Source organism: Pristis pectinata, chromosome 9 (assembly GCF_009764475.1).
Source record: "Pristis pectinata isolate sPriPec2 chromosome 9, sPriPec2.1.pri, whole genome shotgun sequence".
NCBI lineage: Eukaryota > Metazoa > Chordata > Chondrichthyes > Rhinopristiformes > Pristidae > Pristis > Pristis pectinata.
In genome coordinates, this window is record NC_067413.1 from 1611875 (window position 1) to 1666894 (window position 55020).

The window sequence follows — 55020 nt, forward strand, 5'->3', positions numbered from 1 at the left end:
GGAGTCCCCCGGGAGACCAGGGGAGGGGCGGTGCGCTCGGTGTCTGCGGGAGTCGGCGGTTTGTCGTCAACGTTGGTCGATCGACGGAGAAACGGTCCGAGCGAACGAGGGCGGAGTGAAGTTCCGCCTTCTGATGCTGCAGGTGGCGCTGTGCCTGGCGGTGGCGGTGAGCCCTCCGGTGCTGCAGGTGGCGCTGTGCCTGGCGGTGGCGGTGAGCCCTCCGGTGCTGCAGGTGGCGCTGTGCCTGGCGGTGGCGGTGAGCCCTCCGGTGCTGCAGGTGGCGCTGTGCCTGGCGGTGGCGGTGAGCCCTCCGGTGCTGCGGCGGCGCTGTGGCGCAGTTTCCCGCCGCCGGGCTCCGGCCGCCGAGATGCAGAAATACGAGAAACTGGAGAAAATCGGCGAAGGTGAATGTTCCCGGGACCCGCTCCCGGCGCCGGGGGTCGGCGCGGCCGTCAGTGCGGGACCCGCTCCCGGCGCCGGGGGTCGGCGCGGCCGTCAGTGCGGGACCCGCTCCCGGCGCCGGGGGTCGGCGCGGCCGTCAGTGCGGGACCCGCTCCCGGCGCCGGGGGTCGGCGCGGCCGTCAGTGCGGTGCCGGGACTGGCCGCAGGTCTGAGGCCGCCGGGTCCCGTCCGGAGCTCGGCCGCTCGCTCGGACCGGCGGAGCCGCCCGGCCCCGGAGCTGCGAACGGGGGAAATTAAACGTCTCCCCCCCCACGGTGCGGCGCTCCCTCGGCACCGCCCCCCCACAGTGCGGCGCTCCCTCGGCACCGCCCCCCCCCACGGTGCGGCGCTCCCTCGGCACCGCCCCCCCCACGGTGCGGCGCTCCCTCGGCACCGCCCCCCCCCACGGTGCGGCGCTCCCTCGGCACCGCCCCCCCCCACGGTGCGGCGCTCCCTCGGCACCGCCCCCCCCCCCACGGTGCGGCGCTCCCTCGGCACCGCCCCCCCCACGGTGCGGCGCTCCCTCGGCACCGCCCCCCCCCACGGTGCGGCGCTCCCTCGGCACCGCCCCCCCCCACGGTGCGGCGCTCCCTCGGCACCGCCCCCCCCCCCACGGTGCGGCGCTCCCTCGGCACCGCCCCCCCCCACGGTGCGGCGCTCCCTCGGCACCTAAGTCTCAGTCGAGAACAACCTGTCGTGACGTCCGAGGCTCTTTTGTCTTTGAGTCTGAATGCGGGTGAAGTGGCGATTGGAGGAGGTTTGTGTCGGGAGGAGATCTTCTCATCTCCTGGTATTGGTACACTGGAGGTTATGCCAGCGAGTGATGAGAGATCATGAGAGGCTGTTTAGTCTATCCAGAATATTTAGGACTAAGGACACTGTCCCAGGACATGCGACTGGTAATTTGTCTTTGAGATTAGGAGGAATTTTTGGACTTCAGGGGTTGTAAACTCTTGGTGTTCCCTGACCGAGAGGCTGTGGTGTTCAGTTGTTCAGTGTTTTAGAGGCTTGGATCAATGAATGTTTGGGCCATGAGGTAGCCACAGCCCATTGGGAATGGTTCGGACAGTCTTGTCATTGTATTGAAAGCTGGAGCAGTCTGAAGGTGCCCATTGCTGACTCCTACTTCTCAAGGATTCAGGCCCTTTGGCCCAAGTCCGTGCTGACCATTGAACACCCACTTACACTGATCCCATTTTAAAAAACAAATATCCTGCCCATATTCCTATTATCTCTTTCCCAGACTCTTAATGCATTAGGGGCAATTTACAGCGGCCAATTAACCTGTCAACCCACGTGTCTTTGGGATATAGCAGAAACCCCACATGGTCACAAACTTTGTACAGAAAGCACTAAGGACAAGATCAACCTGGGATGCTGCAGTTGTGTGGCAACCAGCTCCACTAGCTGTGCCACTTTATACCTTGTGTCTTTACCTCGTGTTTTTAACTGAGTAACCCACTTAACGGTGCTCTGCAGGAGAGTTATTGGACTAGAAACACGAGGCTGCAGATGCTGAGATCTGGAGCAAAATAACCGCGGGAGGAACTCAGCGGGTCAACCAGCACCTGTGGAGGTAGAGGGATACTCAGTGTTTCAGGTTGAGATCCTGCCTCAGGATGTTATTAAACTAGGTTTGACAGTGAGGTAGGTGCATGAAATGTTGGGACAGTGGGTCACAAGAGGAGCGGGAGGGATCTTTAAAGGCAAAAATTCCAGAGCTGAGGGCCTTGGGAGCTGATGGGATGATAAGGCGGCCAGAGCAGAGGAGCGGAGAGATCTGTTGGGCTGCAGGAGGTTGCAGAGATAGGGACAGGTCAGACCGTGGATGGATTGGAACAGCAAGACGAGAACTTTAAATCTGAGCCGTGTTCCAGTATGGCTGATACTAGGAAAAGTTATTGGACTTTTTTCCCCAACTATGATACCCTGAGGCTTGAACTGAATGTCTGCCCTTGGCCGATAATGGTCCACTTCGATTTGCTTTGAGTTTCGCTTTGATTCAAGCGCCAAGTTGTTGGATGTTCCACGTTCTGTTCAGCTGGTGGTTGGCATCCTGCTAACGCTCCAGCACAGAGCACCTGACAATGGAAATAAGAGTCAGCCGCTTGCTTCCTTTTCTCTGCTCTCTCATTGAATGAGATCTTAGCTGATCTTTTACCACAGTGCCACTTTCATGCACAAACCTCATATCCCTCGATTTCCTTAGTATCCAAAACATATCACTCTTTGCCTTGAACCTACTCAGGCTGTGCAGTCCTTTTGGGTAGAGAATTCCAAAGATTCATCCTCAGTGAAGAAATGTCATGGCACCTCTGTACTGAATGGCCAGCCCCTTACTGTGGGACCATGACCCACAGCCAGAGGAAACGTCATCCCTGCATCTACCCTGAGGAGTTTGGTAGAATTTTGTATATTTCAGTCAGATCACCTCTCATTTTTCTAAGGAGTACTTTACTTCATTGTTCACTAGGGAGAGGGACTTAGATGAACGCGAGGTCAGCATAGAAAAGGCTAATGTTCTAACAGGCTTGTCAAGGTTAAGAAAGGGGCAGTGTTGGAGCTTCTGAAAAACATTAGGATACATTAGAATCCTCAGGGCTGGATGGGATAGACCCCAGGTTACTATGGGAAGCGAGGGAAGAGATTGCTGGGGCATTGATGATGATTTTTACTTTCTTCCTGGCTACAGGATTGGTACCAGAGGATTTGTTCTGTTGTTTGAGAAACGTAATAGGGATAATCCTGGGAATTATAGACCAGTGAGTCTTGTGTCAGTGGAGGCAAAATATTGGAGAGGATTCTTGGGGACAGGATTTATGATTCTTATTAGGGACGGTCAGCATGGCTGTGTGAGGGGCAAGTCGTGCCTCACGAGTCTAATTGAGTTTTTCGAGGAGGTGACAAAACAAATTCATGAAGCTAGAGTGGTGGATGTGGTGTGTATGGACTTTAGTAAGGCGTTTGATAAGGTTCTCCATTGTAGGCTCATCCAGGAAGTCATGAAGCGTGGGATCCATGGGAACTTGGAGTCGGAATTAGCTTGCCCATAGAAGACAGAGGGTGGTAGTAGATGGAGAATATTCTGCCTGGAGGTCAGTGACCAGTGGTGTTCTGCAGGGATCTGTTCTGGGACCCCTGCTCTTTGTGATTTTTATAAATAACTTGGATGAGGATGTGGAAGGGTGGGTTAGTAAGTTTGCAGATGACACGAAGGTTGGAGGTGTTGTGGATAGGGTAGAAGGTTGTCGTACGTTACAACAGGATATAGACAGGATGCAGAGCTGGGCAGAGAAGTGGCAGATGGAGTTCAATCCGGAAAAGTGTGAAGTGAAACACTTTGGAAGATTGAACTTGAAGGTGGAGTACTAGGTTAATGGCAGGAGTCTTAGCAGTGTGGAGGAACAGAGGGATCTTGGGGTCCAAGTCCATAAATCCCTCACAGTTGCTGTGCAGGTTGATCGGGTGGTTTAGAAGGCGCATGGTGTGTTGGCCTTCATTAGTCGGGGAATTGAGTTCGAGCCGCAAGGTAATGTTGCAGCTCTATAAAACCCTGGTTAGACCACACTTGGAGCATTGTGTTCAGTTCTGGTTGCCTCCTTATGGGAAGGATGTGGAAGCTTTAGAGAGGGTGCAGAGGAGATTTACCAGGATGCTGCCTGGATTGGAGAGCACGTCTTATGAGGATAGGTTGAGTGAGCTGGGGCTTTTCTCTTTGGAGAGAAGGAGGATGAGAGATGACTTGCTAGAGGTGTACAAGATGATAAGAGGCATAGATAGAATGGACAACCAGCACCTTCTCCCCAGGGCGGCAATGACCAATACCAGAGGACCTCAGTTTAAGGTGAATGGAGGAAGGTTTAGGGGAGATGTTGGAGATAGGTTCTTCACACAGAGAGTGGTGGGTGCCTGGAACGCACTGCCGGGAGTGGTGGGAGAGGCTGATACAACAGGGACATTTAAAAGACTCTTAGATAGGCACATGGATGTTAGAAAAATGGAGGGTTATGGGCTGTGCAGGGGGAAAGGGTTAGGTTGATGGGGGGGGTTAGGTTTATATCGGTCGGCATAACACTGTGGGCCGAAGGGCCTGTCTGTGCTGTACTGTTCTGTGTTCCATGAGCACAGGGCCATTCTGCTTAACCCTTTTTATCTGATAATCCCTCATCCCAACAACGAACCTTCGCTGTATTCCATCTCTTGCATATACTTCCTTAAGTAGGGAGAGCAGACCCATGGGCAGAATTCCATAAGTGTTCTTACCGTGTGTCTCTACTCTTGTACTCAGATTCTCTTGCAATGAAGGCCAATGTGTCCTGCCTTCCTAATTACTTGCTGAACCAGAATGATAATTTTCAGTGATTCATGTACAAGACACTCAGGTCCCTCCAAATAGCAACGGTTTTCGATCCCTCACCATTTAAAAAATGCTCTGCCTTTCTATTTTTACACCATAGTGGATGACCTCACATTTTTTTACATTATAATCCATCTGCCACGTCCTCACTCATTCACATAGTCTGTTTATAACTCAGTGAAGCCTCTTTGCTTTCTCCTTATAGCCTACACTGCCACCTGGCATTGTACCATCAGCAGATGTATGCAGTATTCCCCTTAATCTCTTCATCCAGATATTACAATGGATTGTGAACAGCTGGGGCACCAAGAACAGACCATCGTCAACAGCAGTATGCCCCACTGTGTCCTGGCCCATTAATTTTCCTTTGTTTACCTATTATCCAAGTCTCTCGCAGTTTGCTTTAGAGTTGTCATGCGCTTCACAAAGGATCGAGGATGGGATCTTCTACCCAGTGCCATTCATGAAGTGTTTGTGACTTCTTGTGATCTCCATTTGAATTTTAGGGTTGGGATGGATTTGTGTGTTTCACTGTTTCGATGTACATGTGATTAATAAAGATATCAAAAAAAAGGATCAGTTCTGTTTGTCCTGAAGGGCCCCTACACTTCAAGCAGTGTAGAGGGTGTGACTGAGAGCCAGGGAAATGGCAGCACAGTGCGTGGATAGGGAGCAGCTGGGGGATCGGCATTGATGAGGGCTCTGGTGATGCACTGTGGTCCATGGCTCATTTGGACATGATGCGAGTCAAGAGTGGCTGCTTCTGATCCACGCTGCTGCACGTAGCTGGCTCCAGGTCACCTCAGCCAGTTCTTGGACAAGGTGGAGTCCGGCTTGGTCTTGGTGGCTGCTGTCGAATGGTGATCATAGAATATTAATGGGTGGTTCAGTGTCACCAATGTAGGTGGGGAGTGAGGGGGAAGACCACCTTCAGGATGCACTTAGTTTTGTATCATCAACATTGAATGCAGTGGAATGGGAGTTAGGTCGAGCTTCCATGTCCCAAAGAATTCCTGTTGTGTTGGGGCTGGCCCTGTTGAAGCTTGATTCAAAGTTGTTGAAGATTTTCTGCTTGGATTAGGGCATGGTCACCTTTACATGCAAACATGTTGCAGGGTCATTGCTACCATGTTGTTCGTGCAGACATTGAAGAGTGCTGGCTCAACACAGCCTCTTGGCCATCTTTGTTGAGGGAATGGGTGGGCTGACGTGATTGTGTTGCTGCCCACTGCTCAACGTGTTGAGTCAGCACCATCAGGCCATCACATAGCCCAGTGACAGCTCAACAGATGTTGTCCTTGAAGGTTGAGTCACTAGAGCTTTGACCTTCTCAGGGTGTTCAGGACGGTAGTATTAAATCTAAGAAAAAGGCTTAGACCATGTTTTCAGATAAAGCAGCAAGCCTGAGGATTGGGAGTACTTTGGAATTCAGCAAAGCATAACCAAAAATTAGTTCAGAAAAGGAAAGTAGAATGTAAAACTAGCAAGAAACATAAAGTGGACTGGAAGAGCTTGCGTAAGTATGTAAAAGGGAAGGAACCAGTGAGGGTAAACGTGGGTCCCTCAGTGTGTGCAGTGGTGTGTCAAGTAGAGCTGCTACCTCACGGCTCCAGAGACCCGGGTTCAGTCCTGCGCTTCAGTGCTGTCTGTGTGGACTTCGTATGTTCTCCTTGTGACTGTGCGGGTTTCCCCCCACATACCAAAGATTTGTCCGGTGGGAATGTGGGGAGAATTAAATAGGATTTGTGTAAGTGGGTGCGTGATGGTTAGTACAGGTTTGGTAGGCCAAAACCCCTGTTCCTTTGTTATATAACCCGATGGCTAATTCTATCAATGACTGACGGACAGAGACAGAATTTGTAATGGCAGAGGAATTGAACAAGTTCGCAGAAGGAGACAAAAAATCTGTCAGGAATACAGAACCAAGGGTCAAAGTCGCGTTTATTGCCATCTGCACAAGTCCATGTGTGCACAGGTACAGTGACAAACTCACTTGCAGCAGCATCACAGGCACAGAGCATCTCATGCACAACATAAATTAAACATAAATTACACACAACTTTTACAAGAAAGAACACAATTAGAACAAAACAAAGACCATTTTAGTGCAAAGTGATCAAAGTGGTCACAGTGTTGCTAAACTGCAGTGATTAGGGTTGTGCTGGTTGGTTCAAGAACCAAATGGTTGAAGGGAAGTAGCTGTTCCTGAACCTGGTGGTGTGGGACTTCAGGCTTCTGTACCTCCTGCCCGATGGGAGCTGTGAGAAGATGGCACGGCCCAGATGGTGGGGATCTCTGATGATGGACGTTGCCTTCTTGAGGCAGCGCCTCCTGTAGATACTCCCGATGGTGGGGAGGGATGTGCCCGTGATGTACTGGGGTGAGTCCACTGTAAATGAAGTAAAAGAAACTAGTTTTGTTAACAAAAAATCTGCTGGAGAAGTTACTGAACCTAAAACTGTATGTGTGAAAGGGAAGCCATAGCTGACTAATCTATTGGAGCATGTTTCTAACCAAACGGGTAAGGGGAGAGCCAGTGATGGTATATTTAGAGAGAGCACAGAATAGATTAGCAAGGATGTTGCCTTAACTGGAGGCTTGAGTTGTAAGAGAGATTGCATGGGCTGGAAATGTTTTCTCTGAAGAGTCGGAGACAGAAAGGTGACATAGAGGTTTATAAAATTGTGCGGGGCATAGATAAGGTGGGTGGTCACAGTATTTTTCTTAGGATAGGGGAATCTAAAATTAAGGACATAGGTTTAAAGTGAGAGGGAAAAGATTTAAAAGGGATCTGAGATGCAAGTTTTTCAGATAGAGGGTGTTGGGTGTGTGGAAAGAGCGGCCAGAGGAAGTGGCAGAGGCATAGCAATGACAATGTTTGAAGGACATTTGGACAGGTCCATGGATAGGAAAGGCTGAGAGGGAAAAGGGCCAAATTCAGGCAAATGGGGTTAGTTTACATGGTCATCTTGATCGGCATGGACAAGGTGTGCTGTATTACTTTGAGACTAAATTTGAAAATACCATCAGTATACATCCTCTTCACTCAGGAACCTACGGGACAGTGTTTAAAGCAAAGAACAAAGAAACTCATGAAATTGTGGCACTGAAGAGAGTTCGACTGGATGATGATGATGAGGTAAATGTTGCAAAAAATCCGGGGTGCAACCCTTGTCTACCTGGTGTGATAGGACATAGTTCATCCCCTGGGGTATGGGAGACAACTGTATCCCCTGCAATTGGGGTGTAACCTCTGCCCTGGGGTTACATGGTGCATCGGGAGCCCCTGGTGCTGCGGGGTGTGCAGGGGAGTTCCTGGGCTTGCAGTATTTGCTAGGGCCCCTGGGGTTACAGGGTGCATCAGGGGCCCTGGGGTTACAGGGTGCATCAGGGGCCCTGGGGTTGCAGGGTGTGTTTCAGGTGGAAGTTACCTGACGTGTCCGGCTGGGATCCTTGGGGTTACCGAGTGTGAAACACCCTCTGCAGTTACAGCCTGAAGCTGATCCACGTGATGTGTTTGTGTTCCCTTTCACTCAGGGGGTGCCCAGCTCAGCCCTACGAGAAATCTGCCTTCTGAAGGAGCTGAAACATAAAAACATTGTGAGGTAAGAGTTATCCATTAGTCATAAGGACGTAGGATGTAGAAACTGCAACAAGTCGTGTGGTCCTTGGCTGATCTTTCACCACAGGACTTTCCTCCACCAACCACATATCTTTTGATTACCTCAATACCTAAAAATCTTTTAATCTGTCTTTAATGTACTCAGCAACTGAGTCTCCACTTGCTTCTTGGGAAGAAAATTCCAAAGATTTACTGCTCTCTGGGTAAAGAAATCTTTCTCATCTCAGTGCTGGATGGCTGATTCCTTATCCTGACTCTGAGCCCTGGGTCTAGGTGGCCCAGCCAGGGTGCACATCACCCCTGCTTCTATCCTTTCAGGCTCCTAGGGATTCTGTTCATTAATATCATCTCATTCTCCTAAAGTGAGTCCAGTTGCTTAAACTCTTCCCATAAGAGTAAAAGAGTTGTAAGAAGGGGGGGAGTGGGACTAATAGGATTCGTCTGTTGGGAGTCCTCATGAATCTAATGGGCTGAATGGTCTCCTGTGTTAGAAGAACACAGAAGCAGGAGTAGGTGTGATGGTGGATGACCTGCCCCAGGCCTCAACTCCACTTCAGTGTCAGTTCCCCATGGCCTTTAATTCCCTCATCTTTCTTGTTATGTAGAACAGTGCAGCACAGGAATGGGCCCTTCCAACCTGAGAAAAGGACTCTGACTGTCTACCCTATCTGTGCCTCTCATAATTTTATAAATTTCTATCAGGTCGTCCCTCAGCCTCCAACACTCCAGAGAAAACAATCCAAGTTTGTCCAACCTCTCCTTATAGCTCATACTCTTTCATGCAGGCAGCATCCTGGTGAACCTCTTCTGCACCCTCTCCACAGCCCCCACATCCTTCCTGTAATTCAGCGGCAATGACTGCACACAATGCTTCAAACCAAAGTTTTATACAGCTGCAACGTGACTTCCTGAGTTTCATACTCAATACCCTGGCTGACAAAAGCAAGCGTGCCGTATGCCTTTTTTACTATCCTATATCTACTTGTGTTGCCACTTTCAGGGAGCTATGGACTTGCACCTCATGATCCCTCTGTACATCATGCTCCCAAGGGTCCTGCCGTTAACTGTTTACTTCCCTCTGCCAAAGTGCAGCACCTCGCACTTGTCTGGATTAAACTCCATCTACCCTTTCAACGTCACATTTCCTGCAGGTCTAAATCCCAAATTTCCTGATTTGTAGTATGTCCTACATTACCACTACTGTTTGGGGACCCGCAGTCTATTTCCACCAATGCTTTCTGTCTCTTGCTGTTTTTTTAGCTCCACATAATCTATTGTTCCCGTCCATCATCAGACACAGTCAGGATTCTTCAGCAACTCAGGTTGTTGCAGGGGGGCTAGTGTCTACAATCGTGTCCCATTACTCGGTCTGAATTCTATTACACAAGGACACTAATGGAACCTAAATGTTCTGATGAGGCCTTTGGGTTCAAGGTGTGGGATTCAGCAGTCACAGGTACTGAGGTACAGTGAAAATCTTTGTTTTGCATTCATTACAACAGTATATTGAGGTGGTACAAGGGAAATCTTGTGCATTCTGTTATTTATTCTGCATTCTGTTATTGTTTTCCCTTGTACTACCTCAATGCACTGTTGTAATGAATGCAAAACAAAGTTTTTCACTGTACCTTGGTACATGTGACAATAATAAACCAACTTACTCAATTACTTAGGGCAGCACTGGAGAGTTTGGGGGCAATGAGGGAGGGGTTGGGTTGGATGAGTGGATGGAATTTGGCGGATGCATAGTCGAGAGGTCAGGCTCGGAGGATAGTGCAGGGGGGGGTAAGAGTGCATCTGGGCTGTGCTGTAGGAATTGAACTGGGTGCGGGGAGTAGCAGTGGATGGGGAGAGCAGGTCATGGGAGAGGTGGAGGTGAGGGCAGAGAGGCAGGTTCGATCCTGACCTCTGATGTTGTCTATGTGGAGTTTGCACGTTCTCCCTTTGACCACGTGGGGTTCCCCTGAGTGCCCTGGTTTCCTCCCACATCCCAAAGACGTGCGGGTTTCTAGGTTAATTGATGGCTGTAAATTGTGTGTAGGTGATGGGTAGAAAGTGGGGAGAATTAAAAAATGGCACTAATGTAAGATTAATGTAAATGGGTGTTTGATGGTTGGTGTGGACTCAGTGGGCCGAAGGGCCTGTTTCTGTACTGTACCCTTCCGTGACTCTGTAAGTCAATGACCACCATCTTGCACCAACCTTTTCTGAGTACAAATCTGGTCATGTTAGCTCTAAAACCTGGGAACAGGTGTCATGCCAGAACGTCAATCCCTATCTGAGCTGAGAATTAACGCATTCATTCCTCTGCTGGAAGTTTTCAATCTGATTTTTTTTTTCTTTTCTCTCCAAAGACTGCATGATGTTCTTCACAGCGATAAGAAGCTGACCCTTGTGTTTGAGTATTGTGACCAGGTAACTACCCCGGCCCAGCCTCCCATCATCAACAGTGAGCAACTGAGCCCTCCACAGTTTGAGGGTTGGCGGGGGAGGAGTTTTGAAGATAACGTACTCAGATACTGCAGGTAGAATCCAGTTGACAGGTTTCAGAAGTTTGTGTGTAGAATAACACCCAGGTTTGGGATACAGGCTAGAATCTAAATTGAGACGTTTGATGGGTTTGTATACCGGTACCGCGTAGAGTGCTGGCTCTTGGTCTTCCAGTCAGAACACTCACAGGTGCGTACCCTCCTGTACTTTAAAAACACATCTGCTGAGGCTGCGCGCTGCTGTGCTGGGAACCTGGCAGCAACTCCTGGTGCACCCCCAGCAATGGATTGCCCCACGGCTCAGTGTGGAGAAGCCGTCTGGTGTGGGGTGGGCTGGGGAGAGTGGTGCAGCTGCTCAGCAATGAAGTGTGGTGCTGTCACGGTGAATGTGCCCGTCTCTGGGGACCAGCAGCAACTGACAGACCACCCTGATCCTCCTCCGATCTCTCATCACCTTTTCCCCAGGGTAGGGGAGTCCAAAACTAGGGGGCACAGGTTTAGGGTGAGGGGGACCTGGGAGGCAACTTTTTCACACAGAGGGTGGTGAGTATATGGAACGAGCTGCCAGAGGAAGTGGGTGAGGCAGGTACAACGGTATCATTTAAGAAGGACCTGGATAGGTACATGGAGGGGCGGGGTTTGGAGGGATATGGGCCGAACACAGGAAATTGGGACTAGCTGGGTGGGCACCGTGGTCAGCATGGACTGGTTGGGCCGAAGGGCCTGTATCCATGCTGTATTGCTCTATGACATCTCCTGTTGGATGTCTGCTACCATGGGGGAACTTCTACGTGGTGAGAGTTGTACATCCAAGAAAAGGGAGAGTTAGGCAGCACCTCTCCACATGTGCAAAGGGAAGTGATGAGGGAGACCACAGGATCCAAGTGCCAGGTCTGCCAGCACATGGAGCAGTTGCTGCCCATCCCCAGCAATGGCTACACACACTATGCCAACCAGGGTCTATTACTATGCTCCACATCTCAGCACTGAACAGCTGCACTGCTCTCCCGGGCAATCCCTGTCCCTCTCTCACAACATCCCAGAGTGAGATGTTGGGGAGCACCAGGTCTACAGCACAGCAGTGAGGAGGACAGGAAATCACAGCTGCTCCTCAGAGCTACGCAATCAGTAACCCCACATCTCTATGTATAGTGCTATAATGACCCGTGTGCTGGTTCCATAGCTGTAGAGTAAAACTCCGATAACCTGATCTGATTATTCAGAAGTCCCTGTGGTTTGGTACCCTGGTTCACTGGTGCTGATTTCCACACTCTCTTTAACACACTGGGGCAGGGTTCCCATGTTCCCTTTAAGGAGTGTGTTACAGACTGGAATTTATTTGAAGGGTTCGTGAGTTTATATGTGGAATAACAAATTCTGGGAGTGAGTTATGGGTTGGAATTTGTTGAAAGGTTCAGGGCATTTATATGTCAAATTACACATAGCTGGAAATGTGTTACTGGCTCTAATATAATTCAGGGTTTCATATTGGATTCTCCGGATTGCATCTTGCCGTTGGTTTTTATATCAGTGGCTGGTAATTTTACTGTTCAACCTCTTGGCTTTTATTTCAGGATTTGAAGAAATATTTTGACAGCTGTAATGGAGATCTTGATCCTGAGATTGTGAAGGTAAATGCCTCTGCTGGGAGCTTCATGTATCCTAGTTACAGATGCACTGTCATGTAGGATTCTTCCAGATCATATACAGCATGGGTTAGACAGAGTGAATCTCCCCCTACACTGCACCATCAAACACTCCCAGGGCAAAGAGAGCACGGGTTGGTTACTAAATAAAGCTACTACTCTGTTCCATCAAACAATGCCGGAGCAGTCATGCTGCTCGGGATAATTTCCTTCCATGGATCTGTGCGATCTCATTGTTTCTCTTGTTCTCTTCCTCCAGTCGTTCATGTATCAGTTGCTGAAAGGCTTGGCATTCTGTCACAGCAGGAATGTGCTACACAGGGACTTAAAACCCCAGAACCTCCTGATCAACAGGGTGAGTCTGAGAATGCCCAACCGAAGCTTGGAGCCTGTCAGTGGAGACCAGGAGGGAAAGTCTGGGGGTTCCCTTCCCTGAAGCCCTTGAGAAAAATTGAGACTCTGAAATCTAGCAGAGATTGTAAGGTGCTACCTTAACATTGTTGTGGCTGTAGGTGGGGTGTGTGGATGAGGGAGCGTCTATTCTATGAGAGACTCATTGCTTTCTCTGAAGCTGATGAAATCATTGATTCATTGTAAAGTTATGAGAGGCGTAGATGGGGTAGACAGAGTCTTTTTCCAAGGTCCAATACTAGAGGACATGGATTTAAGGTGAGGGGTGGGGGAGGGGAACGTGCCACTGGGGGAAGTTTTGGAAGCAGATACAATAACAACATTTAAGAGGCATTTAGACAGACACATGAACAGGCCGGGAATGCAGATCTGCAGTTTAAATTGACATCATGGTCGGCATAAATGGGCCGAGGGGCCTGTTCCTCTGCTATGACATCTATGATTCAATGGGTTGGGGAGTCACCTAGTTTCAGGGTAGTCTTTGGCTGGTTGCTGTGGTAAATAAAAATGCAAAAGGTGAAAGCTTTAAGAGGAACCTGAGAGGTAACTTTTCCACACAGAGGGTGGTGGGTGTGTGGAACAAGCTGCCAGAGGGAGTGGTAGAGGTGGGTACAGTTACAATGTTTAAAAGACATTTGGACAGGTCCATGGATGGGAAAGGTTTAGAGGGAGGTGGGTGAAATGTGGGCAAATGAGACTAGTGCAGTTAGGCAACCTGTCGGCATGGACAAGTTGGGCTGGAGGGATTGTTTCCGAGCTCTATTGCTCTGTGCTGGATAGAGAAGCAAGGTTAATATTTCAGGCCGAGGACCCTTCATCAGCTGTGGTTTTAATGTGTGCGCTTGCTTTGTGTATTCACTGTAACAGTGATTTAGTTCTTGAGCACAACCTGAGTTCTCCTCCCCACACACGCTGTTTTCTTCCAACACAGAATGGGGAGCTGAAGCTAGCAGACTTTGGGCTGGCTCGAGCGTTTGGGATCCCTGTCCGATGTTACTCTGCAGAGGTAGGGGAGCAATTTACCTCACTCTTTCTGGTGTCCAGTGTTGAGTTGTTGTGCTGTGGGGAGTTGTTATGCATGGGGACCCTTGTGTCATTTTCACAAGCCACAAATATTGTACTCTAAGGCACTTGGTGAGACTGGGCCAGGGACCCCTTGAGAACTGAACAGCAAAGACCTCAGATACTGTAAACCTGAAGTAAAAACAGAAAATGCTCGAAATACTCAGCAGGTCAGGCAGCATCTGTGGAGAGAGAAGCAGGATTAATATTTCAGTTCTCCAACCTGTTGAGCATTCATCACATTCCCTGACCAGTTCTGTAACAAACTGGAAAGGCTGGTTATCTGAAATTGTTGAATTCATTGTTGAGCCTTGTGGCTTGTGGTGTGCCAGATCGGAGAATAAGATGTTCCTCAAGGATGCGGGGCTTCACTGGAGTAGTGTAAGAAACCAAAGACAGAGGGATCAGAATGTGTTGAAGAGCTAAAGTCACAGACAACTGGAAGCTCATGGTCACCCTCAAAGACTGATATTTTTTCATTGAAGTAATGGAAGGGGTCAAAGAGAGGTCAGGGTGAGTGAAGATCAAAAAAACTGCAAATGATGGAGAACCGAAATTAAAGTAGAAAATGCTGGAAACACTCAGAGGGTCAGGCAGCACCTGTGGAGAGAGAAACGTGATGTTTCAGGTCAAAGACCCTTCATCAGGACTGTTCTGATTAGTTCACTTTAACTTGAGAGGTCAGAGTCGGACTGGGATGGGCAGCTGGAAGCTCGGGTTCACCCTTGTGAATTCACACTCTGCTGCCTGACATCACCACACAACCTCCCCTCGCATTTGGACTGGAAATGAGAGTCCAAGCCACCAATTTGTAATGGAAGTGTGTCACTGATCTAAAGTACTGAAGGTAAAACCAGTGGCAACACTGCAACCTCAGCTGACATCTTAGGCATTAACATTGGCTCGGTAAAGTTAGGATCTGAGTCTGGTTAGGATCTTTGAGTCCTCGTTGTCAACGGGGATGGTACCGGAGGATTGGAGGGTGGCGAATGTTGTCCCCTTATTCAAAAAAGGTAGTAGGGATAGTCCAGGGAATTACAGACCAGTGAGCCTTACGTCTGTGGTGGGTAAGCTGTTGAAAAGGATTCTAAGAGATAGGATCTATGAGCATTTAGAGAATCATGGACTGATTAGGGACAGCCAGCATGGCTTTGTGAAGGGAAGATCTTGCCTCAGAAGCCTGATAGGGTTCTTTGAGGAGGTGACCAGGAAGATTGATGAGGGTTGTACAGTAGATGTGGTCTACATGGATTTTAGTAAGGCATTTGACAAGGTTCCACATGGTAGGCTTCTTAAGAAGGTCAGAGGCCAAGGGCTCTGGGGAAGCTTGGCCGTGTGGATTCAGAATTGGCTTGCCTGTAGAAAGCAGAGGGTAGTGGTGGAGGGAGTGCCTTCGGATTGGAGGGCTGTGATTAGTGGTGTCCCACAGGAATCGGTTCTGGGACGTCTACTTTTTGTGATATTTATTAATGACTTAGATGAGGGGGTGGAAGGGTGGGTTAGCAAGTTTGCAGATGACACAAAGATTGGTGGTGTTGTGGATAGTGTGGAGGGCTGTCGAAGCTTACAGAGGGATATTGATAGGATGCAGAGCTGGGCTGAGAAGTGGCAGATGGAGTTCAATCCAGAGAAGTGTGAGGTGGTACACTTTGGAAGGACAAACTCCCAAGGCAGAGTACAAGGTAAATGGCAGGATTCTGGGTAGTGCGGAGGAGCAGAGGGATCTGGGGGTTCATATCCACAGATCACTGAAGGTTGCCTCACAGGTAAGTAGGGTAGTTAAGAAAGCTTATGGGATGTTAGCTTTCATAAGTCGGGGGATTGAGTTTAAGAGCCGCTAAGTAATGATGCAGCTTTACAAAACTCTGGTTAGGCCACACTTGGAGTACTGTGTCCAGTTCTGGTCACCTCATTATAGGAAGGATGTGAAGGCATTGGAAAGGGTGCAGAGGAGATTTACCAGGATGCTGCCTGGATTAGAGAGTATGGATTATGAAGAGAGACTAAAGGAGCTAGGGCTGTTCTCATTGGAGAGAAGGAGGATGAGGGGAGACATGATAGAGGTGTACAAGATATTGAGAGGAATAGATAGAGTGGACAGCCAGTGCCTCTTACCCAGGGCACCAATGCTCAAAACAAGAGGACATGGCTTTAAGGTAACAGGTGGGAAGTTCAAGGGAGATGTCAGAGGGAAGTTTTTCACCCAGAGAGTGGTTGGTGCATGGAATGCGCTGCCTGGGGTGGTGGTGGAGGCTGATACATTGGATAGGTTCAAGAGATTGTTAGATAAGCATATGGAGGAATTTAAGATAGAGGGATATGTGGGAGGAAGGGGTTAGATAGTCTTAGGTTTGGTTTGAAGGGCAGCACAACATGGTGGGCCGAAGGTCCTGTATTGTGCTGTATTGTTCTATGGTGCTATTAACTCAAAGTCAAAAGGTTGTTGATTCAAACCCCTCCCTGTCTGAGGTGCAGTACTGAGGGAGTGTGGCGCTGTCTGAGGTGCAGTACTGAGGGAGTGTGGCGCTGTCTGAGGTGCAGTACTGAGGGAGTGCGGTGCCGTCTGAGGTGCAGTACTGAGGGAGTGCCGCGCCGTCTGAGGTGCAGTACTGAGGGAGTGTCGCGCCGTCTGAGGTGCAGTACTGAGGGAGTGCCGCGCCGTCTGAGGTGCTGTACTGAGGGAGTGCTGCAATGTCTGAGAGGTTCATTATTGAGGGATGCTGCAATATTGAGGCTGCAGTCTTTTACATGAGAGTTTAATTTAGATCGCGTATGCTTTCTAAGCTGGAAATGTAAGATCCCATGACATTATTGAAGAAGAACAGTTGCACTTTCTCCTCTGTCCTGAAGGAGATGAACAGCTGATGTGGTCTGACCTCCCTTCTGCCCACTGCAGGTGGTGACACTGTGGTATCGCCCTCCAGATGTTCTGTTCGGAGCCAAACTCTACTCAACCTCCATCGACATGTGGTCAGCAGGCTGCATATTTGCAGGTAACACAGGTGCATTCTTCAAAGCTAGGATGTAACTCTGCCTTGTCCTTCCACCTCTGCTCCAGTAACCAACTCTCACCTCCCCAACGGCTGAAGGGCAAATCCAGTCCATGTGCTTGGTTAGTGGCTGGGGTCACGCTGCAGAATGTTCAAGTCGTGCTGTTCCCGTAACAACGTTAATACTTCAACAGTTATCCTTCATTTACAACCCTAAATCAAACTGCTTTTAACAGATTTCAACTGATTTCTGGTCATGTAAGGCTGGAAGGAGGGGGAGGGCCAGGTTATTGAACATGGTGGGACTGATGGGCTGAATTGTATTTATTTCAATACAAGGGGTAAGGCAGATGAACTAAGAGCTTGGATTAGTACATGGAACTACGATGTTGTAGCCATCACAGAGACTTGGTTGAGAGAAGAGTAGGATTGGCAGCTTAGCATTCTAGGATTCAGATGTTTCAGACACGATAGAGAGGGATTTAACAGAAGTGGAGGAGTGGTACTGCTGATCAGGGAGAATATCACAGCAGCACTCAGAGAGGATGTCCTGGAGGGCTCATCCACTGAGGCCAGATGGGTGGAACTCAGGAATAAGAAAGATGCAATCACTCTGATGGGGTTATACTAAAGGCCTCCCAACAGCCAGCAGCAGATAGAGGAACAGATATGCAGGCAGTTTATGGAAAGATGTAAAAGCAACAGAATACTTGTAGGAGATTTTCATTTCTCCCGTGTTGCCTGGAACTCCCTTAGTTCCAGAGGCTTAGATGGGGCAGAATTTGTTCTGTGTGCCCCGGAGGGTTTATTGACACAATATGTAGGCAATCCATCCAGGAAGGGGCCGTACTCGACCTTGTGTTGGGAAATGAGCTTGGCCAGATGGAAGTTTCAGTGGGAGAGCATTTTGGGAATAATGAACATAACTGTAAGTATTCAAGTAGTTTCTGATAAGGATGTCTGGAACTCGAAAGAAGTGCTAAATTGGGGAACAGCTGGTTACAGCAGTATCAGGCAGGAGCTGGGGAGAGTAAACTTGGAGCAGCTGTTAGTGGGTAAGTCTACACCTGACATCTAGGAGTAGTGCAAAGGCCAGCTGGTCAGAATTCAGGACCAACTTGTTCCTGAGAGAAAGAAAGACGAGGATGGCAAGGTTTAGGAACCTTGGATGATGAGAAATGTTGCAAATTTAGTCTGAAAGGAAAAGGAGACGTGTAAGTTTTAGGAAGCTGAACTTGGACAGGGCACAAGGGATATAAAGGAAGCAGGAGAGAACTTAAACAGGGAATCAGGAGGGCTAAAAGGGGCCATGAAATGTCCTTGGTGAGTAGGATTAAAAAGAATCCCAAGGCATTTTGTACGTACATTAAAAATGAGGGTAACTAGGGTGAGGGCAGGATCACTCATAGAGGGAATTTATGCCTGGAGCCAGAGGAAATGGGCAAGGTCCTTAATGAGTTCTTCTCATCAGTATTCACCAAGGAGAAGGACGTGGAGGATAGTGAGATCAGGGAGGTCTGTGCTGATATTCCAGGGCATCTTGATATCAAGAAGGAGGGTATCGTCACTAAGTCCCCAGGACCTGATGGAATCTATCCCAGGTTATTGAGAGCGGCAAGAGAGGAGATTGCTGGGCCTTGACAGAGACCCTTGTATCCTCTTCAGCTACAGGTGGGCTCCCAGAGGGCTGGAGAACAGCCAGTGTTGTTCCCTGTTTAAGAAGGACAGTAGAAATAAACTAGGAATTTATATGCAGATGAGACTTACATCAGTGCTAGGGAAATTATTGGAGAAGATTCTTAGGGATAGGATCTACTCGCATCTGGAAGAGCATGGCATTAGGGTCATTCACGGTGCTGAGTGTAAAAGTTGGGAAGTCATGTTACAGCTGTATAAAACTTTGGTTAGGCCACATTTGGAGCACTGTGTGCAGTTCTGGTCACTACATTATGGGAAAGATGTGGAGACTTCGGAGGGATGTTGAGGAGGTTTGCCAGGATGTTTCCTTGACTAAAGTATTATCTATAAGGAGAGATTGGGCAAACTTAGATTGTTTTTTCTGGAGTGTTGGAGGCTCCAGGGGAGACCTGATAGAAGTTTATAAAATTATGAGAGGCATACATAGAGTAGTCAGAGTCTGTTTCCCAGGGTGGAAATGTCAAATACTGGAGGGCATGAGTTAAGGTGAGGGGTGGGGGGAGGGGGGAAAGAGTTTAAAGCAGATTTATGAGGCAAGAGGGTGGTACATGCCTGGAACGGGCTGCCAGGGGAAGTGGTGGAAGCAGATCCGATGGCAACGTTTAAGAGGCTTTTAGACAGACACATGAACAGGCTGGGACGGAGGGATATGGACCACGTGCAGGCAGACGGGATTAGTTTGGATTGGTGGTGTCAGCACAGACACCGTGGGCTAAAGGGCCTGTTCTGTGCTGTACTGTTCGATGTTCTAATTTGTATACAATGGTGGGAGGGCCACAAACTGTAGCCTTTGTCCTGAGAGCCCCTACAGTGTCTGTGCCCAGCTTCAGTGAATCCCTCAGCTCACAGTCCAACCCTAGAGCATCCAGTCTGCCATGGGCAACGGCTCCTGGAATATCAGTGAGCTTTGGGCAGACCAGAGGGTGACTTTCACTGTGTTGATGGCTTCCTAGTAGCAGCTGTTACAGCGTGTGTCCTTGGGAGCAGCCTAAACAGCTCAGAGATGGTTCCTGATCTATGCCATTGAGGATGCATTATTGTGCACTCTAGGCATGTCCAGCATTTAACGTTAACCCGTAACCGGATACGCTTTGAACAGGAGATGGACAGTTGTGTTCAATTCTGGGCACCATTCCTGGGGAAGATGCCAAAGGGTTGGAGCGGTTCCAGACAATATTCCCAGAGGGGATTCTAGTTCTGTGGAGGGAGTGGAGAAGCTGGGATTGGTATCCTTGGATCAGGAGCTATTAGCAGCAATGAGCACAATAACACCAGATTGTTGTAAATAATTCCTCTAGTTCATGAATGTCTTTCAGGGGAGGAAGTCTGACGTCCTCACCCAGATCCACTGTGTGGTTAATTCTTAAATGACTGAGCCAAACTTGCTGGGGCAAGAAATGCCGACCTTGACAACGACGCCCAGATCCTGAAAGATGAACAAGCAGGAGAAAAAAGTAATTTTAAAAGGCACTCAAAATCAGTTTTAGTCGAATAAATAGTAGCAGGGAACCAGAGGTGATTGGCAAAAGAATTGCAGATGTGATAAGACAAAGGCAAAATATTGCAGACGGTAATGTTGCAGACGATAATATTGCAGACATTAATAAGATCAGAAAATGCTGGTAAGACCCTTCAGGCTGGACGGCGGCTGTGGTGAGAGGAACGGTTAGTGGTTCAGGCTAACCTTCCATCAGTGAGATATAATGGGGAACTTTCAAAATGTTTAATTGGAGAACTGGCACCAAGAGTTGGGACAAGGACAATGGGCTGAAGGTCCTGTGTGTAACCCTTTAACATCCTCAGAGCAGCGTGTGCAGGGTAACGGAGTTAATGCCTGCCTGTGGGCTGTGTTCAGCAGTGTGTCCCGCTGGAAGCAGCAGGAGGGTAGTGGACTGGTTGAGGGGAGAGAAGGAGAAGGTGGAGTAGGGGGGAAGGGATAACGATGGTGGAGCAGACATAGTCACACAGTCACAGAGCAACACAGCATGGATACAGGCCCTTCGGCCCAACCAGTCCGTGCCGACCACGGTGCCCACCCAGCTATTTCCAACTTCCTGCGTTCGGCCCATATCCCTCTAAGCCCCACCCTCCATGTACCTATCCAAGTGCTTCTCAAATGACACTGTTGTACCTGCCTCACCCACTTCCTCTGGCAGCTCGTTTCATATACTCACCACCCTCTGTGTGGAAAAAGTTGCCCCTCAGGTCCCTTTTAAATCTTTCCCCTCACCCTAAACCTCTGCACCCTAGTTCTGGACTTCCCTACCCTGGGGAAAAGACTGTTACCGTCCACCTTATCTCTGCCTCTCATAATTTTAAACACTTCTATAAGGTCGCCCCTCATTCTCCTACGTTCCAGGAAAGAACAATTTAGCCTGGCCAACCTCTCCCTGTAACTCAGGCCCTCGAGTCCTAGCAACATCCTCGTAAATCTCCTCTGCACTCCTTCCAGTTTAACCACGACTTTCCTATAACAGTGCAACCAAAACTGTACACGGTGCTCCAAGTGTGGCCTCACCAACGACTTGTACACTGCAACGTAATGTCCCAACTCCTATATATAAAGAATATCAACTTTTAATTTGATGGAAAGGTTATCGACCTGAAACTTGGACTTCACTTCCCTCACAAGAAAATTATAGCACTGTTTCCCTCTCCACGGATGCTGCTTGATTTCACATTTCCAGCATCCACGGTATTTGGTTGTGGATTTTTATTTGATTGATTGACATGACAAACAAGATGCTGAGCCAAAGAAGCTTAGTCCATGTGCAATTAAAGTTCCTTTTACCGGTTTACATTTCCTACGCAGTTTGCAAAGTGATTGGATTTGGCATGAAATCTTTGCAGCTTTCCTGTTAACAAATTCTTTTTCAGAGTTGGCAAATGCCGGAAGGCCTCTGTTCCCTGGGAACGATGTAGATGATCAGCTGAAGAGAATTTTTCGATATCCTTTTATAATTCCATGCTTTCAGCTGCATGTGGAAGATTTCAGCAACAAACGCTGCATTTATATACCTTCTTTACTGTAGAAAACATCGTGGGTAGAAGGAATCAGTCTGAAGCCACCACAGGGATGGGTAACTGATGCCCAGAATGGGTTTGGAGACGGATTTGAAAGGAGGGGGAAGTGGTCTTGGGGCTTGTGGCATTTACGGGGGAGTCAGAGGGAAAAAGTGATAGGCTTGGTTCAAAAGGCTAGCTTCATTGATAGTGATTAAACCTCCAGGTCTGGATGAGGGACATCCTAAGTTGCCGAGGGAGATTAGGGTGGAATTGACTGTAGTCTTTCAAACAGTGCTGGAAGACCAGAGATCTAATGGTGCACCCATGCTCAGGAAAGAGTGTAAGGATAAACCAGAAACTACAGGTCAGTTAGCTTAGCGATAAGAAAATATAGGTATGATAATCAGAGGTAGAAATCTCAGTCACTGGGACAAGAGTGGCTTGATTGGAGAAAACCAGCGTGGGTTGCTAAAGGTGCAGTGTGTTTAACTAACTGGATAAAGTTATTTAGTGAGAAAACAGGGTTGATGAGGAAGTGGACTTGGTGCGATGCATGTGGACCTTCAAAATATGACCATTAAAGTGACAGAACGTCACTGAAATGGAATTCCAGAGAATAACAGCATCTGGGAATTTGAGAAGGTGACAGGAAACAAAAAGTAGTAGTGGGAAGCTTTTCAGGTTGTGGGGAAGGTGCTGTTCTCCAGGGGCACTAGAATCAGTGCTTTTTACTACACTTGGTTGTACAGGGCAGAACCTGCAGACAATACGGAGCTTAATGAACTTGAGGATGATAGATATAGAGGCTGGTGAAATGGGCACATGTGTAGGAGATGAAATTTAATGCAAGAAAATGAATAGGATTATGTTTTGTTCAGGAGAACACAAATTGGCAAAGTAAATTGGGGCAGGCACGATAGTGTAACGGTTAGTGTAAAGCTTTACAGCGCCAGCAACCCAGGTTCAATTCCCGCCGCTGTCTGTAAGGAGTTTGTACGTTCTCCCTGTGTCTGCGTGGGTTTCCTTTGGGTGCTCCGGTTTCCTCCCACATTCCAAGGACATACGGGTTAGGAAGTTGTGGGCGTGCTATGTTGGCACCAGAAGCGTGGCGACACTTGCGGGTTGCTCCCAGAACACTACGCAAAGGATGCATTTCACTGTGTTTTGACGTACATGTGACTAATAAAGATCTTATCTAAACGTGAAGAGGTACAATTCTAAGGGGTATGGAGCAGAGGTCAAAGATGTGTGAACTATTGAAAGTGGCAGATTAAGAAATCAGTAAAAAGCAGACAGGATTATTGGCTTTATAGACTGAGGCGTGAGGTACAAGGGTTAGAAGTTCATGGGAACATTATAAACATGGGTTTGGTCATTACTGAATCGCTAATGTGATTGAACGGATGAGGGACTTCAGTGAAGTGGAGAGGCCGTGGTTGCTCTTGGAACAGACAAGGTTAAGAGAGGACGGATAGCTGTGTTAAATCAGACAGAGTGGGTGGGGAGAAACTGTTCCCACTGGTCGAGGTCAATAACTCGGGGGCACTGAACGAAGAGGTTTGGCAAAAGGAGCAAGAGGGACGCGAGGAAAATCTTTTTTTATGCAGAGAGAGGATGTGGAGTGCACTGCCAGGGAGGAGGGAAGGGCATTCACAGTCAACGTAGGGCCCTGGGGAGTGGTGTAGAACAGAGGGACCTAAGAGTACAAGTACTTGGTTCCCTGAAAGTGAAGTCACAGATAGGCAGGGTGGTGAAGAAGGCGTTTGGCCCGCTGACCTTGATCACTCAGGGTATTGAGTACAGAAGTCGGAATGTTAAGTTGCTGTTGTACGTGACGCTGGTGAGGCCATGTTTGGAATATTGTGTGCAGTTTTGGTCACCCTGCTATGGGAAAGATGCCATTAAGATGGAAAGAGTGCAGAGAAGATTTACGAGGATGGGACTTTAGGGACTGAGTTATGGGGAGAGGTTGGGCGGGCTGGGACTGTTCTTCATTGGAGTGTAGGAGATAGAGGGGTGATCATATAGAGGTGTATAAAATCAAGAGAGGCATAGATAGGGTGAATGTACTTAGTCTTTTTCCCAGGGTTGGGAAATCAAGAACTAGAGGACATATGTTTAAGGTGAGAGGGGAGAGATATTGGTTCGCATATGGAACAAGCTGCCAGAGGAAGTGGGTGAGGCAGGTACATTAACAACATTTAAAATGTACTTGTACAGTTACATGGATAAGAAAGGTTTAGAGGGATATGGGCCAAATGCAGGCAAATGGGACTGGCTTAGATGGGAATCTTGGTCGGCATGGACCAGTTGGCCGAAGGGTCTGTGTATGACTATAATTCAGATTCAGTTGTGGCCTTGTAAAAAGAGCTGGATAAGGCAAGAGTTGTGAATAAAGGGCTGGGGAATGGGATTAGCTAGATTGTGCATGAGCAGGCAGGTTTTGATGGGCCGAATAGCTCCTTTCTGTGCCCTAACTTCTCTGGTGTTATGCGTTAGGCATTCTAGAAGGGTACCACTGAGTTTTATCAACTTGTGTCCATCTCTGTCGATGATACTAAACTTGGTGGTACAGTGATGTGAAGAAGGTTGCCTAAGGTTTCAACAGGATCTGGATCAACTGGGCAGAGGATTGGCAGATGGAATTTAAGCAAATTCCTCAGACAAATGTGAAGTATGCATTTCACAGGGCAGGGCTTACACAATAAATGGTGGGGCCCTGGGGAGTGTTGTTGAACAGAGAGATTTAGGGGTATAAGTACATAGTTCCCTGAAAATGGCGACACAGGTAGACAGGGTGGTGAAGAAGGTGTTTGGTGTGATTGCCTTCCTTGGCTGAGGCATTAAGTACAAAAGTTGGGCTGTCATGTTACAGTAACAACATTTAAGAAGCATCAGGACAGGTACATGAATGTAATTGGAAATAATGCAGTGGGATTAGCATGGATGGGACGATGGTCAGCCTAGATGCAGTAGGTCCAAGGGTCTGTGTCTATCCTATACAACTATGTGACTGTGAAGCTCCCAAGGGGCCCTGTGTGGACTCAGACCGTGATGAGCTAAGCTTAGATTCTTCAGGTAACTGAACAGGGAAATGAAACCTTTGCTGTAGAGGCTGGGATTAAAGTTGGATGAATGAATGGGTCTATTAAACTGTAGAATGGAGGTGAGGAGCAGGTTGATGCAGTCTTTTGTTAAAGACTGTAGGAATATTGAGGGGAAGATCAGAGTATGTGAGTGTTTATATGGGTCAGGGAGGGTTCCTTGGGCTACAGTTGGATCAAGTAATGTCAGATGTGGATTTTGGGCTGAAAATAACAAATCTCAGTAATGATGTTGCTTTGTTGCTATCTTCAGCCTTACTTTGGCACTCATCAAGATAAAGGACTATCTGACTCTGTCTGTCTGTCTCTCCCTCATGGTTTCCCCCTCTTATTCTGTCTCTGTATCTCTCTTGTTTCTCCTAATCTCTCCCTCGCTTCCTCCCTTTATTCTCTTCCCTGTTTCCGTTCCCCTTTTTCTCACTATCCTGGACCTGCATATCTCTCTCTCTCTCTCTCTCTCTCTCTCCATCCCCCCCCCCGCTCTTCTTCTTTGCTCTGTCTCTGATACTCTCCCCTACTACCCATTTCTCTTCCACCCTCTGTCCTTCCATTGCTCCCAGCTCCCTGAACTTTCCTTGACGCTTTCACCTTGCTGGGGACCCCAACGGAGGAGCAGTGGCCGTCAATGACCAAACTTCCTGATTACAAGGTGAGTGCGGCTTTCTTTGCAGTTGTGTGCCTTCCCCTCCCTGACAGGGCAGAGGTGAAGGGCGATTTAATGCTGAGCTTTGTCATGAGGGACTGTGTCCAGTGATTGATGGACCTTGCAAACGTTTGAGGATGGATTAGACACATAATTGAGTAAACAGAGTTCATGAAGGGGAGAGACGGGGTGTGGGATTGCAATCTGTGATGGCCAAAAGCTTTGCAGATCACCCTGGAACTGGACTTCCGATATTGGAGACGGGGACGTGAGCTTGAGTTGGCAGCACCAGGGAGATGAAATATGAGGGAGGGCGGGGAATGTGCACCAAAGGATGGCTGTGGAGTCGAGGAACCCACCAGCAGTAATGGATGTGGAACAGGCTGGAGGGGGAGGATGGACTTGGAATTGGTTTATTATTGTCACATGTACCGAGATACAGTAAAAAAAAAACTTTTGTTTGCCATCCACACACATTCCATTCATTAGTACATCGAGATAGTAAAAAGGAAAAACAGAATGCAGAATATAGTGTTACGGTTACAGAGAAAATGCAGTGCAGGTAAATTAATTGGTAAATTGCAGTGAAAAGCTTGTCTTGCATGCCGTCCATACAGATTATTTCATTACAACAGTGCATTGAGGCAGTACAGCATAAAACAATAACAGAATGCAGAATAAAGTGTCACAGCTACAGAGAATGTGCAGTGCAGGCAGACAAGGCCATAACGAAGTAGATTGTGAGGTCAAGAGTCCACCTTATTGTACTGGGGACTGTTCAATAGTCTTATAACAGCTAAGGCAAATAAAGGGCAGGGTCCATGACAAGTTAAATTGAGAGACCGAGTTCATCTTTATCAGAATCAGGTTTATTATCACTGACTTACAGGTTGTGAAATCTGTTGTTTTGTGGCAGCAGTACAGTGCGAACACAAAAATTACTATAAATTACAAAAATAGTGCAAAACGAAGGGAATAACATCTATTACTGCTGGTGGGTTCCTCGACTCCACAGCCATCCTTTGGTGCACATTCCCCACCCTCCCTCATATTTCATCTCCCTGGTGCTGCTAACTCAGGCTCACATTCCCATTCTCCAATTATCAGAAGTCCAGTTTACCGTACAAGAGGTCTGTTGAAGAGTCTGCTAACAGCGGGATAGAAGCTGTCCTTGAGCCTGGTGGGACGTGCTCTCAAGCTTTTGTATCTTCTGCCCGATGGGAGGGGGGAGAAGAGAGAATGTCCGGGGTGGGAGGGGTCCTTGATTATGCTGGCTGCTTTCCCGAGGCAGCAGGAAGTGTCCATGGAGGGGAGGCTGGTTTCCGTGATGCGCTGGGCTGTGTCCACAACTCTGCGGTTTCTTACAGTCCTGGGCAGAGCAGTTGCTGTACCAGGCCTTGATGCATCCAGATAGGATGCTTTCTTTGTTGCATCGATAAAAGTTGGTGAGAGTCAAAGGGGAGATGCCTGGATGGCCATAGGCCGGAAGTAAACATAGATGGGTTGGCTGAATGTGGCAGATGATGATTTAATATGGAGGAGTGTGATGCACTTTGGCAGAGAGTAAAAATGAGCAGGAAGAGTTGGGTTTATTTCTGTACAAATCCTTGAAAGTGGCAGCAAAAACCAGGTGCTGGAGGAACTCAGTGAGTCAGGCAGCACCTATAGAGGGTTTCAGGTCGAGACCCTTCACCTGGACTGAGGAGAGGTGGCCGGTGTAAGGAGGTGAGGGGAGGGGGTGGAGCAAGAGCTGGCAGGTGATGGGTGGAGGCAGGTGAGGACGGGTTTATTGACATGGAGTCAGGTGGGAGAGGGAAGGGTGGAGGTAGTGACAGAGGCTGGGAAGTGATATGTGGAGGCAACAAGGGGCTCCAGCAGCTCGCCTTTTGTTCCAGATTCCAGCAGCTGCATTCCCTTTCAGTCTCCTGGAAACTGGCAGGCTGTGTTCAGGGAATATTCCCAAGCAGAGGATATAGTACAAAACCAGGGAAGTTGTGTTGATCTTGTACAAAATAGTGGCGAGGTCACCAATGATTACTGCATCAGTTCTGGTCACCACACTTTTGGAAGGGCATGAAGGTCCTTAGCGAGGGTGCAGAGGAGATTTGCTGGGATGGTCCCAGTAATGAGGGGTTTCAGCTGCAAGATTTGACTGGAAAAGCTGGAGTTGTTCCTGGAGCAAAGGAGGATGAGCAGAGATATGCAGGTTAGTAGGTTAATTGTCCACTGTAAACTGCCCCTAGTGTGTGGGTGAGGTGTAGAATCTGGGGGTGGGGGGGGGGGGGGGGGGGGGGGGTGGTTGATGGGAATAGAAACATAGAAAACCTACAGCACAATTCAGGCCCTTTGGCCCACAAAGCTGTGCCAAACATGTCCCTACCTCAGAAATTACTAGGCTTACCCATAGCCCTCTATTTTACTCAGCTCCATGTACCTATCCAACAGTCTCTTAAAAGACCCTATGATATCCCCCTCCACCACCGTTGCCGGCAGCCCATTCCACACACTCACCACTCTCTGAGTAAAAAACTTACCCCTGACATCTCCTCTATACCTACTCCCCAGCACCTTAAACCTATGTCCTCTTGTGGCCACCATTTCAGCCCTGGGGAAAAGCCTCTGACTACCCACACGATCAATGCCTCTCATTGTCTTATATACCTCTATCAGGTCCCCCCTCATCCTCCGTCGCTCCAAGGAGAAAAGGCCGAGTTCCCTCAACCTGTTTTCATAAGGCATGCTCCGCAATCCAGGCAGCATCCTTGTAAATCTCCTCTGCACCCTTTCTATGGCTTCCACATCCTTCCTGTCGTGAGGCGACCAGAACTGAGCACAGTACTCCAAGTGGGGTCTGACCAGGGACCTATATAGCTGCAACATTACCTCACGGCTCCTAAATTCAATTCCCCGATTGATGAAGGACAATACATCATATGCCTTCTTAACCACAGGGTCAACCTGTGCAGCTGCTTTGAGCGTCCTATGGACTCGGACCCCAAGATCCCTCTGATCCTCCACACTGCCAAGAGTCCTACCATTAATACTATACTCTGCCATCATATTTGACCTACCAAAATGAACCACTTCACAATGTGGGGAGAATAAAATGGGATTAGTGTAGTATCGGTGTAAGTGGCTGGCATGGATTTGGTGGGCCGAAGGGCCTGTTTCCGTGCTTCTCTATATTCTACATGAGCTGAATAGCCTATTTCCGGCTTAAAGTTTTTACAGAATTCTTTGATGCCCCTCCAAATCTGATGTTGTCCCATTTGTCCAATCTTGAATAAAATTCAGCCTTTTGTGATAACATTTTGCTTTGAAATAATGTGAATCTCTTTAGGTTTATAAGCAGAAGGTGTAAGCTGCCAGGATTAAAGATGTATATTAAAAACAGAAGAGCCTGCTGCCTCAGAGATAACAATGAGAGTCAAGCTCTCATCCGAGAGCAGTACTAAACTGATCCCCCCTCATTCACTTCTGGAACAGCAGAGTACGGACCAGATGGGGAGGAACCTGAGCCTCAGCAGGGCCATTTCCCTGTCCGTTCTACGTCCCTCTCTCATTCTCTCTCTAGCTTTGTCTCTCATCTTTCCCTCCTTGGCTTCTTTCTCCCTCTCTCTCTCCTCTCTCTCCATTTCCCTCTCTCTCTCCCGTCATTTCCCTTTGTCCCATTTTCTTCCTGGTTCTACCTGCCGATCTCCTTATTCCTGCACCCCCACCCTCTTCACCTGTCTCTCCCCAACCTCTCTCCCTCCTTCTGACTGCCTGTCTTATTCTGCAGAATCTATTTCTAGTTAATCTGTACAAACTCAAAGAAATTTTAAATAAACCCCTAACTCTTTCACTTCTTTTCCAGCCCTATCCCATGTACCCGGCGACAACATCCCTACTAAACGTGGTTCCAAAGCTCAATACTACTGGCCGGGACCTGCTGCAGGTGAGGCACTCACTGTGAGGGAAGCAGGGAGAAAATCATCACAATTCTATTCAGTCTCATCGCTGGCATCGTCGCTGGTTCAGAAACTCACAGGCTCAAAAACCTTGCCAGAGTTTCAGTGCTGAAGGAGCACCACACTGTGGGAGGGGCGTTAGTGAGGGAGCACTGCACTGTCAGATGCTTTTGGATCCTGTCCAAGCTTTGACTCCTGATGTATCCCCAGTAGTCGGTGGTTGACTTTAGATTTACATGTGCCTTGTGTTTACAGAACCTGTTGAAGTGTAACCCGGTACAGAGAATTTCGGCTGAGGAAGCCTTGCAACATCCCTACTTTGCGGACTTCTGCCCTCCCTAACGGAACACGCGACTCTCGGCACCTTCCCAGTCTCGTGCCCAGGACTGCCCATCCTGCATCACTCGGCCTGAAGGAACCACTGCAACTCGAGCTGCCTCTCCCCTCTCTGTGCTTCTTGTCACAGTCACAACCAAAGTGGTGGACCCTTGAGGTGACCTCGTTGTGGGCAGGGTCTTAAGAATGAGAACCTCACTGAACCATCTGTGTGTTTCTCTGGAAAAATTTTTTTTTCAGCATTCCATACAGATCACCATGAAAAAAGCACTTTTTGTCTGTAAAGAACTCATCTGAAACTTGTACTGTCGACTATTTTGTGTTTGTGCATGTGTCCTTGTGCACAAATGTGTTGTGCATCGGCAGGTGTGACCTTGTGCACAGGTGTGTTGCTTCTGTGTGCATGTCTCTGTCCAAAGTTGTGTATATCCATGCGTCCCCGTGCATCTTGTGACCATAAATGTCTCGGGTGCTCTTGGTATGTGTATGTCGTATTCATTGTGTATGTAATCGTGTGTGTGTCACTCCGTGCTGATGGACGTTAAACATGCCCTTCTCTATCATTTCTGCTCTCCCTCATCTGTGTTATTAACTCTGTTAGTTACAGAGTGTCTGGTCAGTGCCTGTGATTGCCTGTGCATTCTCTGTGTGCTGGATGTGCATTGTGTGTGTTACTGGGGGACTGTCTGTACGTTAGCATGGATTTAGTGTGTGTGATGTGCAGAATGTTGTCACTGAATTAGTGTGGACTTCCAGCACTGAACCTGTGGTCTTGTTTTATAGGGAATGATTTTGTTTGGAGTTTATCATGAGTGAAAGCACTTTTTTTTGCAAAGAAATGTGAAACTTGAAAGTTTGTCATTTTGTGTTTATTTGGTGTATGTGTGTGCTTGTACCATGTGATGTCACATATGTAAAACTGTTCTCTGGTCACTCGTGTGTTAATGTATGCTCCTGTACGTTTGTGTTAACGTGCTCATGTGTGTTGTGTATGTTTTTACTTTTGCTGGATGTCACTGTCACTGAGTGAAGGTTCTGTGGGCATTGTATCAGCATCCACCTAACCTCAGCGGCTGCCCAGTGTCAAAGGCCCCTGTGAACAAGCTCTCACTTATTCTGGTCAAGCAGCGTTGTCCGAGAATCCAGTTGATGCACTTGTTTCTGCATTTAAGTCACTGAATTGTTCCAGGTCCTCTTGTGTTTTGACAGCAAAGAAAATCAGCACTAGGCTGTAACAGCTGATAAATAGCAAATGACAAGCAACTCATCTACCATGGCAGATAATCATTATGGCATAATTTACTGGCGTGCCAAACTTTATACCTCCTTGGGTGCAAAACAATTAATAAAAAGTGGAATACTTTGATAATTCTCATTATTAAACCAGACAGGTTATACAAGAGATTCCATCAAACCCATGCAGACCCTGTGTCCTGACTAACCGTGAAATACTTCCAGTTTCACGTTTGCCCTGTAACTCCTGGTTACAGAGATTAGCAAACAAGCCTGAAGGCTAATCCCATCCTGCGGCAACCAACGAAGCCCCCCCGATAAACATTCAAGTCTGTGGGAAAGAATCTAGATTAAGCTGTTCTGAGGTTGGCAAATATCCTCATTACAGTAGAACACAAGACAGGAACAGTCAGACACTGAACCAGGTAAGGAGGGCATTCAGGATCATTTTAAAGGGAGTTCCTGAGCTGAGAAACCAGGCACAGAATGCTAAGTGGAGACTCGAGACTGCAGATGCTGGAATCTGGAGTAACAGAGAAGATGCTGGAGGAACTCAGCGGGTCGCGCTGCCTCTCCCCTCTCTGTGCTTCTTGTCACAGTCACAACCAAAGTTGCCTGTGGAGGGAAATGGAAGGTCAACCTTTTAGGTCAAGACTTTTCTTGTGGAGTCCAGATGGAGGGTCTGAACCTGAAACATTGTACATTTTCCCCCACATATGCCGCTTGACCTGCTGCGTTGCTGCAGATTGCTCAGCCCTCAGTGTGGAGGATCCTAGTCTCTGGACAATGTCTGAAAACATCTGAAGATTCCTGTTGCAATGGATCAAGGGTTTCTGATCAGCCGTTTCCACGCAGTGCTGCCTGAATCCAAGGCATTGAGCTTGTGCTTTATGATGTCCCAGAAGAATCCAAGTGATGGGGCTGAGCTGAGGGGTGCAGAGGGAAAGCTTACACACATAAAGGCAGAGAGCTGAAATTCCATAGCAATTAGATTAGGTTCAGTCAGTGCTACTGACACAAACATACAGGTCTTCAAGAACCAATATGGAAAACTTATACTTTTTGTGTGACTCAGGCCAGATCCACGTGTAGGTCCTGCACAGAACTAAAACAGCTGTGAAAGAATAACAATCTGCTGGAGTAACTCAGCAGGTCGAACAGCATCGGGGGGGGGGGGGGGAGGAATTGTGAACATTTTGGGTCGCAACCCTGCATTAGGACTGAGAGTGGAGGTGGCTGGTATAATGAGTGTTGAGACAGGAGCCTGAAGTGATTGGTGGACTGAGGACGGGTGAAAGATGCAGTGAAGGAATAATTGTTTGTGGGCCACTGTTGTGAGAAAAGGCAGAACAGTTTTGTCAGGAGCTGCAAATTGGTGTGATCAGTTTATGACTGGTTTAGTTACTGGAATAATGCAAGTATGAGGGACATTGCACTGGAGAAGCTGGGTTTGTTCTCCTTGGAACAGGAGGCTGTGAAGGGATCTGACAGGTATTTAAAATCGTGAAGGGTACAGAGTAGAGAGAAACTTCCATTGGTGTGGCTTAAGAACCAGAGGAAATTGGTTGAAAGTGACTGGCAAAAGAACATGAGAAATCGAGGCAGGAGGCCATTTGGCCCTTCATGTCTGTTCTGCCGTTCAGTAAAATTGTGGGTGATTCAGACCACCATCTTTTACCTCAGAACCAGCAGTGATGTGAAGACAAACTATTGATGCAGCAAAGGGTTAGGGTCTGGATTCTCAGCCAGGGGAGGCACATTTAATTGTGGCATTCAAAGGAAGCTGGATCTTCAGGGCTACGGGAAGAAGGCAGGAATCAGACGACCTGGGTTGCCCTTGCATAGGGCTGGCATGGATGGTGGACTGAATGGCCTTGCTCTGCTCTGGACTCTTTCTGCAACTATGCACCATGCTATCCGTGGCATAAATGCAAACTGTGAGTGATTGTCCACAGGAGGAATCTGGTGGGAGATGAAGCCTTTCTCCTGGTGGGGTGGGGAACTGCCAATGAGTCACACAGCAATGGAAATGGGATATTCAGCCCAACTCGTCCATGCTGACCAGTGGGCACTCTTCGGTATTCATCCTATCTTCCAGCACTTGGCCTATACCTGCCTTTTTCTAGATGACTAAAGTATTCATCTAGAACTCCTCAGATACTGTCAGCAACTCTGCGTCCACTGGTTTCTAAGGCAGTGCATTCCAGGTATTCACCACTGTCTGAGTGAAAAAGGCCCCCCTCAGATCTCCAAATCTCTTACCCCTTACCGTATAGTTTTATCTACCTTGGAGAAGGGGAAAAGTTCCCTTCAGTCTCTCCTATCTATACCCCTCATAATTTTACACACCTCAGTCGTCCCCTCTTAAACCTCCTCTGCTCTAGGGAAAACAGACACAGTCTCTCTACATAACTGAAACGCTCCACCCCAGGCAACATCCTGGTGAATCTCCTCTGCACCCTCTCCAGTGCAGTCACATATAGTGTAGTAGCCAGAACTGCATACTGTAGTCCAGCCGAGGTCTGACCAAGGTTTTATAAGGTTGGAGCATAACCGCCCTGCTCTTGTATTGAATGCAATGCCCCAACTGATGAAGGCCAGTGGCCCCATGCCTTCTTATCCAAGTTATCCACCAGTACTCCCACCTTTGAGGATCTTTTGACTAAGCAGGATGTGTATAGTGCTCTGCCACAGGGATTGGTGCTAGGGAACATGAACAAAAGGAACAATACCAACTTCTGTGGAGGGGTCACCCGGAGAGTGGAGTTGAGCCAATGACTGGACCACATCTGATGGAAGCCCACTGACCTGAATGGTGTCAATTTCTCCACAGATACTGTCTGATCTATTGAATATTTACAGTGCTTTTTTTAATTTTTAAACGATGTGGAAGTGGTTTTCCACAGGATTGCTACTGGAATAACTGTTCCTCACAAATTTTCTAAATGATTTGGCTTGGGAATTGTAAGTAAAATTTTAGGAACATTTTTCATGCTTTGGAAATAAGATTTAGATGGGGTTTTGTCCCTGGGAATCTTGGGTACGGATACATCACTAGAAGCAGCAAGGCATGTTATCCTGAAAGTGCAATAAGGCCCTGCTGTTGATTCCTAGAGATATGAAAACACTCAATGTTTCATCCAAACACTGCCTGACCTGATGAGTGTTTCCAGCATTTTCTGATTTTATTTCAGAGTTCCAACATTGGCAGTCTTTTTGATTTTAAGTTCAGTAGAATCTTGGTTGGGCCATATATGAAGTAATGAGAATGTTCCAATTACTGAAGGATGTCGAGCCTCTGGGCTACAAAGTAGGTCTAACGTGGATGATACAGGACCTGAGAGTATGGTCATTGGGAAAGGTTGACACCTCTGGGTTCTCCGTGTTAAGTTGGTTGCTGTGGTTTCATTTGGCTGGTTACTCCGTTTTTATTCAGTTAATGTCATTCTTTCTTGGTCCTCAGTACCGTGGGACCGAGGGGTGTTAAATAAACTACATCAAACCACATAGAGGCCCTCCCCGGTTTACAAACACCCAAACTGCAACAACTAGGCACTGGGTGAAGCTGAGCAAAGCTGGGAGCGCTGAGCATTTCCTCTTGCTCACTGAGTCAGTGCGGCTGGCTGGCCGTTGCTCTTCCTGTGCCTGCTCACTCTCCTGGCACCCTGATTTTGTTCATTTTTGACTTTTGAACAGTTCTCAGGAATGGAATCTGGGGACTTCCTAAGTAGCTAAAGCTCGTTCCCGGCTTTGGGCAGAGATCTTGACTTGGATGCTTCCAAGAAGCAACCAGAGAGCCTGAGATGGTTCTCTGAAGAACAAAGAATATTAAAGAGAGATTTAATAGTCTTCAAAATCAGGAAGGTGTTTTGATTAAGGACATGGGAAACTTGCTGTTCATGGGAGGATTAGTAACTGCAGGTCAAAGTGATCAATTTATGGCACTTGACAAAAAGCCAGTTCACCTGAACTCTAATTGCATGAAAGAGCAGGGAAGTGGGGTCAGTTCAAAGATTTGATGGATCCTGCTTTTTGATTCCATGACTGTGAAGAAGGATTGAACATCAACTGAGAAGCTATAACAATCTTTAATCGAAAGGTACAAAGGTTGCAGAAAATACAGTCACATTTACACCACATCCACTGGGCTCGGATCCCAGCCACAATGCCTCTTTTTATCTGAAATGTATTGGAGTGGGTGTGAACGGAGTGAGGCTCTGGGCAATGAGAAGCTGCAGGGCTCACTTAGCTCTGGGGACCTGGTTAAAGCCATGAACGGCCCCTCAGGGGGAGCACAGAGCCACTGGGGATCAGACAGTTACACCCGGGCACAACACAGCAAGCAGCTGCCACCTCCATGAATGTTATCAGGGCCCGTATGAACCCCAAAACTCTGCAGCCTGTAAATGCCCACATCTATAAAAATATACATTTATATAAATAAGAGGCTGAACAGGACCAGAACTGACAATGTGGCTGCGCTAAGATCACACTCAATATAAACAATAAGTTATAATAATTCAGGCTACCTGAGCAGATGAGAAAAAGATGAAATGTAAAGAGGGGTCTCTTTCTGCTGAGAGATGCACGGGCTTTACCTGTCCTGTGCAGGGTGGGTGGAGACAGGGAAGCAAAGTTGGCCTCAGGACCTTTGTCCTGGGCTAGGAATTGAAATAATGGTATTCACAAACCCTCCTGACCCTGCACAGTGGAAAAGGGAGGGGGACGTGACTCTGATACCACTGACTGGGACTAGTGAAGGGGAGATGGAGAAAGCCTACAGAAGCCCCAGGCAGGTCGAGTGGAGGGTTGAGGGTCCCCCGAGGCTGGGTCCTGGTTTCACAGACGGAGGGAGGCGGTGGGAAGGAGCTGCAAGTCACCAGGTGAAAGCCGACAGCTGCTCACTCGCGACTCCCGAACAGCTGCAGGAAGAACATGAAGATGAAGACGATGTCGACATAGAGGCAGAGCGCGGCAAAGATGTGCTCCTCAGGGCTCAGGGAGTACCGCTTGTTGCCCACCAGAAGCTGCGTGTCGTAAGCCAGGAACTGCCAGAGGAAGGACAAGAGGGTGAGGAGCAGCTGTGCATGCCCCAGTCTGACTGCCAGCAGGAGAAGGCACTGGGTGCTCCGCACAACTGGGGACGAGCCAATCCACAGAACAGCTGGTACTGCTGTGGCTACAAGTCAAGTTCATTGGCACATGCACATGTACGCTGAGGTACAGGTACACTGAAAAACTTGCTTGTAGCAGCATCACAGGCATGTAGGTACAGACAACACACAGAACATAAATTATACACAAGTCATACAAGACAATGAAGAAAAAGACCATGTAAAACAAGACATTAGTGCAAAACTAAAACACAGAAACAAGTCCAAGGTCGTGCAACTGTGTGATTTCAGAAACAAGCAAAGACTATCAGGCAATTAGAAACTGACTGAACCACTGATATACTTCAAACATTATTCAAAAGCAAAATCTAAAATGTAAGAACATTTAAATAAACCCAAACAATTTTAAAATCTGTAATTGAGCTGGCTGCTTGCACAGCCTCTCTGCAGGTGTTCCTGTGGTGAAGTGAGCGAGGAAGGTGTCCCTGTAGGTTGTCTGCAGGCAAAGGGACGTCCAGCAAGTGGGAGGCTTTTAAAGTGAGGTAATGAGAGTTCAAGATCTGCACGTTCCTGTTAGAGTGAAGGGCAAGGCCGGTGGGAATAGGGAATGAGGATGATGAGGAATATTGAGGCTCTGGTCAGGTAAAAGGAGGCATGGGTCAGGTGCAGGCAGCTGGGATCAAGCGAATCCCTGGAGTAGATGGGATGTAGGAGTGTACTTCAGAAGGAAATCAGAAGGGCAAAATGGGGGTCATGACATACCTTTGGCAGAGAAGATTAAGGAGAATCCAAAGAGATTTTATATTAAGGGAAAAAGAGCAACTAGGGAGAGTATAGGGCCCCTCAAAGACCAAAGTGGACATCCATGTGTGGAGCCACAGAAGATGGGCAATGAATATTTCTCTTCAGTTTTTACCTTGAAGAAAGACATGAAAACTTTGGAAGTTGAGATAGTGAATGGGGAGGTCTTGGGGATAGTCTGCATTACAGCAGAGGAGGTGCTGGATGTCTTAAAATGTATTGAAGTAGATAAAGCTCCAAGGAAGGCCTGATCAGGTATATCCAAGAACACCGGGAAGTGAGAGAAGACTGAGATATATGATTTATACATCGTCGTTAGTCACAGGTGGGCTTCACTCGAACTGTGAGGCGAATCGCATAACTAGGATTGTAGACAGGGCTTTAAACTAACGAGGAACATGGAGGGTTCCAAGAATTGAAAGTTTAATAAATGAGGAGGAAATTAAAGAGCGGTGGCATAGGATAGTGAGTCAGAGTGTGATGGGCAGGGCAGAAGATGAAAATGGAAATATGAAAACAGTAAATCCAGAGTTGTAAATAATTGTAAAAATCAAAGGTTATGTTCTTCATTTGAATTCAAAGCAAGAATGACAGGCAGGTGATAAGTCAGGATAATTTACTGAATAATAGAAGTACAACAAATCCGGATGTTAGGATACAGAATGTTAGGATCGGGGATGAGGATGTTCGGATACCGAATGTTAGGATAGGGGATGAGGTCTACACGAACATGTCTAAGATAGTAGGTAGCGAAGATAGTAAGAAGGATGGACAGGTAGAAAGTCAGGATAATCTGCTGATCAATAGAGGTACAATAAAATCAATAGCAGATACCAGTCTAAACATACTATATTTAAATGCACGTAGCATCAGGAATAAAGTAGATGACCTAGTGGCACAACTACAGGTTAATAAATATGACATCGTTGCAATCACTGAGTCGTGGCTTCATGATGGATGTGATTGGGAACTGAATGTCAAGGGGTATACAGTATATAGGAAGGATAGGAGGGTAGGCAGAGGGGGAGGTGTGGCCATGATGGTTAGTAGCGATATAAAATCAATAGAAAGGAAGGACATTGGGTCAGAGGAGGTGGAATCCTTATGGGTGGAGCTGAGAAATAGCAAGGGTAAAAGAACAATAATAGCAGTCATATATAGGCCCCCGAACAGCAGTCAGGAAGTGGACCATAAGTTGCAGATTGAGATAGAAAAAGCGTGTCAGAGTGACAATGTGAAGATAATTATGGGGGATTTTAACATGAAGGTGGACTGGGAAATGCAGCAAGGCGGTAGTACTCAGGAGAGTGAGTTTGTGGAATGTCTAAGGGATGTTTTTCTGGAGCAACTTATTGAGGAGCCCACCAGGGGATCGGCTGTTTTGGATTGGGTGCTGTGTAGTGAACCCGAGGTGATTAGGGAACTAAAGGTAAAGGAACCACTGGGAACAAGTGATCACAATATGATTGAGTTTAGTTTCAAGTTTGAGAAGGAGAAGCTGATAACTGGTGTATCGATATTTCAGTGGAATAAGGGAAATTACAAAGGTATGAGAGATGAGTTGGCCCAAATTGATTGGAGGAGTAAGTTAGCTGGAGGGACGGCAGAGGAAAAATGGAAGAAATTTCTACAGGAAATAAGGACAATGCAGGACAGATATATTCCAAGAAAAAAGAAGGTTTTGAATGGAAAAAAGGCACAGATGTGGATAACGAGGGAGGTGAAGGATAAAATAAAAGCAAAAGGGGCGGCGTACAAAGTAGCAAAAATTAGTGGGAAAACAGAAGATTGGAACGATTTTAAAAATCTGCAGAGAGAAACTAAGAAGGTCATTAGGAAAGCAAAGATGAGTTACGAAAGGAAGCTGGCGGACAACATTCGGAAGGATTCTAAGAGTTTTTTTAAATACATAAGGAATAAAAGAGAGACACGGGTTGACATAGGACCAATTGATAACGGTGCAGGAGGTATTATAATGGATGATAGTGAGATGGCAAGGGAATTGAATGAATATTTTGCATCGGTCTTCACCGTGGAGGACATAAGCAATGTGCCCATTAGTCAGGAGTCTCACGAATTGGAGCTGAGTTCAATTGAGATTAATAGGGAGAAGGTGCTTGGAAAACTAAAGGGGCTTAAGGCTGATAAGTCTCCCGGACCGGATGAGGTGCATCCCCGGGTTCTGAAGGAGGTGGCTGTGGAGATAGCAGAGGCGTTGGCGATTATTTTTCAGGAATCGATAGATTCTGGCATGGTTCCGGAGGACTGGAGGGTAGCGAATGTAGTTCCGTTGTATAAGAAAGGTGGGAGGCAGCACAAAGGCAATTACAGACCTATTAGTCTGACGTCAGTGGTGGGAAAATTATTGGAGTCTATCCTCAAGGAGGAGGTTACCGAATACCTAGAGGCGCAAGGCAAGATAGGACCTAGTCAACATGGTTTTGTGAAGGGGAGGTCCTGTCTGACCAACCTATTGGAGTTTTTTGAAGAAATCACAGGTAGGGTGGATAAGGGAGAGGCGGTAGATGTTGTGTATTTAGACTTTCAAAAGGCCTTCGATAAGGTGCCTCACAAGAGACTGATTAATAAGATGAGAGGTCATGGAATTATGGGCAGGGTAGCAAAATGGGTGGAGAATTGGCTGGTTGGCAGGAAGCAAAGGGTGGAAATAAAAGGATCTCGTTCTGGTTGGTTACCGGTTACTAGTGGTGTGCTGCAAGGGTCGGTGTTGGGGCCTCTCCTTTTTACCTTGTACATCAATGATTTGGATGATGGAATAAATGGTTGTGTGGCTAAGTTTGCGGATGACACCAAGATAAGTGGAGGAGTAGGGAGCATAGAGGAAATAGAAAGAATGCAGAGGGACCTAGACAGTTTAGGAGAATGGGCAAGGAAATGGCAGATGAGATTCAATGTTGAGAAATGTGCAGTTGTACACTTTGGAAGTAGAAATAAGCGGGTAGATTATTATCTAGAAGGAGAGAAGATTGATAGTGCGGTAGTACAAAGGGACTTGGGGGTACTCATACAAGATACCTTAAAAGTTAACCACCAGGTTGGATCGGTGGTTAAGAAAGCGAATGCTATGTTGGCATTCATCGAGAGGTATAGTGTATAAAAGTAAGGAAGTGTTGATGAGGCTCTACGGGGCGCTAGTGAGGCCTCATTTGGAATACTGTGCGCAGTTTTGGGCCCCACATCTTAGGAAGGATGTGCTGACGTTGGAGAGGGTTCAGAGGAGATTTACGAGAATGATTCCAGGAATGAAAGGGCTTAAGTATGATGAGCGTTTGTCGGCTCTTGGACTGTACTCGCTGGAGTACAGAAGGATGAGAGGGGACCTCGTAGCGACATTTAAAATGTTGACAGGTAAGGATAGAGTAGATGTGGCTAGGCTGTTTCCCTTGGTGGGCGTGTCCAGGACCAGAGGGCACAATCTTAGAATTAGAGGGTACAGTTTCAAGACAGAGATGAGGAGAAGTTTCTTTACCCAGAGGGTGGTGAAATTGTGGAACTCCTTGCCACGCACAGCAGTGGAGGCCAGATCAGTGGGGGTATTCAAGGAGGAGATAGACAGATATCTAAATAGTCAGGGTATCAAGGGATATGGGGATAAGGCTGGCAAATGGGATTAGAATAGTTTTTTTTTCTCTCTTTTTTTCCCACCCCATTTCTTTTTCCCTTTTCCTTGGAGCAGACTCGATGGGCCGAATGGCCTGCTTCTGCTCCCTTATCTTGTGATCTTGTGATCTTGTGATAACAAGGTAGGTGAGTTGACAGCACAGATAGTGCCATGGACCAGGACTGGGGTGCTCACTGTTCCAGAAGAACAGGCCAAGGGAGAAGGAGTGGGGCGGTGTTGTTAATCAAGGATGGTACCAGAGCAGGGTGGAGTATTATTGGGGAAATCTGAAGGCCATGTTTGAAGGGAACTGCAATTATCATGGGAGATTTTAATCTACACACTGATTAGACAAATCAAACCGGCAAGGGTACGGTGAAAGAAGAATTTGTAAAATGCATCAGGGACTGATTTTCAGAGCAGTACATTGCAGAATGTACCCAGGAACAGGCCATTTTAGATTTGGTCTTATGTGATGAGGAAGGATTTAATAAGGAATCTTCTGGTTAAAAATCTCCTGGGGGCAGTGACCACAATCTGATAGAATTGCAGATGCAGTTTGAGGATGAACACCACAGGTCTATAACCAGAGTCTTAAATTCAAATAAGGATTATTATAATGGCATGAGGGAGAAGTTGTCTAGGGCGGCCTGGGTAGACAAGGTAAGAGACAGGTCAGTAGAGGAATAGTGGCAGATATTCAAACAGCTGGTCTATAATGCTCAGCAAGAGTTTATTCAATCAAAAAGAGGGATTCCATGAGAATGAGGCACAATCCCTGGTTATCAAAGCAGGTAAAGGACAATGTTAAATTAAAAACTAGGGTATATAAGGTGACAAGGGCTGGTGGTAGACCAGAGGACTGGAAGGTTTGTAGGATCCAGCAGCAGGAGACTAAAGAGCTCAGAAGAAGGAAGAAAATTAATTTTGAGAGAAAAATTGCACGTATATAAAAACAGACAGTAAATGTTTCAATGGATGTGTAAATGGGAAGAGGATAGCTAAGGTAAATGTGGGGTCTCTAGATCCCGATCCCAGAAACTCCTCCCTGGTCACTGCAGGTTCTCTAACACACAATATAACAAAAATTTATTTACCAGAGTGAAGGCAACAGCTCCAAGACCTGCATAAATTGTCTGTAACCAGGGCAGCTGAAATTAGAATTGCAGGAAGCAGTTAGTGGCACTCTCCTTGCCCACACTGCCCAGTTCCCTGGGAACACCAGATGTGCATTAGGACCAGACCCTGTCAGTAGCCAGTGACCACCTCTTATCCTACTCAACCGATTCTGCTAGTGCAACACATTGTTCCTGTGAAGCTGGCAGGTCAGCGAGCAGGGGTGGCAGACCAAAAAGGATCTGTAGAACCCGAGGGGAGAGGAGGAAAAGGTTCAGAAGGATTAGACTTCTGTCTCCAGCTCTTCGAACACTGGAATCCTTTGCCAACAAAAAATCTCTTGCTCTCAGTCCTCATTGTGGGCAAAGGAGTTTCTTGCTCCCAAGGATTGAAGTCCTGCTCGGAGAGGTCACACCTGTCCTTCCCTCTGCTGCAGCCTCTGAGTTGATCAACACCTCCAGTGGCAGCAGCTCCTTACGGGAGTGGAGGTCCCAGTAGTGACACCCTCACGTCCCAAGAATGAGCAGTGATTAGGGCAGAGTGTTCAGTGTTACCCTGAAGGAGCAGGAACTGTATCCTGATGATAATCCCCAATCTATTCCCTTTGTACCAGTTGCAAATAACCCTTCTTCCCTCTTACTTCCTCAGCTGCCCAATATTTCTTGCCGCACTTCCATCCAGAGGAGCTGTGGTCACAAGCACTCACACGCTTACTTACGTATCCAAAGGGGACGGTGAAGGCCATGATCAATCCTGTCATCAACAGTGCCATGGTCATCCCAAACAGCAGGCCGTGGCAGGAGGTGAAGTCAAACTGGAACAGACAGCAACTGTCAGGGAGAAGACCAAGCCCTGCAAGCCCCGTCCATGAGGAGGAAAATGACCGCACCTTTTCACCCTCCCTCTCCCCCCACCATCCCATCAGGCTAACTGGCAGAAGCTTGGCATGATGGCTCACAGGACAGGGGAGCCCTTCTGAGAGTGCTGTGTTCCATCAGTAATGATCCTCCCCACAGTGTGACCCTCCCTCAGTACCGCCCCCCCCACAGTGCGACCCTCCCTCAGTATCACTCCCCCACAGTGTGACCCTCCCTCAGTACCGCCCCCCCACAGTATGACCCTCCCTCAGTATCACTCCCCCACAGTGTGACCCTCCCTCAGTATCACCCCTCCCAGTGTGACCCTCCCTCAGTATCACCCCCCCAGTGTGACCCTCCCTCAGTACTGCCCCTCCCACAGTGTGACCCTCCCTCAGTACTGCCCCTCCCACAGTGTGACCCTCCCTCAGTATTGCCCCTGCCACATTGTGACCCTCCCTCAGTACTGCCCCTCCCACAGTGTGACCCTCCCTCAGTACTGCCCCTCCCATAGTGCAGTGCTCCCCTAATGCCCAGGAGAGATGATTTTTAGGCTCTATCAGTATCAGTTTTGAACACGGCTCAGCACATCACGGAAACCAGCCTCCCCTCCATGGACTCTGTCTACACTTCTCACTGCCTTGATAAAGCAGTCAACATAATCAAAGACCCCACCCACCCCGGTCATTCTCTCTTCTCCCCTCTCCCATCAGGCAGAAGACACAAAAGCCTGAAAGCACATACCACCAGGCTCAAGGACAGCTTCTATCCCACTGTTATAAGAGTATTGAACAGTTCCCTAGTACGATAAGATGGAGTCTTGACCTCACAATCTACCTCATTATGACCTTGCACCTTATTGTCTGCCTGCATTGCACATTTTCTGTAACATTTTATTCTGCATTCTGTTATTGTTTTCCCTTGTGCTACCTCAACGCACTGATGTGATGAAATGATCTCTACAGATGGCATGCAAAACAAAGTTTTCCACTGTACCTCAGTACATGTGACAATAATAAATCAATTTACCTCACATACTTGGAAAATTAAACAAAAAGTTGCACAAACCTTCGTCTGGAAGGAGAAGATGGTGACTGTGAAACAGACCAAGGCTGTGATCCCAATGCACAGCAGCACAGTCTTTGTGTTGTGGTAGCTGGGAGAAGGAGCAAACATGTGAGCTCTCTGTATCCAAGGTTAAAGTGAACAAACCATATTACACATGACATGTGGTCACTGGCAATGCAAAATGAGCAACCCCAACTCCCCAACCTTACACCAGCTGTGTGCACCAACCAGTCCCTGAAACCATGAAGCCATTAAGTCTGACCCACTGGACACTTCCTCCATGCCTTTGTCTGCAAAGCATCCTGACACTCAGCCACATAGACTTGGGTGTGGTTCCCAATCTGTGCTGGGCCAGGAGGCCCCTCCAGTCAGTGAGACCTCAGCTGGCCTGTATCTCAACTCCACCCACCAACTCTGCTTCCTCAACCCTTAACCACACCCTCCAACTAAACTCTGTTGGAATTCACAGTTGCCCAGCTTTTGGTCGGCCAGGGGCGATGGGGGTGGTAGGGATCGGGGTAGGGGGCTTCTGGGTTGTGGAGTAATGAGGTAGGATGTGATGGGGTCAGGGGTTGGTGGATCAGAGGATGGTGAGGATGAGGCAGGGTTTGGTGGTCGGGTTGGAGGTGATAGAGCAGGAGTGGTGGGCTGAGGGGGATGGGAATGGGTTTGGTCAGCCAGTTGGGGGGGGGGAATTTAAGATTTCCACAGCCCTTCATCTGAAGAAGTGCTCCCTGTCATCATTCCTCGATGGCTGGCTTCAAGTTTATGCCCTTTGTTCTGTACTCTCCCTCCAAGGAGTTTTCCTCAATAAAATGCCTTACTCACCTTAAAAGGGTCTATCAGGTCATGTGGTAATCTTCCACACGAGGGATTTGAAGGTCTTGTTAGGGGGCTGTTTGACAGCTGTGAGTGCCAAGTGTATGGTCTGCACTGCTCAGTGCTTGACACACCCAACATACTGGTTCAACCAGGGACACCAGCAGCCCGTTCTGTACTTCAGCTGGCTCGATGCAAGGCCAGTCATGGTGAGGTCTACAGAACCCCGTAAAAACCTCTGCCTCGAGAGCTTTTCTCACCTCCCCAATGCACCCTGTCCTCTCACCAGAAGGAAGTTTACTCCTTTACTCATTCCAAACCTCTCACCATCTTAACAACCATCGCCCGGTCATCTCAACTTCAAGCTCTCTTCGCATTTGATCTTTCTCATCTCTGGAAACCTTATCTGTGCCTCCCTTAAGCCTTTCCTGAGTGTGGTGCCCAGAACGGTCTGTAGCCATCCAGCTTAGGACTACCAGTATTTGTAACGTTCTACACTGGTCTCTGTGGAGGTAACCTGAGCCAGCTCCTGACACTCAGAATCTGGAGTTCACATCCTGTTCCAGTCACTTGAGCACAAATACTCCAGTGCATGTGGACCACAGGAACAGGCTGTTGGCTCACCTGGGCTGTGCTAGTGTTAATGCTCCATAGGAACCTCGTCCCCTCACTGTCAAACCCACTCAATGTGACCTGAGCGCTCCTTCCTACTGCAGTGTGGTGTGGTGGAGGGGTTTGTAACTTGGACAATAGTTTAATAAGATAAAACAGAAAAGGCTGCAAACTTCCAGCAGAACAGACAGCACCTTTGGAAAGAGAGAGTTATGTTTCAGATCCTGGTTGGAATAGTCCTGGCAAAGGGTCTTGGACCTGAATGTTAACTCTGTCTCTCTTTCCAAGTGCTGGTTGACCCACTGAGTGTTTCTAGTATTTTCTGCTTTTATTTCAGATTTCCAGTATCTGCAATTTTTGAATGTTTCCACTGTGGTTTGTGTGAAAAGTTCAGTATTCTGACAATTAAATCAGCTGTTTCAAACCCATGATGAGCTTGGTGCCAACTGCGCTGTCAGTTCTTTTACTGACCATCTATAATACGTGCGGCAGCAATTTGCCCAACACTACTTCAATGGAACCTCCCAAACATGCGGCCTCCCCCATGTAAACACCACCACCTGCAGGCTCCCTTCCCAGTGCAGCAGTTCCGGAAGGCAGCTCACTGCCACCTTCTCTGGGGCAATTAGCGATGGGCAATAAATGCTGGTCTTGTTACCAATGTTCTCATCCCAAGAATGAAAAACCAACGTTGTTTTATAATCATTTCTTACGTGGTAAGCATCCCTGCCATGTATGACATGCTCAGAGTCTGAGGAAAGAAAGAGAGATTGTATCAGACAAGGGGACACACTCATATTCACTCAAGTTCAATCACATTTGACTTTCACTGGGGACCGGCCAGGATGGCAGGAACTAAGGAGGCCAGAATGTTTCATGCTCTGTTATAATTTGTTCTTGGGATGAGGCAATGATAGCACTAAACTTATTGCCCAGCCCTCAAATTTTTCCCCTGGAGCGTAGGAGGCTGAGGGGTGACCTTATAGAGGTTTATAAAATCATGAGCGGCATAGACGGTCACAGTCTCTTTCCCAGGGTAGGGGAGTCTAGAACCAGAGGACACAGGTTTAAGGTGAAAGGGGAAACAGGTTTAAGGTCCGAGGGGAAACTTTTCCCCACACAGAGGGTGGTGGGTGTGTGGAACAAGTTGCCAGAGGAGGTGATAGAGGAGGGTACAATTACAAGGTTTAAAAGACATTTAGGCAGGTACACAGACAGAAAAGGTTGAGGGGGATTTGGGCTGAATGCAGGCAGGTGGGACCAGCTTGGATAGACATCTTGGTTGACGTGGACAAGTTGGGCTGAAGAGGCCGTTTCTGTGCTGTATAACTCTGTGACTGTTCTGGAGCCATGAGTTCCTCCAGCAGGTTATTTGATGCTGCAGATTCCAGCATCTGCAGTCATGTCTCTGTCACTGAAACATAACGCAATCACTTTTCTCATTGTTGTTTCTGGAACTTGCAGTGTGCAACCATACCACATCCATCTGAGAGGGAACACAGACCCTCAGTTTATCGTTAAGAGTTAACAAACAGCGCAAGATTTCAAGAACACAACACAAATATAACATTTTCAAGAATATAGATATGTCAACTGCAACACCATCATGACAAATACGTACAAAAATTGACAGAAGAATTAAATTCCAGGGAAAACGTCTCCTGCATAGAGAGAACAGAGTAGATTAAAGCAAACAAACAAAAAGTTAGATTAAGAAAAAGCTTAAAAATCACCAAACCTATTGAACACAGATGTGGATAATGGTGCAAGAGATTTTCAAAATTTCTGCCTGGAGTGTAGATTTTAAAGTATCCCTCTGAATGGTTAGATTGCAGCAGAGTACCCAGGAATTAAAGTGCACCCTAAAGACTGCAATAGGGATACCACCGATCACATTGATCTTCACCTCTCTGCTAAAACACTCCTGTGCCCGAGGTGGAGGCAAGATTCTGCTTCCTGGCACTCCTTCTGGAGGTTGGGATTGGGAGAGGGTGGGCTTGTGATGAGGGTTAGTGTGGGGAAATTGGAGTGGATCATAGGTACTGGGTTACATGGGGGATTGGGGGAGAAGGGGTCCACCAACTGAAGCATTCAGCTGATTGCAACTGACAGTTTAGCTGCCAATGGGGGATTGGAGATGTCATTTCAATGGGGTTGGGAAAATCGAGGGGTGGATTGATGCAGATCTGCAGCAGTGGTGGGGGGTGGTTGGCAAGGATAAAGGTAACTTGTTCCCCTACCTGGCACAGTCCCAGCCAGTGTAGTGCTGGGAAGACCAACAAAGACCACAAGATCCAAAGTCCCTGTAAGGAGCGTTACACAGCGAATGACATCACCCTGTGCACTCCTGACACAGAAATTAAGCCAGGCTCACAAGGGTGACACGTTAACAAGGGCCTGGTGAAATTTCCAGAGTCAAGCCCAAACGGTCTGGAATTTGTCATTATTGCACCTTATTCTGGAAAATAAATAGTTTTTCAATTGGATTACATTGAAAAGTGCAATGGAATTTCTAAGGTTGTGATGTTGGAGGGGCTGGTTAGCTGAGCACATAAAATTCCTTGTTAATATTCCAAAACTAGTCACTGAAAATGTTGTTTAAGAACGGCTATAAACGTGAAGGATAGGAAGGATATATATTGTGTGTGTGTGTGTATGCAGGGTGTGTGTGTGACGTGTATGGGGGTGTGTGTGCGTATATGCAGGGTGTGTGTGACGTGTATGGGGGTGTGTGTGCGTATATGCAGGGTGTGTGTGACGTGTATGGGGGTGTGTGTGCGTATATGCAGGGTGTGTGTGATGTGTGGATGCATGTGTATGGATGCATGGGTGCATGTGTGTGGTGTGTGGATGCATGTGTGTGCGTGTATACACACACACACACACACACACACACACGTTGGGGTCAGGGTAGCAACATTTGAAGAATGAGGAATAGTGGGGTGAATGGAGGGTTATACGTGACAGCAGTAAGTTGTCAGCACAACAGGTTCAATGCCTGATGTTAACCATTGCCTCTCCTGCAGAGGGTTACCACTGACGTTTACCTCAAGCACACACATACACGTGCAACCCACTGTGGCCCCACTCACCCCAAACAGGAGAGCTTAAACAGGTTCCCTGAACCTAGCGAGCATCTGCCTGCATCCAACTGCCGCTGCAGTGTAACTCAGACTACAGAGTTAAGGTGTGTCCAGAGAAGTGACTGAGAGATGAGGGATGGTGGGGGTAGGAGACCATACAATGGGGACAAATTGGGGCAAGGTTTGGAGCAGGTCAATGGGAAGTGTCAGAGAGCGAGTAATATAAGTAATCAGTGTTGGAACTGACCTGACTCCTGAACAGCAGGCGAGAATGAGGTACGTGAAAATGAAGACCCCACTGGAGAAAAGGAAAGCAGAAAACAATTCAGCACGCGGCGAGGATTCAGGAAACAACTGGAACCAGTTCAGGTACATCAGCAGAAAAATTGACCATTAACCTTTACGTATCCCTGAACCAGGAACTCCCCTCAATAACAAACCTTCTTGGGACACAGAAACTCTGTGATCACAACCCTCTGTTGGTCATAGAGTTCTTGTGGCATTGACCCTCCCCCGGGTGTGGAGTCCCCACGGCAATGACCCTCCCCCAGGTGTGGAGTCCCCACGGTAATGACCCTCCCGCGGGTGTGGAGTCCCCACGGTAATGACCCTCCCGCGGGTGTGGAGTCCCCACGGTAATGACCTTCCCTCGGGTGTGGAGTCCTGTTGGTTATTCCTAGACAGCAAACTTTGATTGTCTTTTTCATTGGGGTGGGCAATCTTGGCTGAGTTCAATTCATTCAACAGCAAATCCCCAAGGACAAGTAGGAAACACTAGACCTGCCAATGATGTCTACAAGCTGGAAACAAAGTGGCCAATTTTGCTTTGCCTACCCCAGGGTGAGGGAGACGAGAGGTGAGAGTGGAGGGAAGAGATGAAGCCATGACGTTATTTGCCGCTTCAACCTCTGCATCATTATTTTTGATGGGTCGGGATCTGGTAAAATCCCTTGAACATTGCTGCCTAAATAATTTATGAAGGGAATTGCTACGTCCTGACTGAGACTGGAAACTCAGCAAAGATGTAGGTCAACATCAAGCAATTCCAGAGGGAGAAGAAATACTGGCGATGACATTCAGATGCTCACATTGAATAAGAACACTCAGAGCAGCTGGGCTGAATGGCTCGTTCCTGTGTACAACGTTCAGTGCGCAGCTTAGCAACACATGAACCACTAAAGTGAATAGTCAGGGCAAAATTCTTTCAATTACATAAAACAAATAAACAGCAGCCTCAGTATTTCTTTAAGCATCGTTTCTTAAACAATGAGTGAAGTGTCAAATAACGATAGAGAGAGTTTTGTACTTACAACGAGGTGTAGTACAAGATTAGATTCTTACGCACGTATTTTCTGACTGGGTCACTGCACAGGGAAAACACACAAACAAACACACCTGATGAATTACTGATACATGATCTGGAAGATACAATCAACTATGTTAAAACACTGGTCAAGAACAAGGGGACGAAAAGTCAAAAATCAGAACAAGGTGTTTCAGAGAAAAGCTAGGGAACATTTCTTCATATAAAAAGTGTGAGAAGTATGGAACTCATGTTGCGCTCTGTTGAAAGTATATCTATCCTTGTGTAGCCGTACGCGGCGTGTGGCAGAAAACGCAGAAACGCAGAGGCTGGACTGGAGCACACTTTACTGACTCAAACAACGTGCGCGCACTCACTAAAGTAACCGAGAGCCTCTCCGGCAGATGTGATGTGAGGTCCCTGCCGGAAGGCCCACCCCGCGGTTAGTCTGTGTTGCGCTCCTGCACGTGCGCCCGCAGCCGCCGATGGCGGTTCGAGTCCTGTGGGTCCGGGCCGCTACACTTGTGTTGGGAGTGCAGATTTATATACAATATTCTGGATGTGGCCTCATCAGGGTCCTGTATAAGTGGAGCTTGTCGCCTCGACACTTGTTTTTAAATTCTCTTACAATACAGGTCAGCATTTCTTTTGCCTTGCTAATTGTTCACTGTACCTGCTTCAGTGATCTGTATACATGAATCCTCGGAACACCAACACCTTCCAATCTCGTCATTTAAGAAATAACACATCTTTCTACAACATTCGCAGAAAATTCCAGTAGGTTTATCAAGCATGAATTTCCTTCCATAAATCCATGTGACTTTGTCTGATCCTGCCACTGTTCTCCATACCAGATTGCAGCATTTTCCTCGCTGACACGGTCATGCCACTGCCCTGTAGTTCCCTCTTTTCCTCCTCCCTTGTTTTTTTAAATATTGGGGTTACATTAGTTCTTCTCCAATCTGTTCCAAAGTCTATCGAGCATTGGAAGATGACCAAAAATGTATCTTCTGTTCCTACGGTTTGCTGATCCACTTCCCAAATTACCTGGGAATTTATCGGCCTTCAATCACACAGATTTCTGTAACACCATTCCGCTGCTAATACTGGTTTTAGTCAGCTCCTCCCTCTTTCAAGATCCTCTGTTCTCCGACATTTCTAAGAGGTTAATTGTGTCCTCATTTGTGAAGATGGAACCAAACTATGTGCTTAATTGCCATTTCTTTGTTCCCGTATTATAAATTTCCCTGTTTCTGACTGTAAGAACATTTGTTTTCACTAAACATTTTCTTTTATATATTTATAGAAGCTTTCACAATAAAGTTTCACTGCTAACTTACTCTGGTACACCATTTTCCCCTCATGATCAATTCCTTTGCTGAATTCTAAATTGTTCCCAATCCTCAGGTTTGCTTTATCTGGCCATTTTGTGTGTCTCCTCCTTGGATTCAATACCATCTCTAATTTATTATTTTTGAGATTTGTTAGAGATTTATAGAGTCACAATGGAAGTATGCCCTTTGGCCCAACTTGTCCATGCAACCAAGGTGCCTATCTAAGCTAGTCCCATTTGACTGCATTTGTCCCGTATCCCTCTAAACCTTTGCTGTGCAAGTGTCTTTTATATGCTGTCATTGTATCTGCCTCTATAATCTCTGCTGGAAGCTCATTCCATATATTCACTATCATCCCAGTACCAGAGAAAAGCAAGGTAACATGCCTCAATGACTACCGACCAGTGGCTCTGACATCCACCATCATGAAGTGCTTTGAGAGGTTGGTCATGGCACACATCAACTTCAGCCTACCAGACAACCTGGACCCACTGCAATTCGCCTATCGCCGAAACAGGTCTACAGAGGATGCCATCTCCCTGGCCCTTCACTCAGCTCTGGAGCATCTGGACAGTAAGGACACTTACGTTAGACTATTGTTTATTGACTACAGCTCTGTCTTCAATATAATAATCCCAAGCAAGCTTGTCACCAAACTCCAAGACCTAGGACTCAACACCTCCCTCTGTAACTGGATCCTTGACTTTCTAACAAACAGACCGCAGTCAGTGAGGATAGGCAGCAATTCCTCTGGCATGATCATTCTCAACACTGGTGCACCTCAAGGCTGCGTCCTCAGCCCTCTACTGTACTCCCTATGCGCTCATGACTGTGTGGCCAGATTCTGCTCTAACTCCATCTACAAGTTTGCAGATGATACCACCGTTGTAGGCCATATCTCAAACAGTGATGAATCGGAGTACAGGAAGGAGATAGAGGGCTTAGTGGAATGGTGTCATGACAACAACCTTTCCCTCAATGTCAACAAAACTAAAGAGCTGGTCATTGACTTCAGGAAAGGGGGTGGTGTACATACACCTGTCTACATCAATGGTGCTGAGGTCGAGAAGGTTGACAGCTTCAAGTTCCTGGGAGTGAACATCACCAACAACCGGTCCTGGACAAACCACGTGGATGCCATGGCCAAGAGAGCTCACCAGCGCCTCTACTTCCTCAGGAGGCTAAAGAAATTTGGTTTGTCCCCTTTGACTCTCACCAACTTTTACCGATGCACCATAGAAAGCATCCCATCAGGATGCATCACGGCTTGGTATGGCAACTGCTCTGCCCAAGACCACAAGAAGCTGCAGAGAGTTGTGGACACAGCCCAGTGCATCATGGACACCAGTCTCCCCTCCTTGGACTTTACCTCTCATTGCCTTGGTGAAGCAGCCAGCATAATCAAAGACCCCACCCACCTGGGACATTCTCTCTTCTCTACTCTTCCATTGGGTAGAAGATACAGGAGCCTGAGGGCATGTACCACCAGACTTAAGGACAGCTTCTATCCCACTGTGATAAGACCATTGAACGGTTCCCTTATACAATGAGATGGACTCTGACCTCACAATCTACTTTGTTGTGACCTTGCACCTTATTGCACTGCACTTTCTCTGTAGCTGTGACACTTTACTCTGTACTGTTATTGTTTTTACCTGTACTACATCAATATACTCTGTACTAACTTGATGTAACTGCACTGTGTAATGAACTGACCTGCAAGATCGGATTGTAAGACAAGTTTTTCACTGTACCTCAGTACAAGTGACAATAATAAACCAATTCTAATACTCTCTGTGTGGAAAAACCTGCCTCCCAGATCCCCTTTAAATCCTTCTCCTCTAGTCTTAGACTCCCCTACCCTATGAAAAAGATTATCTACCCTATCTATGCCTCTCATAATTTTATATACCCATGTAAGACCACCCCTCAGCCTCCTTTGCTCCAGGGAAAACAGCCTATTCAATCTGTCCTTATAACTCCAGCACCCCAGTTCTGGCAACATCCCTGTGAATCCCTCCTACAACCTCTCTCGCTTAATCACATTCTTCCTGTAGCGTGGCGACCAGAAATGCACACAATACTCCAAGGGTGGCCTAACCAACGCTTTGTTCAGCTGTAACATGACAGCCCAGCTCCTATACTCAGTACCTTGGGCAAGCATACTATATGCCTTCTTCACCATTCAGTCTACCTATGTCTCCATTGTCTGGGACTCTGTCTGCCTGTGTCGCCATAGCCATTCACTATATAGCCTGCCCTGGTTTAACTTCCCAAAATGCATCATTTCACACTTGTCCGAGTTAAATCCCATCAGCTGTTCCTTTGCCCACTTTTCCAGTCGATCCAGATCCTGTTGTAACCTCAGAAAACCTTCTTCACTGGTCACTACACTGCCATATTTGGTGTCATCTGCAAACTGACGAACCATACCACCTACATTCTCATCCAAAACATTAATACATATGACAAGCAGAAGGTCACAGGCCTCCAATGTGAAAAGCAACCCTCCACTACCACCCTCTGACTCCTACCACCGAGCTAATTTTGGATCCAATTGGCCAGCTCTCCCTGGATCCCATGTGTCCTCACCTTCTGGACCAGCCTACCATGTGGGACCATGGCAAAGGCCTTGCTAACATAGAACAGCACAGCACAGGGACAGGCCTTTCAGCCCAAGATGTCTGTGAAATTGGTTTATTATTGTCACTTGTACCAAAGTACAATGGAAAAACTTGTCTTGCATACCGTTCATACAGATCAATTCATTACACAGTGCATTGAGGTAGTACAAGGGAAAACAATACAGAATGCAGAATAAAGTGTCACAGCTACATACAAAGTGCGGTGCTGGTAGACAATAAGATGCAAGGTCATAACAAGGTAGACTGTAAGATCAAGAGTCCAGCTTATCGTACAAGGGGATTGTTCAATAGTCTTATAGCAACAGGGTAGAAGCTGTCCTTGAGCCTGGTGGTACGTGCTTTCAGGCTTTTGTATCTTCTGCCCGATGGGAGAGGGGAGAAGAGAGAATGTCCCGGGTGGGTGGGGTTTTTGATTATGTCGGCTGCTTTACCGAGGCAGCGAGTATAGGGTTAAATTAAACCCATCCTCCTGCACATGATCCATACCCCTTCATTCCCTGTATGTTCACGTGCTCGTCTAAATGCATCTTGATGAGATGGACTCTTGACCTCACAATCTACCTCGTCATGACCTTGCACCTTATTGTCTGCCTGCACTGCACTTTCTCTGTAACTGTAACACTTTATTCTGCATTCTGTTATTGTTTTCCCTTGTACTACCTCAATGTACTGTGTAATGAAATGATCTGTGTGAATGGCATGCAAAGCAAAGTTTTTCACTGTACCTCGGTACATGTGACAATAATAAACCAATTTACCACTTGTCACATTCTCATCCATTCACTTGTCTATCTCCCTGAAGACTCTTTGCATGATCTTTACACAACCTTACAAATCCACACCTCTCTGCAGTACAGAATTCCAAAGATTCAAAGTTTTCTGAAAAAGGAAATTTCTGTGAATTCACTCCTGGTTCTGGATCCTCCCACCAGCAAAAACATACTCAACGTATCTACTATGCCAACTTTAGAGTCATAGAGCACTGTAGCACAGAAACAGGCCCTTTGGCTCATCTAGTCCATGCTGACCTGATCTTCTGCCTAGTCCCATCTACCTGCACCTGGACTATATCCCTTCAAACCCCTCCCATCCATGCACCCATCCAAACTTCTCTTAAATGTTACAATTGAACCCACATCTACCACTTCTGCTGGCAGCTCGTCCCACACTCCCACCACCCTCTGAGTGAAGAAGTTTCCTCTCAGATTCCCCTTAAATATTTCACCTTTCACCCTAAACCTATGTCCTCCAGTTCTAGTCTCACCCAACCTGAGGGGAAAAAGCCTGTATGCATTCACCCTATCTAGACCCCTCATAATTTTGAATGCCTCTATAAGATCTCCCTCATTTTCCTGCACTCCAGGGAATAAAGTCCTAACCTATTCAACCTTTCCCTATAACTCAGGTCCTCAAGTCCCGGCAACATACTTGTAAATTTTCTCTGCACTCTTTCAAGCCTATTGATATCCTGTATGTAGGTGACCAGAACTGCATACAATACTCTAATTTCAGCTTCACCAACATCTTGTACAACTTCAATATAACATCCCAACTCCTGCACTCAATGCCCTGATTTATGAAGGCCAAAGTGCCAAAAGCTCTCTTTACCACTCTATCTACCTGTGACGCCACTTTAAAGAAACTATGGACCTGTATTC

The 55020-nt window shown here is 47.3% G+C and overlaps 2 protein-coding genes across 2 annotated transcripts in view; one reads left to right on the forward strand and one right to left on the reverse strand.

Annotated features, from left to right (window-relative positions):
- Window positions 1–231: 231 nt before the first annotated feature.
- Window positions 232–31118, forward strand: cdk5 (cyclin-dependent kinase 5). The gene is made up of 12 exons (XM_052022648.1): window positions 232–404; window positions 7849–7937; window positions 8336–8403; window positions 10775–10835; window positions 12484–12540; window positions 12815–12910; window positions 13898–13972; window positions 16925–17021; window positions 21594–21663; window positions 25415–25475; window positions 29326–29406; window positions 29675–31118. Exons 1-12 carry the CDS (start codon window positions 368–370, stop codon window positions 29759–29761), a joined length of 879 nt encoding a protein of 292 aa, XP_051878608.1. The 5' UTR covers window positions 232–367; the 3' UTR covers window positions 29762–31118.
- Window positions 31119–35107: 3989 nt separating this feature from the next.
- The window catches only part of faim2a (Fas apoptotic inhibitory molecule 2a), a 25869-nt gene continuing 5956 nt past the window's right edge, over window positions 35108–55020 (reverse strand). The window contains exons 5-12 of the mRNA XM_052022649.1: window positions 49391–49444; window positions 48328–48378; window positions 46619–46658; window positions 45711–45748; window positions 43567–43654; window positions 42360–42455; window positions 41623–41676; window positions 35108–36036 (exon numbers count right to left, since the gene is read on the reverse strand). Coding sequence (XP_051878609.1) covers window positions 35890–36036; window positions 41623–41676; window positions 42360–42455; window positions 43567–43654; window positions 45711–45748; window positions 46619–46658; window positions 48328–48378; window positions 49391–49444 — 568 coding nt within the window. The 3' untranslated portion in view covers window positions 35108–35889. The remainder of the gene's footprint in view (window positions 36037–41622; window positions 41677–42359; window positions 42456–43566; window positions 43655–45710; window positions 45749–46618; window positions 46659–48327; window positions 48379–49390; window positions 49445–55020) is intronic.

Bases quoted from the DNA above. Each gene is read 5' to 3' on its own strand.
- cdk5 (XM_052022648.1), top strand. From the start codon at position 368: ATGCAGAAATACGAGAAACTGGAGAAAATCGGCGAAG. The intron at 7,938-8,335 runs GTAAATGTTGCA...CCTTTCACTCAG, and splicing joins GACTGGATGATGATGATGAG to GGGGTGCCCAGCTCAGCCCT. The intron at 8,404-10,774 runs GTAAGAGTTATC...TTCTCTCCAAAG, and splicing joins AAACATAAAAACATTGTGAG to ACTGCATGATGTTCTTCACA.